The 70,185-nt window shown below is 51.0% G+C and overlaps 2 protein-coding genes and 1 pseudogene across 5 annotated transcripts; 2 read left to right on the top strand and 1 right to left on the bottom strand.

Moving 5' to 3' along the window:
• Positions 1–11,827: 11,827 nt before the first annotated feature.
• Positions 11,828–49,592, top strand: PIGG (phosphatidylinositol glycan anchor biosynthesis class G (EMM blood group)). 4 transcript variants are annotated; one of them, XM_025996746.2, is made up of 13 exons: positions 11,828–12,120; positions 12,804–13,009; positions 19,127–19,336; positions 20,602–20,790; positions 21,685–21,826; positions 28,481–28,693; positions 32,171–32,388; positions 32,735–33,016; positions 34,279–34,736; positions 37,768–37,959; positions 41,037–41,346; positions 43,711–43,874; positions 47,948–49,592. In XM_025996746.2, the coding sequence occupies exons 1-13, from the start codon at positions 11,967–11,969 to the stop codon at positions 48,159–48,161; spliced, it is 2,952 nt and encodes a 983-aa protein (XP_025852531.1). In that variant the 5' UTR covers positions 11,828–11,966; the 3' UTR covers positions 48,162–49,592. The 4 variants fall into 4 exon arrangements, with proteins under 4 accessions (XP_025852531.1, XP_025852547.1, XP_025852539.1 ...); XM_025996762.2 differs by lacking the exon at positions 37,768–37,959 and having other exon boundaries at positions 11,849–12,120; XM_025996754.2 differs by lacking the exon at positions 32,171–32,388 and having other exon boundaries at positions 11,850–12,120; positions 32,658–33,016.
• Positions 49,593–52,871: 3,279 nt separating this feature from the next.
• On the top strand, positions 52,872–54,131 carry LOC112918671 (RNA-binding protein 4-like; annotated as a pseudogene).
• Positions 54,132–62,469: 8,338 nt separating this feature from the next.
• Positions 62,470–68,474, bottom strand: TMEM271 (transmembrane protein 271). Its single transcript, XM_072738079.1, has one exon. It carries the CDS (start codon positions 68,242–68,244, stop codon positions 67,126–67,128), a length of 1,119 nt encoding a protein of 372 aa, XP_072594180.1. The 5' UTR covers positions 68,245–68,474; the 3' UTR covers positions 62,470–67,125.
• Between the last annotated feature and the right edge of the window lie 1,711 nt (positions 68,475–70,185).

The raw sequence follows: 70,185 nt of genomic DNA, 5'->3' as shown, positions 1-70,185 counted from the left end.
TCACGGCGGCTCAGCCCTGGAGCCCCGAGATGCTCTGGGATGGGCGGGCCCGGGGTCCCCCCACCAGAGTCCAGCCCAGGGACACCTGGGAAGACCTGGGGGTGCGCTCAGGGCCACGGACGCCCCGGCTGCGTGGGCTCGGGGCAGGGGCCACGTGGGGCTGGTGGTGTTCCCGGGACACGGGGCCAGGCCAGGCCAGGGCAGGGCAGCGGAGGAGAGGCGTCAGGGGCTGCGGGGACCGGGGCAGGGGGAGCGCTGGCTCCCATGGGGGCGTGCGGGGGGGTCCGCTCCAGGGCTGGAGGGGGCGCTGGCGGTGCTGGGGGAGCCCGGAGTTGCACACCCCACAGCGGGAGCCGCTCAGAGGCGTCGGACACCCCAGGGTGCACTGATCCCCCGGCATGCTGCACGTGTGAGGTCGCCGCCTGTCCCCGTGCGCAGACCTGACCCCAGAGATCGGCCCCCGCGGAGGGGCCCTGCGGGCCGCGGGGCCTGCGGGGCGGGTGTCAGCACCTCGGCGGCCTCGCTGGGCGGGAGCTGACTGAGCAGAGCCCCCCGCTGTCCCCCCTCCTAGGCAGCGAGCCCTGTTCCGTGTGCTGGCAGCCTACTCGGTGTACGACACGGTGAGTGTCCCTGCCCCCGCCTCCTGCCCCGCGGGCGGCCTTGTCCTGAGTGCTGGTGACCAGCGGGACTCACAGTTAGGGCCCCAGCTCCACGGCCCGAGTTGCCAGGGAAGGTCTCTCTCCTCCGGGACGGGCAGGGGGCGGGGTGCAGACCTCCCAGGGGAGGCAGGGCCTGTGTGCCCGAGGGCCGGGGCTGCCCGGGGCCCCCGCGTGCACCGCGGCCGTCCTAGAGCTCGGGTCTGGACCCTGACAGACGGCACTACCGATGAGAGCCCGGGCGGGGAAGGCTCCCACTCCCCCGAAGGGCACGAGGCCGAGGCGCCCAGGAGGCCGCCCCCTTCCACGGCGCATTCCAGAAGGGTCCCCGAGGACCCCAGCTCACACGCTCCCCGGCCCCGCGGGGTGTCCTGGCCCAGCTCCCCTCGTGTGACCTGCCAGGGGCCACAGTCAGGTCCCCCCCAACGACCTGCCCTCCGGGGGGTCTCCAGACCTGGCGGGTCCCTTGCAGCCTGGCACAGCTCACGGAGGCCCCTCCTGCTGGTCTGAGGACGGGGGCCCTGGCACGGTGGCCACAGGGCTCGGTAGCGGGGCCCAGGGTGCTGGCGCCCCAGCTGGTCCGGGTGGCCCTCACCTGCCCCCCCTGCCCTCTGGGAGCCCCCTCCGGAAGCCCGGGCTGGGAGGGAGCCGGGGGAGCCTGACGCCCGCGGGGAGGGCTCAGAGGGGGCCTCGGGGCGCACGCCCTCCGTGGGGCTCTGGCTCTTGCAGGAGGTGGGCTACTGCCAGGGCATGAGCGAGATTGCGGCCGTCCTCCTCATGTTCCTGCCAGAGGAGGACGCCTTCTGGGCGCTGGCCCAGCTGATGGTGGGCGACCGGCACTCCATGCACGGTAGGGGCCCGCCGGGCGGCCGGGCAGGAGGGGAGCTCAGGAGGGCCTCCATGCAGGCTGCTGCACCGGGGGGCAGGCGGGGACCCCCCAGCCCGTCCCCCCACGGGCAAGGGCCCCGCCTCCCCGGTGGCCTCGGGGTCCCGGAGCCATGGCCACCCGCCCCACCGTCTGCAGGCCGGGCTCGCACTCCCGCTGCTCCCCCAGCCTCCCGCCCGGCTGCTGGCTTGTCCCCCAGGCCCCCTTGCCAGCCCACAGCCACACGGGGCCCAGGGGGCAGCGTCTCCCCCTCCCGGGGGCCCCCAGCCTCACTCCCAAGCCCCACAGCAGAGGGCCGTGCACGCCCATCACCCTCCCCTTGGCCTGCACCCGCTGCCCCTCGGGGCTGGGGACCCGCCTGTCCCCGCGGCGGCCCCCGCAGGAGAGAGGGTGCTGGGTCAGCCGGGCCCGGTCCTCAGCCCCCAGCCCACGCCCCGCGGGGTCTCTGTGAGGACGAGGGTCCCCGGGCCCCGCGCCCCCGGCCTGGGAGGCAGGCCCTGCCCTCTGGGAAGAGCGGATCCAGCCAGGGCTCCGAGGGCGGTGGGCACACGGGGGTCAGGGCGTGGCGGGGAGGCCCCTGCCCCGACACCCCCCACCCCGCCTGGTGCAGGAGGAGGCCCTGACCGTGGGGGCCTGGGGCCTTCTCAGGCTTCTTCGTCCCGGGCTTCCCGAAGCTCCTCAGGTTCCAGAGACATCACGAGCGGGTCCTCCAAAGAGCTCTCCCGGACCTGAGGAAGCACATGGCGAGTGGGGGCGAGTGGGAGCTCCTGAGGCTCCGTCCCCGGAGCCCGGGGCAGGGGGTGGGGGGCATGGCCCTCCCTCCGAGCTGCCCAGAGTTGGGGTCACGTTCCTCCCCCTGGGGCCCGGGGGCGCCCTCGGGGCTGGGCTGGGCCGCGGGGAGCGCGTCCACCCGGCTCCAGGGGCCGCGGCGTGGGGCCTGAGCACCCCCTGCCCTCCCGCCAGGACGAGGAGCAGATGTCCACCGGCATCTACAGCCCCAAATGGTTTCTCCAGTGCTTCCTCGGCCGGGTGAGGCCCCCCCCCGGGACCCCCGCTCCCGGACCTGCCCCCTGCCCCCGGGGAGGGCCCAGCTCAGCCCCACCCTCCAGACGAGCCAGGCCCGACCCCGGGGTCCTGAGGCTGAGGCTGAGGCTCGCAGCCCAGCCCGTCCTGGAGAAGCCCAGAGGGTCCCTGGACGAGGTCCCGGGGGGCGGCCCGTCTCTGCCTCAGCTCCCCCGGGGGAGGCCGGGTCAGCCCGGGGTGTGGACGGGCCCTCGGCCCATCGGGCGGCCAGCCTGGGGTCCTCTCGAGGCGTGGTGTCGTCAAGTGCGGGCAGAGTCTGTGCCCCCAGGGGTGCGGGAGGTGCCGGCCGGGGTCGGAACCCGGAGCGGCCGGGAGTCCCTGATCTCCCTGGGAGGAGGGCACGCACGGGGAGGCGGGGGGCGGGGGGCGGGGGGGCGGGGGGGGGGGGCGCTGCGGGGCCTTGTCGCAGGCAGCCGGGGGCCAGATGGCAGGCCTAGCCTAGCCCCAGCCGAGCCCCGCGGCCTCGTCCCGCGCCCCAAACCACAGCCCGAGGCGAGGCGGCGCCTGAGGAGCCGCGGGAACCGGCCCCGGGTGCCGCATAGACAGAGCTGCGCGGCCCCACAAGGCGGCCCCAGGTCACCTCACACTGAGCCACGGGAACCCCGGGTCTGCGCGGCGCTTCCTCGGGCGGCTCAGCAGCCCCCGCTCGGCCAGGCCTCCTCACCTGCTCCTCCGCGGCGGGTCCCGAGGAGGCTCCTGCCGGCGTGGACGCGGCCGGGCCCCTGTCCCCTCAGGCAGAGGACTCAGGCTGAGCCGCCCGACGTGTCAGGGAGCAGGCGCGCCCCCTGCTGGCGGTGGAGGCGGTGCAGGACGCGGTGCGCTCCGTTCTGTGGAGACAGGCCTGCTCCCTGTGTCCAGCTGAATTTATGAAATTTGGGGAAATTTCTGACTAAAATGGAGCCCACTCTCCCCTGATCTCTCCAGAAACACTTAAAGAACAACTACTTGGAAACAATTTGGAATGACATGGAATTCAGACACTATCTTACTCAATTTGTAGATGAATTTTAAATGCAAAACTATAAAAATATCAAATAATAAAAGAAAATCTATATGACCTTGGGCTTGGTGATGAGTTTTTTATTTTATTTAAATTCAGTTAATTAAAATATAATGTATTATTAGTTTCCGAGGTAGAGGTCAATGATTCGTGACCTCTGTAAAACACCCAGCGCTCATTACATCGCCCAGCTACATCCCCCAACCTCTTCCCCTTCAGTAATCCTGTTGGTTTCCTGGAGTTAAGAGTCTCTCATGGTTTATTTCTCTCTCTGATTTCATCTTGTTTTATTTTTTCCTCTCTTCCCCTATGATCCTGTTTTGTTTCTTAAATTCCACATATGAGTAAATTCATATGATAATTGTCTTTCTCTGACTGACTTATTTCTCCTGGCATAATACCCTCTGGTTCCATCCACATCATTGCAAATGGCAAGATTTCATTGTTTTGATGGCTCAGTAGTACACCACTGTATATCTATATACCACATCTTTACCCAGGCATCTGTCAATGGACATTTGGGCTTTTTCCACATTTTCGCTATTGTGCACATTACTGCTATAAACATTGGAGTGTAGGTGCCCCCTCAGATCACTACATTGATATCTTTAGGGTAAATCCCTAGTAATGCAATTGCTGGGTCGTAGTGTAGCTCTATTTTTAACTCTTTGAGGATACTGTTTTCCAGAGTGGCTGCACCACCTTGCATTCCCGCTAACAGTGTGAGCGGGTCCTCCTTTCTCCAAATCCTCGCCAATATCTGTCATTTCCTGAGTGGTTAATTTTAGCCATTCTGACCAGTGTGAGGCTGTATCCCATGTGGTTTTTTTTTTAATTTATGTAGTCATACAGAGAGAGAGAGAGGCAGAGACACAGGCAGAGGGAGAAGCAGGCTCCATGCACCGGGAGCCCGACGTGGGATTTGATCCCGGGTCTCCAGGATCGCGCCCTGGGCCAAAGGCAGGCGCCAAACCGCTGCGCCACCCAGGGATCCCTCCCATGTGGTTTTGATTTGTATTTATCTGCTGCCAAGTGATATTGAGCATTTTTTCATGTGTCTGTTAATGCACAACAGCAAAAACCAATCTACAAAGAAATGATACCATGAGGTTTATAAAATTAAAACTTGTACTCTGTGAAAGACCTTGCTCAGATAACCGAAAGACAAGCCACAAACTGGGAGAAAATGTTTGCCAAACATATACCTGGTATGAGATTCATATTCAAAATATACAAAAAATTATCAGAACCCAACGATAAGAAAATAACCTACTTAGTAATGGGCAATGATCTGAGTAGACACCTAGACAAAGAAGATGCACAGATAATAACTAAGCATACAAAAACTATGCTCGACATCATTATTAAGAAATTACAAATTAAAAAAAAGAAATTATAGGGATCCCTGGGTGGCGCAGTGGTTTGGCGCCTGCCTTTGGCCCAGGGCGCGATCCTGGAGACCTGGGATCAAATCCCACATCGGGCTCCCGGTGCATGGAGCCTGCTTCTCCCTCTGCCTGTGTCTCTGCCTCTCTCTCTCTCTCTCTCTCTCTCTCTCTCTCTCTCCCCCTATGTGACTATCATAAATAAATAAAAATTAAAAAAAGAAATTACAAATTAAAACAGCGATAAGGTAGCACTGCACACATATTATAAATGCTAAACTCCAAAAAAATAAACCAATTGCTGGAGGATGAAGAATGACAGCAACTGTCCTTCATGGCCGGGAGAATTCACATACAGCCACTTTGGAAGTCGGTTTGGCTGTTTTTTCCAAAGCCAAATAAATCTTACCTTAGGATCCAACAAATGCACTTACAGCATTTAGGCAACTGCTTTGAATACAAATATTTCCAAAAAACTAGCATGCAGTTATGCACAGCTGCTCTATATGTAATGATTAAACACTTATGGAAATCAGGATGTCCTTTAACAGATGAATCCGTAAACAAATGGGAGCATGCATATGAGGGAATCAGAACACGTCACGCCAAAACGCATCTCTTTGGCACGAGGATGAATTGGGCTGCTTAATTTCAGGAAACGGTAGACACAGAAGAATCTCTGAAAACCAGATAGAAGTTGTCATTTGGTGAGCAAAATTTACACTTTTGTGTAAAGAAAGATCCATTTGTAAGGGTACCTCCCTCCCTGTACAAAGAACAGAAAAATGACTAAATCTCAAAACGCTCATCAAAAATGAAGGCACACGCTTAAATCTGCATAACAGGCATAGTCTCTTTTACTGTGCTTGGTCTGATGATGTCCCTTAACTAGCTTTTCCACCACCCCAAATCTTTTGGTCTTCAGCTAAAAGTGGTATACGGAATGATGGATTGGGCCACTTTGGAGAGTCACTCTGTTTTCCTGGTTATCTCTCATGTATACATGATGTATGGCTGTTCTGTTTGTTTTTCTTCAATTGATCTATTAGGCAATAAAAAGGAATGAGCAATTACACCATACAAAGACATATATTTTGCCAAGTGATAGAATCTAGTCTGAAAAGGCTACACACTGTATGACCCCATTTATTGGACATTCTGGAAAAGGCAAAACTAGAGATGATAAAAAGATCTTGGGGTGGAGGGTTGAAGTATTCCACACAATACTTTACTGATGCATACCTACCACTGTGTCAAAACCCATTTTCACATCCCAAAGAGTAAATCATAATCTACTAAAATTATTTTTGATGTGGGAGTGTCGCAGGATGATAGGGGGCCAAGGGCAGACTGTGCCCAAATGTGATGCATTAACATATTATCTTAAATTAAAGTTACTTAGGAGACAACCTATGTAACAGGGACACTTAGACCCTCCTCTGTCCCCCTGCAAGCGGGAAACCAACTTCCCATTTGAAGATCTCTTTGTACCAGGAGGTAAAGAGACTTCCTTATCACCAGAGATGGGAAATTTAGAGCTGAAGAGGCTATATAAACAACCAGTGTTACTTTTTACTAATTTACTACCCCAGCCCAAATTCTGTTTAGAACTCCTTAATTGAAGCTCCCAAGGTTTTCTTTGTCCTGTGAATTCCTCACAGGTTTATTTTCTCTTTATCCAAAAAGTATAAGAACTGCCTTGGTCGTTTCTTTAGGTCTCAATTTTATTATTGGGTCTCCATATGCACATGATTACATTTTGTAATTGTTGTTGCTGTTGCTTTCTTCCCATTAATCTGTTTCAGGTCAGTTCATTTCCTAGTCCAGCTAGAAGAAACTTGAACAGAGAGAAATGTCTTCCTCCCCTTCAGTGGAATACAGAATGTCACAAACAATCTAACTGTATTAGAAATGTATGGAAAAAACTCACTGTAGGTTGTACGGGAAAAGATGCTGACCTAAGTAACTTTGGAAATGAATGGCATCTGGAGACTAAAGGAAAAATGTACTGTACATCAACAGTCGTCTCTGTTCCATAAAGCTCTTCTCCTCAGGGTGGTAGCTAACAGCTCTGAAAGCAGCATATCTGTAATCTAGAACAGAGTAATGAATTAAATAAATGGCAGGTGGTGAGAATCGGGCTTCTCGCTGTTGGAGTAGAAAGTTACAAATCAGCAAAGGGAAAAGACCACAATATCCATGTGGTGGCGGACCGGGTTGAGGAAATCAGCATAAACTCATCTTTAGCTTAATATGGATACAGACAGTTCGACATAATTAGGTTAGAATATACACATAGATTCCGTGCATTGTCCACTGAGCACATTTAGCTCCCACGTCTAAGTTTTTAATTCCATTCTCTAAAAAAGGGAGCCAGGGCTCCTGGAAGAAATTACTGGAACTAGGATTGAGACAGTAAATATAGGAGTCAAGATAATCTTAAAGTATCAGAAAGCAAGGAAGTACCAAGAAAAACCCCACAAAGATGAAATGGTGTCAGAGGAAAACAGGAGCCAATGGGAAACATTCTGAACAAGCAACACGGGAATGAACCAGCGATCAAATACTGGAGTGCTGGAGTGTAACCGACAGCCTAAAATGACTATGCTGGTGTCCACAGGGGTAAAAAATAAATTATTTCATTTTTTTAAGATTTCTTAATTTGAGAGAGAGAGAGAAATTGAGATAGAGCAGGGGAAGGGGCAGAGGGAGATGGAGAGAGAAACCAAGAGTCAGATGCTTAGCCAACTGTGCCCCCCAGGCACCCCCAAAATAAATTATTTCTTAAAAAGTAAACCACAGGCCCCAGATGGAGTCACTTATGTTAAGAGACCCCTGTTAGCAAATTAGGGCATAATACCTAACCTAATTGCAATTTCACACACACCCATCTCCGTGTAAACTTTTAACAAGTCAATTTGGAAAATGTACTGGATGTCCCCTTCTGTTCCCCTTAGGAGGAGGACCTTGACTAAAATAATGCATCCTTTTCTAACAATTTCCTTTTTTCAATCCTCTCCCTTCCTTTAAAAACTTTCCCTTCCCTGCAGCTCAAAGGAGCTCCTTTCTATTTGCTAGATGGGGTGTTGCCCAACTAATGAACTGCTCAATGAAGCCATTGAAATCTTTTAAATTATTCAGCTGCACTTTTTACATAGTTTTTTTTTATTTTATTTTTTACAAAATAGGACTGAATAGACCTTTCCTATGAGAATTCCAAATAATAGATGTAGACAGTCATCATGGAGGTAGGGCTATCTCCCCTCTCCCAAAGTGTGGGCTCCGTGCAGTGTCTCCCTGCTCCAGAAGACACACTGTACGCGTACGAGGGAAGAGTAACTCCTCTCTGGGGAAGCCTGACCAACACTGCCCGGCCAGGGGACCACTGTTAACACGGACAGCGACAAGCGCTCCCTTGTTATAAAGTGATGACGGAGCGCTTTACCTCCCTGATGTGCTTCCTCAAAACCCATAATCCCAGTCTAATCATGAGGAAAATAAATTCCAATGCAAGACTTTCTACAAAATGCCTCCCCAGGCCTCCTCAGCACTGCCAAGGTCATCGAAACAAAGCACATCTGAGAGACTGTTAGAGCCAAGAAGAGCCCAAAGAGACATGAGCAGGAAAGGGGCACTGGAACAGAAGGTAGAACAGAGGGAATCTGAATAAAATATGGACTTTAGTTAAAAATAACATATCAATGTCCGTTCATTGTGACAATTCTATACAAAATTAGAAAGAAATTAAATGTCAAATGGAAGAAAAACCTATTGCAACAAACAGGAAACCACGGGTGACTTCCTAGTAAAAATACACACTGACAGACTGGACCCTAAAAAAAGGAAAAACCAAGCCGACCAATTAGCCATCCAGTGGCCTCTTCCTCCTGCTGGTTCTCCTCTTGCTGCTTGATGCTTGGGGGTTTTCCTCCTCGGGGGTATTCCTCTCCCAAGACAGGGAAGGAACAGGGGCAGGGCTGTTCTGTAGCCCCCCCCTGAGACCTGACTCCACTCACCGTCTCCCTTTCCCGGACCATGGCCTCACCCCGTGAGGACACTGGGCACAGGGAGTCTCAGGGATTGCTGCTCCTGATATGTCAGCTGGGAATTTTGGGGCTGAAAGGAACTGGACACACTTACCGAAGTAAAATAAATATTTTTAAGTGGTGGAAAAGAATGCTTTCAAGAGGCAAGTTAAGAGTGGGTTTGGACCTGGCAGGCCCAGGGGCTCACACTCTCACAATATCAGATGGTTGAGCCATCTCCAACCTTCCAACCTGCTGAGTGCTCTGGGGTGGCCCCATTCACAGACACAGTCTCTCTCACTGCATCTGGGGCCTCCAACAACTCCAGGCTGACACCCACTCAGTGTCCACTCTACGGGGAAGGGTTTCTCTTTCTCTTGGGTTCCATGAAAAGTCACGGTTTTAAGTGTCTTTGACCTGGCTTCAGTCACATTCTCATCCTTGAAGTCACCACAGCACCCAAAGGATAGAGCAAGGGGTTGGCTAGACTTAGATCATATGCCCATCTTCAAGGTGGATGGAATGTGGGGTCTGCCCCCTGGAACTGTTTGGATGGGAGGCAGGTGAGATGTGGTTTCCAAAGGAGAGCTGAGATCCTGGATGTGGATGTGAGAACAGATTCTGGGCTGGGAAAGCAGCGGATTACACATTACTGATGGCCAACGGCAGAGCGGAGAAAAATAAAACCCAAGGAAGGAAGGGGTTCACTTAGGATCATGGGTTGCAGCCACCCATCCAACGCTCTTCCTGTCCTGTCATGATGGCAAGATGCTCTTCCACTTGCTGAAGAAGCAACTATGCCATTGTTGGGAATGGAAATTTCGCAGGGGGCTGTCTACACTAACCATAGACCTGTTACAGTGCCTGGAGCAGTCCACTTAGTAACTGGCCATGGGGATTGTCAAGACCCAGGCTGGTCTGAGATGGAGGATCACAGATCCTGCCTGGAGGGTTAGAGACCAAGACTGTCCTTCTGAGACCTGACTATCTACTACTGATCACTCAGATGGGATGAAATCCAACCAGTGCCAGGAGGGCCCACCAGTCCCCAAGGAGGCTACACAGGGGAGCGGGTAGGCCCCTGAAACCAGACCTGTATCAATCCACGTGTCTAGTGACCTTTGTGGGTCAGGGCTGTGCTAGAACCTGGGGCTTCACAGGCAGAGTGGGACCAGTGGCACCCTTCCCAGGTAGGAGTGGAAGGACTCTGCATGATCTCTGTGACCTTCCAAAATCCTTGACTGTGGTTGAGTTGGAATTGAAATAATCAGTGACCAGGTAGATATTTCACTCATCTTTTATTTTTTTATTTTATTTATTTGATTTTTTTTAAAAGATTTTACTTATTCATGAGAGACAGAGAGAGAGAGAAGCAGAGACACAGGCGGAGGGAGAAGCAGGCCCCCTGCAGGGAGCCCAACGTGGGACCCCATTGGGGACCCCGGGGTCACGCCCTGGGCCAAGGCAGACGCTCAACGCTGGGCCACCCGGGGGTCCCTAACTGTCTTTTAGAGCCCAACCTGAGAAGCAAGAAAGCAACACTCTAGCTCAACGTCTAATGCAAGTGTGGCCACAGGCGAGTCCTGCGTGTCCTAGCGGCTCGTAGGCGTAGAGGAGAAAGAGTATCTGTGAGTTCAAGCCCTGGCGGGTTTCGCGCTGGTGGAGCCTACTTTAAAAGTGAAATAAGGGATCCCTGGGTGGTGCAGTGGTTTGGCGCTTGCCTTTGGCCCAGGGCGCGATCCTGGAGACCCGGGATCGAATCCCACATCAGGCTCCCGGTGCATGGAGCCTGCTTCTCCCTCTGCCTGTGTCTCTGCCTCTCTCTCTCTCTCTCTGTGACTATCATAAATAAATAAAAATTAAAAAAAAATTTAAAAAAAAAAGTGAAATAAGAAATGTAAGAGCCTCTTTCATGGTTTTGCTGTAGCTTGCTTGTCCTGCATTGCAATTCTCCGCTATTTCAGAATAAACCTACTTGGCTGCTAAAATAACTAGCGGTTTCATTTTTTAGGTTAATACCTTATTTTGACTCCCATCTTTTAAAGCCCTTCTTCAAATACACTGCTAGGTACTGAGAGTCAACACGAGGTGCTGGAGGGACACGCTGCCGCGGATGACAAGGACTCTCCTGCGGGAGGGGTTTGTTCAAGGGCAGGCTGAGCCCGGCTGAGAGCTCTCCTCTCGGCTGGTGCCCTGAGCTGAGCCCCGGGTGCCCCTACGTGCCCTGGGGCATTGAAGAGGCGCCCTGAGCTGAGCCCCGAGGCGCCCCGAGCTGAGCCCCGGGAGCCCCCAGCTGAGCCCCGAGCTGAGCCCCGGGAGCCCCCACGCCCTGGGGCGCCGAAGAGCCACGCGGGTTGCCGGGGTCTGCCCCGGGGCCGACGGCGGCCCTGCTCGGGGCTCCTCAGCCCGCGGCGGGCGCGCACCCGAGACGGCGGCCGGAGGCCCGGGGCGCCCACGTGGGACGGAGCCGCGCGGAGCCCCAGCCGGGCCCAGCTCCTCCGCCGGGCCAGCCCGAAGCCGCGGGGCCGCACCCGGCCGGGCGCCCACACGCCACCTGGGCCGCGGTCGGGGAGGGCGGCCTGCGCACGGCCGCGCGAGGGCTGCGGGCACCGACTCCGCGGGCCGCGCCGACGCACGACGGCCCCTCGCGGGCGGCCCCGCGCGGCGCCGGCCTTCCCGGGCCCACCCGCCCGCCCGCCGCGGCCGGAACGGAGCGGGGGCGCCGCGCGGGCCCGACGGACTCCGCGAGCGCCGGGCCGGAAGTGCTCGCCGGGGCTGCGCGTCCCGTGGCGTGTTTCCGGCGCGACGGCGGACGTGCCGACGCCCCCGCGGGCGTGTGCTCTGCGGGCGGGCTCGAGCGGCCGCAGGGGCGGTTCCGGGGCGGCTGGTGGCGGCGAGGCTGTCCCGGGGTCCTTCCCCGGCGGGGGCGCGATGCGGCTGGGCTCCGGGGCCTTCGCCGCCTGCTGCGTGGTGATCGAGGTGCTGGGGGTCGCGCTCTTCCTCCGGGGCTTCTTCCCGGCCCCGGTTCGCTCCTCTTCCAGGGCGGAGCAGCGGGCAGAGCCCGCGGCGCCTGAACCCTCGGCCGGTACGGACCCCGCCTCCGCCGGAGGACGCTCCCTGGGGGCCGCGGCCCCGGGCTTCTCGGGCTCCCCGGGCTCCCGAGGGCCCTCTGCTGGGCCCCTGCCGCCGCGCAGCCCCGGCCAGGGCCGGCCGCTCCGGCGCCCTCCTCCCGCCCGCCGCCCCAGAGCCCCCGCCGGGCCTGCCGCGGTGCGCCTGCTGCCCCCCTCCCGGGACGGGCCCTCGGGCCACTGCCTCTCCGAGGCTCCTCCTTGCCCAGCAAGTCGCAGCGCGGGCAGGATCCCGCTTCCCCTCCGCGCTTCCTCCTAGGACACCCCTCCAGGGCCGCCCCGTGCCTGACCAGGACGCAGTAGCAGCCGCGGACCGTGTGGACGCGATCCGTGGCCGCGGGCCCTCCGCCGGCTGCCGCGCTGTCTAGAATCGAGCTCCCTGAACGTGCAGCCTCCGCACCTAAGGACGGGCCTTCCCTTCCCCGGGACTCCCCGAGCGAAAGGCTTAATACTTAATACAGCTGCCCCCTCCCCCCCCCCCCCCCCCCCCGCTGTCTGCCAGGAACAGGTCCTGGTCCCTGGGTCGGGTTGGGTGGATGGCACATGTGCTGAAGAAGTAGCCCAGAAACAGATGGTAAGGTGCTCGTGTGCTAAATACAACTTAAAACTAAATTTTCTTTATCCTTTCAAACATTTTTAGGAGCCAGTTCCAACTGGACCAAGCTCCCACCACCTCTCTTCAAAAAAGTTGTTATTATGCTAATAGATGGCTTGAGAGATGATTTTGTGTTTGGCTCCAAGGGTGTGAAATTTATGCCCTACACAACTTACCTTGTGGAAAAAGGAGCATCTCACAGTTTTGTGGCCGAAGCAAAGCTGCCTACAGTTACGATGCCTCGGATTAAGGTAAACAGCTTGACTAAATGTGTTGTAAGTGGTGGCTTGGCTCTCTGTACTCCTTTACTTGCAGTCCCAGTCGTAACTAGGAAGAAATTAGTTGAGTGCTATACACCTGGCTGGGGCAGTAAAATGCTGACAAAGCTCACAAGATAGGAGAGAACTGAGACCCATGATTTGTGTTGTGTGTCAAGTAGTCCAACGTTCACACTTCAGGGAAAGCATAAAGCTTAATCAGAGCCAGATCATTCAGGGCAGCCTAAACCAAAAGATGGTGTCCTCCTTGCTAGCCTGGTCTCTTCTTTAATCATCAGTGCCCCACATACATTCCGGAAAGAAGACTTTAGGATTAATCTAGTTCAGTCTCTTGACTGTATGGATAAGAAAGCAAAGTCAGATAAGTTAAATGACTTGTTCACAACTGTGGTATAAATAATAAGCACACCTGTGTGACCCGGCCTCAACAGGTATGTTTCTACTAATAACTCCCTTTGAGGTGTTCAGCCTAGTGAGTGTGGCTTGAAAGTGCATAGTGCTTTACCCACAAACTATGAGTTTAAAAAAAAGTAAAGCCGTGTTGATTGGCTCAAGAAGGATTTATTAAGCAACTGCTTACTATGTGGCAGTACCGTAACGGGTGTGCAGTTGGGGGAAAATAGTATCTGCCTTTATGGAGCTTTTAGTCACGAGAAACATATCCATTAAAAGATGAGTAAATCAATTTGCAGTTTTAAAGTGTGGTTTAATGTATGATGAGAAAGAACAGGGTGTGATGCTCATTACTGGGTGGGGTGGAAGGGGGCTCAATTTCGATTGAGGGTCAGAAAAGCCTGCCTGAGGAAATTACATTCAAGTTTAAACTGGAAGGATGAGTAAAGGGGAGGAGGCAGAAAGGGACATGTTGGTAGTATGGTTAAAAAAAAAAAAAGTCTGGTTGAGCCTTATGTGACACATTATTTGGTGAGAAGGAACCACTTCTTGATCCAAAGCTTGGGGCAGTATTTAGTAGGTACTCAGTAAATGTTTACTAGATGAATAAAACAGTGTGGGAATGAAAGGGTTAATGCTGCATCTTTCATTGACTTCTTTCTTGAGTTTTCCACCCTGTAACTTTTGGTTGTAGTGTGTCCTTCACTCAGCAGGGATTTATTGAGCATCTTCTATGTATCACATGATACTTCTGAGTATCACATGTTTTAGATAAGAGGGATTCATTCAGTGAAGAGCAAGTCAGCAGATGTCCTAACCTCGTGGAGCTTAATTTCTGATTGAGGGGACAGAAAATATGTACATATACAAATAAGGTAGTTTCAGAAAGTGGTAAGTGCTGTGGGAGGAATCAGGGAGGAGAACATGACAGAGTGATGAGGAGTGGGGCACCTTTAATCAAGAAGCTCAGGGATGGCCTCTCAAGAGTGCTCATGCTACTGAGACCAGTCTTGTGAAAGCTAGAAGAAAGGCATCCAGGCTCCTCACCGTCAGGAGTGCTGATTTCTTCCTCTGTCATCAGAAGTGTGGAAGGAACTGGTTCCTCCTTCATTCAGGTAAGAATGTGTTACCAGGAATCCGCGCAGGTTAGTAAGAAAGTGTGTAAGTGGGCGTGCAGGCTCCAGGCTGTGTTCAGACCTGCGTGTTGGCTACTGTGGTTCTTAGGGCCTCCCGTCTCCAGCCCATTTGTGTCATTGCATGACACAAAACCAGTGTTTTGCTTCATTTTGTTTATTTTGTTTTCAGTCCTTTGCAGGTTCTGGCTCCTCATTCCCCATCGAGGGGGAGCTGGAACAGGAAATACATACTGGAGTTAGGATTACACAGCTCTAGAATTTGGTAGGATTTAGTAGTGTTGACTAAGGAGTGTGTCCCCTACCTTGTCTCCCGTTAGGGAAAGGACTTCATTAATCTTGAGGTGTTGATGCGGTTGTCACGACACACTGATCTTAACAACTCAAGGCTAATGCCTCTCATTGCACTTTCTCACAAACTAATTTGTGAATGCTTTTCCTTTCTTCAGGGAATTTATAGTCCCCACAATAAGGAGCCAGGTACTGACCAACTGAGTGTGGTGAGCACAGAGCACAGGCATCATCTCACGTGCTGTCACAACAGCCCCGTGACCTAGGCTGTGTGAGGCAGGCACTGCCATCTTCTCCATTTTCCAGATGAGGAAATAGGCTTGAAGTGGTGAAACCACACAGTGGCCTTAGAAACTGAGCCTAGGCCTCTGTATGTCTGGTTCCAGAGCCTCCATTGGTCATAACACGTTACGTGGCATTCCTGCCGAATATGGTGACCAGGCCACGTCCTCTTCCAGTAGTCTCTGCAGAGCCCTCCGTCATTCTCAGAAGGCAAGAAACTACTGTTCCCAAGGCCACAACAACCACAGGAAGACCCCCAAGGTGATGGCAGACTTGGGCTCTCACTTAGACTTCCTAGGGCTCCCAGCTGCCTGCATGCTTCCTGGGGTAAAGGGTACCAAGCAGTCCCTGCCCTCCTCGAAAATGTCAATGGGAACACAGCCTAGTGTGAGAAGGAGGCAAGTACCTCATAAAAGCCCCTGGGAAAAGGATGGACAGATTAGACCACATGGAAACAGAAAACTGTTATGTGATGGAAAACACTTTTTTTTTTTTTTTGGTTTTATTTATTATTCATGAGAGAGAGAGAGAGAGAGAGAGAGGCAGAGACGTAAGCAGAGGGAGAGGCAGGCTCCCTGTGATCTGGGGATCAGAGACTCAATCCCAGGACCGAGGATCACGCCCTGAGCCAAAAGCAGATGCTCAACCACTGAGCCACCCAGGTGCCCCAGAAAACACTATAAACTAAGTCAACTGACAAATGATAGACTGGGGAAATTATTTACAGTTGACATCACAAACAAGAGGTTAAGCCCATGATGTGTAGAGAGAATCTGGCCAAGGACAACAATCCAATGGCAAAGGATATAAAGAAATCCACAAAGGAAGACATTGAAATGGCAAGTCAACATATGAGGAGATTCTGTACTAGTAATCAGGGCAAGGCGAACTCAAGCAATCTGCAACCCCGGCTTTTGTCTATCACGTAAAAATGTAAAGATTGATGATGACCTCTTCTTCATACAAAATGAGGTGGACAGGTACTCTCAACACTGAGCCAGACCCTGCACTGCTGGCTCCCCCAGTCCAATCTGCTGTGGTCTCCAGCCAGGACTGTAAAATCTCCCAGCACCTCCTTGTGCCCAGGTTCTGTCCAAACACACCAAGTCGTCTCCTTTTCAAACCCTGCACTAGTTTATATCGACCTACTAACCCAGGCCTCGAGGCTGCACGGTCCTGTCCCTGCTTACCTCTCCGCCCTCATCTGAGTTGCTCTCCCTCTTCCTGGGCCATTCATCCACATAGATCACACCTACCCCAAGCGTATTGCCTCTTTTGGATGTGGGGCTTTCACAGTTTGCTGTGTTCCCCCTGGAAAGCCCCAGCGCACCTCCCCCTAGCCTAGTCAACACATGAGCCTTCAGGTCTCAGCTCAAATGGCACTTTTGTTGCAAGCTTTTTAAAATACATGTCCATGCCCATTAAAAATGGTCTTGGTCCAAATACTGGCATACTCTGTAGCTGCCTGAAAAGAAAATGAAGTAGCTCTGTGTTTTCTGGGGTGAAAGGTTCAGGATATGCTATTAATTGGAAAACAAAAGCAAGCTGCAGAATTGTTTTCTATAGTTTCTTAACATTTTTATTTAAAAAAATGTGTATCTTTGTATATTTGTGATCATACGCATACAGGAAAAGGTATGAAAGGGTACTCACCCAACATAACTGGTTACCTGTAAGTGGTAGAATTTTGGGGTGAAAGGAAGGCTGTCCTTTTAAAAAAATAATTTCACTGAGATAGAATTTTCTTTTTCTTTTCTTTTTTTTTTTTTGAGATAGAATTTTCATACAGAGTAGTGCAGACATTTTTATATGTACGGTTTGTTGTACGGTTTGTTGAGATTTCACAAATGTGGTATATCCGTGCAACCCCCCACCTCAGCTCTGGATTTTGTTTTTTTTTTTTTTTTTTTAAAGATTTATTTATTTATGATAGACATAGAGAGAGAGAGAGGCAGAGACACAGGAGGAGGGAGAAGCAGGCTCCATGCACCGGGAGCCCGACGTGGGATTCGATCCCGGGTCTCCAGGATCGCGCCCTGGGCCAAAGGCAGGCGCTAAACCGCTGAGCCACCCAGGGATCCCCCAGCTCTGGATTTTGATCCTTCACCCCACCCCAGGAGTAGTGGTTGTTGCTACCGTTTTGTTGGTTTGCCGCTGTAGTTACTTGCCAAAACTCATTCTGTAGAGTCGTCTCCGCTGGAGTGCACAGTAATTGGTATCTGCTTATTTTTGTTTCAAGTTCTTGTTTTTATTTTTAAACTGATCTTTCAGAAGGTCACCCCTGGGACAGCATAGTTAGTGGTTAGCCAATGACTGGTCAGAGGCTGTGCTTAAATGCATTATGCAGTGGGCCTTCCACCCTTTCTAGGGGCCTGTGTGTGGTTAGTACTCACTGTCCAGGCACCAGTAAGCCTCCCCTGTCACTTTCTGCATGAGTAGGGCCTCCTGCTCAGCTGGAAGGAATGGGTAACTAGGCACTGTCTGATCTCTCCTGAGCACACAGTCAGCCTCATGTGTACGTGCAGCTTTCCAGATGCCAGGAATATGTGGGAGTTTATAGAAATTTGCTATACCTGTGTCATTCCCCAGACTCCATTTTTACTTATTTTCTAATTTTAATTTTTTTTTTTTTTTTTTTTAAGTAGGCTTCACCATGGGGCTTGAACTCACGGCCCTGAGATCAAGACCTGAGCTGAGATCAAGGTTCGGACGCTTAACTGACTGAGCCCACTAGGCACTCCTAACTGAGATCCCGTTTTTAAATGTTGGGCTTGTCTCTTCCACAAACAGCATTGATGCCTTAGGCAGCTGTGATGTTGGCCTTCCTTGTTTTCAACACATCCCTGGCATGGGACTTCTCCATGCAGCTCCACTCGGGTGGACCCTTCCAGGTCCCCATTTCCCGCTACATCACAGGGATAGGGGAAGGGGAGCAGCCTATGTTAAAACATCACAGGTACTCACAGCTCTTACTGAGCTTCAGTAGTTTGTCTTAGATAAAAACTTCGCAATTTGTTGTATATCCTTGGTGAGTTTTCAAAGTCTTGAAATGGTCGTTTTGGGCAGTTCTGTCCTATTTTATCATTGCTCTTAGGGGAAAGGATTTGCCAAGCTCCTCTGGCATTCCAGAAGTCAAGTTAATTCATATTTGCTTTTTTTTTTCATTTCTGTTAAAAAAAGTCTTGGCAAAATTATTATGCCTATTAATTAGTATTATCTAGATTTCTATTTATTACAGATAAGTCCCTGGGTGCCAGTGTCATGGGTTGTTGGATAACTCCAGATTAACAGGAGACACGTAGCCCATTACTGTGGTCTCTTAGACTCTGTGCTAAAGCAAGGGAGGTTGTTGACATAATTCTGCGTCAGAAAGGTATGAGGATCTGTCACACCCACCTTACGTCCCGGAAATTACAGTGCTTTGTGTGTGTGTTCAGAACAGGGGTGTCCCACCAGCAGCTCTGGGCCTGTTTACTATGAGAATTTCTGAGAGTTCTTGCTTAGAGACTGCTTTCCTCTCAGGGTGCATGAGAGGATGCTTGTTCACACAGAGTGGACATTAGATTTGCTAGGTTGTAGGATCAATACATGGAGTTGCTCATCGCACGGAGCAGATGTGAAGCTTAGGTGAGGACCTCATGGGAAGTTGAATATACAGGTTCATGTTTTCAATGCATACCCCACTGCCATTTTCTTCAGTTGCTATAACCCACAGCTTTCCAGTCCACCACTATCGTCCAGCTGCCCATAGCCACCGCCTCCATCCTCTCATTGGCTGAAATAAAGTCAAATCTTTTGTGATCAAGTTTGCTAGTTTTGCCAGAATTTATGTGCAGCTTTCCTCTCTGTCCTAGCACTGACCCAGCCTTCAGTTTTGGGAATATCCTAGTTTTATGCTCTCCTCTTTCATCCATGAAATGATCTTTGACATCCCTTCCCATGCTATGGTTTGGATTCTGTAGTCTAATTCCTTGAATGTTTCCTCCTGCAGGCGTTGATGACAGGGAGCCTCCCCGGCTTCATCGATGTTGTCAGGAACCTCAATTCCCCTGAACTGCTAGAAGACAACGTGATCACACAGGCAAAAGCAGCTGGAAAAAGAATTATCTTTTATGGAGATGAAACATGGGTAAAATTATTCCCAAAGCATTTTGTGGAGTATGATGGAACAACCTCATTTTTTGTGTCCGATTATACAGAGGTCAGTTTTTAAAATAAGAAAACTTTGTCATACTAGATAGAGTCTTGTTAGTGAGAGGCAATGTTGTTTTGTATGTGGCCTTTATTAGTATACTGGGAGGAGTATGGAGAGATCGTAGAAATTGTGCATTCACATAATCACTTATAACCCGGGGACATTAATGTGATGCAGGTGTGAGCACAGCTCTCCTAGAGCAGCTGAGCACCTGTCGATGGGGTATGGGGAGTCACGAAGGGCTTCGCAGCAAGGAGCCGTTTTAGCTGTTTGCAGAAGTGAGTGGGCACTTCCCAAGTGGACAGAATGGGGGTGGCAGCATTTGTGCGAGGCAGAGCCTGAGGACTTCATGGCCTCCCTGGGATCCTTGAGGCTATAGGTTCTTCTGTTATTGTGGCAATCAGTGTCCCCAGTGGGGAAGTGGGAGGACAGATGGTGAGCTGGGGGTTGCCTGGTCCTGAGGGGCACTGCCCTGTGCTGGGAGTTTGGTCTCCAACAAGGCAAAGGGCATGATTAGACCTGTAGTTAGAAAGTTGGCCTGGGAGCAGAGGGAGGCCCCATGGAGCAGAGACAAACCCGCACCAGCTCAGTTTGCCGGGCCTGGTAGAGCGTTCACAGTCTTGCTCATGTTAATACCCTTTGGTAAAGTTAACCTCTGTGCAGGCAGCAGTTACCATGCAGCAGTGAGTTTCCCCGTCCTCTGTCTCATCACTCAGAGACCCTTCCCTTCGTAGACACTTTTCAGTGAGAGGGAGGTGGGCCGGCTGAGTGGTCAGGCCTGACCAGGCTCACGGCTCTGTCGGGGGCTGCTCGACCACTAGTTGCTGAGAGCTATATCTCTCTCCTCCCAGAACATCCTTTGCACAGGACGCACTTAGATGCCCTCGGCTTCACCCCACAGGTCACCTGAACTCTGGCACCTGTGTGATCTGGTCACCTGCTTAGTGTTAGTTAATTCCCAGTAGGGATCCCTCAGAGTGGTTTCGTCAGAACAACACTTATTTAAATTGCCTGTGTAGTATGTTCTATGTGTACTTTAGAAACGTGAGAGCAGTACTAGTGAAATCTCAATCTAATGCTAATATTTGTTTTAACTTTTTTTATGATGGGCTTCTCCATTTGTGTTGAAGGGTTTTTTGGTCTTTTCAGATTCTAAGTCCTGTTTCCTAATGAACGCCTAGATTTTAAAAGGACTGGATCACTTTTCCTTGGAGAGTGCAGATCAAGGGAAATAAGGGAAGCTCTTCGTACATACTTATTCTCCTTTACAGGTGGATGATAATGTTACAAGGCATTTGGATAAAGTATTAAAAAGAGGGGATTGGGACGTGTTAATCCTCCACTACCTCGGGCTGGACCACATCGGCCATGTTTCTGGGCCTAGCAGTCCTCTGATTGGGCATAAACTCCGGGAGATGGACAGCATCCTGATGAAGATCCACACCTCACTGCTGTCCGAGGTGAGGCTCACATGGCACTAGGGTGCCAGCGTCTCCTAGGAGACACCAAGTTCCTGAAATGGACTTGAGACCTATGTTAACGCCACACCCACCATCACTCAGGTCACCTGTAAGCACAGAGCACAGGCTCAGCCTCCTACAGCTCTGACCATGTCCACCATTCGCCTTTTCATCCAACTACTAGCTTGTGAGGGCTTCTGTATCGCTGATCTGTCCAGGCATCCGCGGAGCTCGTACGGTAGCTAGGAAGGACAAACGAGGATAATCGACAAGTCCGTAAGAAGTACACTGAAAAGTGACTGGTGCCTCAGGAAACAGGGCAGGAGGAGGGAACAGCTTCTGAGAGAGAAATCGTGATTCTCAGTAGAATGGTGAGGCCAGCTGTCCTTCGGGTCGCGTGAGATGAGAGCAGAGCCTTGAGGGGAGGGGAGGAGGATACGCCGCCTGTGAAGGCGTGTCCGGGTGAGGAACAGCAGGGGCGAGGCAGACCATGCGGCACGTCCAGGAGCAGCAGAGGCCCTTGGCTGGTGTCCCAGGCTGAGGGGCGGGCCCATGTGACCCCCGTGACGCCGAGATGGGCGTGACAAGGAGTGCACCTGGGCTGTCCCAGCTCAGCAGTGGCAGAGACAGAAACCAAGCCCCAATCCTTGGCCCTCAGAGGCCCTAAATGTACCTGCCTGTGCTCCGTGACCTCCGTATGATTCTGTTAGTTTTATGATATTATTTGTCTTTAGCCCTTTGATCTACCTGTAAAAGAACAAAACAAAAACATATAACTCATTTACAAAGAGTTACTATTTATGAAGTAAAGGCAAAATCTAAAGTCGTTTCCTTACCAAGGTCATGTGTTCTCCTCAGGCCAAATGCAATTGGAATTTTTCCTTTGCCTTGTAGGAGAGAGAAACTCTCGTACCCAATTTGCTGGTTCTCTGTGGTGATCACGGCATGTCTGAAACTGGCGGTCATGGGGCCTCTTCCATGGAGGAGCTTAACACCGCCCTGATCTTAATCAGTTCTGCATTTGAAAGAAAACCTGGTGAGGATTTAGGAACGTTTACTATTTTAAAACTGTATTTTATGTATCTGTTTTCTATAGACTGATTCTAATCTTTAAAATTGTTTTCTTAGAAGTTGTGTAAGTTTGAGATGTCCTGAGCAGTGTACAGATGAAAATTAATGGGCAAGGGGCAGCCAGGATGTGGAGTTTACATTTCTTGCCCCAATTCTTAAAATACAAATATTCTTTGTAGGAATTTTATTGTATGAACGTCACTGCCTGGATATCTGAACCGTTAATAAAAATTACCAGTAGCTTCAAGACATCTGAACACATGTGAACTAAAAAAAAGAAACATGAATTGAAATTTTTACAGACGATCCACCTTTTGAAACTCTGAACGAAGAGTCATGGGATCAGTCAGAGCAGAACTAGCTGAGCCCTGTCAGCCTTGAGACCCTGCAGCTCTCCACCCCAAACACACACGAGCAGCTCTGGCCCCCGCCTCCTCACTTTACAACATGCTCGCCTTTGCTCACCAGTTATTTCTGAGTTGGACACTCTCTGCCTTCCTCTCACATGATCCTTCAGTACCACTGGGCACTTCTGACCCCAGGTTCTGGTAGCTCCCATTTGTCTGGTTTTCCTCCCACCTCTCACTTTGCTATCTAGTCGTCTTTGCTGGCTTAGCTCCCTGCCCTGGCATACTTCCTGGACTGCCTCCTGGTTTCATTCCACATTCACTCCTGAGATGATCTTGTCCACTCCTGTAGTTGTAAATGCCATGATTGGCTCACGCTTGTCAGATTTATCCCTCCAGCTGTCTCCTCTCTTCCAGTCTCCAGACTGTCTACTCAGCTGCCTGTCTGACACCTCCACTTGGGTCTCCCACAGGTAGAGAGCAACTGTGACAGCTTCACGTCTGATCTGCCCTCTTGTATTCCCCTGCCAACAAATGGCACTTCGGTGTGACTCTTCCAGGTGGAAACGTGGGCATCCCCCTTCACCCTCTTTCTCCCTTGCTCCCCACATTTCAGACCATCCTGAGCTCCCGTACATAAAACCTTTCAGTAGCTGAACTTTGGATCAAGTAACAATCCTGCATGAGGCTTCTTTGCTGCCTCACAGCTTCATCCTGAACCATATTCACCATTACTCTCTGTGTCCCGGCCTCTGCCCTTTCCATGGGCTGTCCAAGTGACAAGCTCTTCCCCATGTGCCCAGCGCCAGCATCATCAGCCTCTTGGCCTACTTGTCCACTCATCCTTGGTTTCAGCTCATCTCACTCATCCATGAAACTACATTGCCTTCCCTCTGTTCATCATTCACAGTAGTCTATGCCTGCTGCCCTCGTTCTTTGCTTAGATAGTAATTATAGACTTATTTGTGTGATGCGTGTAACAGCCGCCTCCCCTGTGCACCTCATGCCACGGTCGGGCAGGACCAAGTCTGTTTTGTTCATTGGTACAGGCCTGCCTTGGGCCTGAACATTAGCTGGTATGTTATGGGCCCCAAAAAGGTTTGTTGAATGAATGAATCTTCCACTTGAGTGAGAATTGAATGGGGAAGAAACTCCACTGATTTCCTTCTATCTTTTTACAACACTTCCTCCTCTTGGACCTCTGATCTCCTAAGATATGTCATTGGCTCTTGGGAACTGAGCCTTCCTGTTCTAGCTGTCTTACCGAAGCCTGCCTTCCAGTGAGTGCACACACTACCCACCAGAGCACCAGCCTTGTACACCTGGCTCTCCTTCACTGTGTACCCAAAGCAGGGTCCCTCGTGGCTCCCCTGCCTGAGCGAGAGCCCTATGCCAGAACCACCCTTCCTACTCGATCCAGCAGAGGTGTACTGAGTACCTGTGGTGGGCCAGGCACTGAGCCGGGCACTGTGGGCAAACTGCCCTCGGGGAGCTTATAGTCTGGGGAGCAAAAGAGACGACTATGTGACAGTTGTCGTTGAACTAAAGTGCTGATGTTTCATCTCCAAGATGGGTATTTAAAATCTCCTCCTTGGGAGGCTTGACAGGGTTCATTGCCAGAAACAGCCAGAGCAGCTGCATGTGCAGGACACCTGAGAGGGTTGTTTAGGTGACTGACCTCAGTGCCAACAGTAGCTCCCCAGTGTTTTGTCATGTGTTTCCTTGTATCAAGCATGGTTGTGTTCAGTAGTCTCATTATGCTTATCTTAGGAGCCAGGACTGCACTGCAAGTAGTTCACTCAGAGTCAGTATTCATTCTAGGAAAGTGCACCCCCACTGACCTCCCCCACCCCCACCCCCTCACCCGCTGCCAGCAACTGCAGATCTTTCTTCCATCTCTATAGATTTGCCTCTTCAGGACATTTCCTGTAAATGGACCCTGTAGTGCATGGCCTTGTGTGACTGGCTGGTTTCACTTGGCCTAATGTTTTCAGGGTTCATCCAGGCTGTAGTGGATGTCAGGACTTCGTCCTTTCTTAGGCTGAATTATTGTGCCACATAACGGATAGCCCACGTTATGTATCCATTCATCAGTTGATAGACATGTGTTGTTTCTACTTTTCAGCTGTTATGAATAATGTTGTTGTGACCATCTGGGAAGTTTTTGTGTGGACAGATGTTTGTTTTGTTTTGTTTTTTTTAAGATTTATCTATTTATTTTAGAGAACGTGTGCGAGTGCATGCAAGCAGAGGGAGGGGCAGAGGGAGAGGGACAAGCAGACTCCCCAGCGAGCAGAGAGCCCAACCTGGGGCTCCATCCCAGGACCCTTGAGATCATGACCTGAGCCAAATCAAGAGTCAGACACTTAACAGACTGAGCCACCCAGGTGCCCCTGGAATGTGGTGGTGTTTTCTTTGCTTCACCTACCTTGTCTGTACTGTTACTGTCAAATATACTACCTTCTTTCATTTTTAAGATTTTATTTGAGAGAGAGAGCATGAGCAGCAGGGTGGGGCAGAGGGAGAGGGAGAAGCAGGCTCCCTGCTGGGCTCAATCCCAGGACTCCATGATCATGACCTGAGCCAAAGGCAGACGCTTCACTGGCTGAGCCACCCAGGCGCCCCAAATACAGTACATTTATTTCCATGGGTAACAAACCAGGGACAGAACTATATATGTGTTTTCTATAATGGCTTTTTAAATGTGTTCTCATGCTGTTTTACAATTTTATAGTTAACTTTACTGATGCTCTTTGCTTGTTTTATGGATCAAGGTTCACATCTAGAGTCAATTGTTTTCAAGTATTCAAGTATTTCTTATAAGTCAAGTTTGCTGGCAATGAGTACTTTCTTTTTTGTTCTTTTAATCTGATATGTCTTTATTTTGGCTTCATTTTTTTAAATATTTTATTTATTTATGAGAGACATAGAGAGAGGCAGAGGCATAGGCAGAGGAGGAGCAGGCTCCATGCAGGGAGCCCGACGTGGGACTCTATCCCGGGACTCCAGGATCACGCCCTGGGCCGAAGGCAGGCGCCAAACCGCTGAGCCACCCAGGGATCCTCTGGCTTCATTTTTAAAAGAGTTTTGCTGAGCATTCTTCCCTCTTTCAGTCCTTTGGGTCCTGCTGCCTTCTGGCTGCAGGTTTCTGATGAGACCTCCCCAGCGTGACTGGGCTTCCCTTCTCGTCTTCAGCACTTTCATTATAATATGGTTGTGTGCTTTGTGTTTATCCGACTTGGCATTCATTGAGCCTCTTGAATGTGTAGATTAATGGTTTTCATCAAGTTTGGGAAAGTTTCTATCTGTTTCTCAGATTTTACCATTTTTATCAATCTGCCTTCAAATTTGGTGATTCTTCTACCAGTTCAGAATCTCCTATTTTGCAACTAAGTGAATTTTTCATTTCAATTATTAGTTTTCAATTTTATGGTTTCCATTTGTTCTTTTCTTTATAATTTCTCTCTTTTCGATGACACTGTCATCAGACCTATGTGGTCTATGCATAGTTTGCTGTAGGTCTTTGAATGTGTCTGCGGCGGCTGCTTGAAAGATGGTCTTTTACAAAACTCTGGCATCTGGGCCCTTTACTGGAAGTTTTGTTGCCTTTTCTTCTGTCTGAATTGTACTGTCCTATTAATTTGCATAATTGCTCATAGTTTTCAGTGAAAACTGACCATCTCCAATAATATACTGTAACAACTCTGGATGCTGACCCCCACCCCCACCACCCTGCCCCCAGGGCTGTCATCATTGTCATTCCCTTGTTTATTCGCTGAGTGGCAGGCTAGACCATTATGGTGGCGTCTTTCCCGCAGCATGAAGTCGGCCGTCTCTTCCATGCTGGCACAGCCCTCCTAGGGTGACAGCCATCTCAGTGATGCTCTGTGCCTGTCTCTCTCTCTGATGGCTTGCTAGGCTATTGCCCCTGTTGCTGTCATACCCCACTGTCAGGCTCTACTCATTGCCAGCTGATTTTGACAACTTATAATAAATGTGCTCCACAATCTAATCTTGTATTTGAGCTCCTTTGCAGGGTCATTTTCGAGGCCATTCTCTGAGGTGATTCTGACTCTTCCTGTCGTCTTCTTCCCTGGCCCTCTCTGTGAGTACCCAGCTGGCCTCTGGTTTAGCTTGTGGCTGTCGTGAAGGTACCAGCTTCCTCCAGCTGCCCACCTCCAAAATCTCCACTGCTTTCAGGAGCATTCCTAGGCTTGAATTCACCACCTTCTGTTTCAGACAAAATCAGTTCTTTTGTGGTGAGCTTTGCTCTGTTCTATGGCCTGCCTGGAGCAAAGTCTCTTAGCCACGGTTTCTAGTTATGGGTGGTGACAGTGGTCCCTTTCTCTCAGAGGGGTCTGTGTAGTAGCTTCTGGTCTTTTCCACTAGCCTCTTCTGGGGGCAGCCTCCACCCTACAAGCAGACTGGGGTAAGGATGAGTGGGCCCCAATATTTTTGGCCTTTTGTGCCTGGGGTAGAAATTCTCTATGGGGCTGGGCAGAAAAAGGGAGCCCTCAGCCACTCACCTGGGATTGAGCCTGTATGCCACATAGCTGAGGAGGATGGGCAACGCTGTCAGTCTGTCCCTCCCCAGGAGAGCTCAGAGCCCTCACAGGGACCCAGGGGTGAGTCAGGGAGCCCCGTGTTCTTTGCTGCATCCTCTCAGAGTGGAGGCTGTCCCACTGAGCTGCCCAGTGGGCAGGAGGGAATCATGGTTCCTCAAGAGTCTCACACTGTCCTGTTCTTACCGAGTTTAGGAAAGATTAGGTAAGATTTAGGGAAAATGTCTTCATTTGCTGTATGCCCCTAGATGGTTTCCAGAAGCCATAAATCATTGTGGTGATGTTGGTTTTTATCATTTTTGCCAGTTATGCTTGTTTTCCTGGCAAGCAGACCCATAGAGCTCTTCATGCCACCCTTCCTGGTAGGTCTTTAAAGGCTTATTTTTATCTACAGATTCATGTAAATTTTTGTTATTTTAATAAAAGTACATCTTAAGGTGTTTATTATTCTGAAAAATAAAGAGTTTTGAATTGTGTATCATGTGATTTCACATACCCCCCAGCCTGCTACTTTCCACCCCCAGAGTTCTGACCTCCTGGTAAGAGAAACTGGCCAGTCCAGCATCAGAGGGTCCTGAAAGGAGATCCTTCCCCTGCTTGACCTCCACATAGGGCAGAGCAGGTATATGTTATTGACTTCCTCCTGCCAACAGGATGTAAGCTCCATGAAGGGAGAGACTTGACGTGTTCTGTTATATTCTATCCCTTAAGCCCAGAATAGTGGCACATAGTGGCCGTCTTGTCAGTGTTTGTTGATCGAATGTGTGGAAGGTGGCTTAGCTGTACAGAGCACATTGCTGGGGCCCATGGAAAAAGGCCTGGGTGCTACATGGGGAGAATGGTCTTCTGATGAAATGCTCTTCTTCTACAGCATAAAACCCGCTATGTAACGTGGCCTGCCTTGTATTAGTATTACAGAAGTACAGGTCTCGAAATATTGCTGGCAAGAGCTAATCACACTAATCAGAAGAGCAAAATCAAGAGGCCAAAAATAGACCCCAGTAGATCTGGGCATTGGGTAACAAAAAATGGCATTTCACATGAGTGGAGAAAAGACAAGGCATTCCAGAAGTGATGTCAAGACCTTCTGGAAAAAAATCATGCTGTATAGAACCCATCTTTCAACCAACACCTTCTTTCATGAAGATAGGAGCGTTTTCAGATGTATTTTTGGAAGCATCAGTGTCCTGATGTAAGGGTTGTAAGGGTTCTCCTTGTAAGGGTTGGTGAGGAGGCCAGCCCTTCAATCAGGCCATCAGTAGGCAGATGTCTTGTCTGTTGGAGTTGGTTAGAGAACTCGGTCCAGCTGAATCTAGCCTCATTCTACTCTCTCCAGGTAGAGGTGCCTTCCGATGCTCATGTCTGTGTTTCTCAGCGCTCTGTGGACCTCTCTGAATGGTTGACTGTTGTCCTCACCAAGCAACCATCCCTCAGCATCTGCAGAGCTGTCTGCTCTCTCTGTGCCCACCCCAGGCTCTGACACTCAGTATCGAGTTTCTTGTGCTGCTATCTCTCCCACATACCATATGCTACTTTGAGGAAGGCCCTGTGACCACATGGAATGAGTGTTAGTAAATTTGTTGACGTAAACACCAGTGAGATTATTTCTCTATATATGTACATGGAATCCTCTGAAGAGATGGTCATCGCAGGTCGAGGGAATGACCAACGTTCGAGAGCCTGTCACTTAAACCGTTGTCTTTTCTCTAGGTGACATCAGACGTCCAAAGCACGTTCAGCAGACTGACTTGGCTGCAACCCTAGCAATAGGGCTTGGCCTGCCGATTCCAGGGAACAGTGTCGGCAGCCTCCTGTTCCCCACCGTGGAGGGGAGACCGGTGAGAGAACAGCTGAGGTTTTTACATTTAAATGCAGTGCAGCTCAGCAAATTGTTGCAAGAGAATGTGCCGTCATACGAAAAAGGTAACTCAGTTAACGGTCTATGTTTCTACCGTACCTGGTGTTTTCCTGTGTTCGCAGTGTGCAGGTCATCAGTCTTTGTACTTGTTTTCCTAGAACCCTGATGGTCACCATTAGCAGCACCCACAGATACAATTATCTGTATCAAGCTCTTTCATAAATGTATTTGTTCAACAAATATGGAATTTATTCACTAAGTTCCTCTTTGGCTGGAGACTGTTAAAAGCATCTGAAACACAAGGCCTCTGCCCTCATGGAGCTTACCTTCTAGAGGTGGAGAAGTAGCAGTAGTTGTCAGATGGTGATGAGTGTCTCCAAAAAAGGATGTACTGAGGAAGGTGGGAAAGGGCTGTCAGGGCAGGCCTGGCCTTTGAGAGACGGAAGGAGCATGTGGCAGATATCGGATCCTGCTCTGGGGATGGCCAAGGGACAGAGTGATTGGAGCCAGGTGAACTGGAGCAAGGCAGAAGGAGACAAGGTTGGAGGTAGGCCATTTAGACCTTGGAGGGGCTCTTACTTCCGTCATGAGCCAGGTGGGAGCTCATGCAGTCTTCCACACAGAGTCTGAAAGCTTCGCGCTGCATTTTCAAAGGCTCTCTCAGGTGCCCTTGTGGAGGGTTCCACCCTGTGTTGTGTGATGAAGGCTGTTGCGGGGCTCCAGGGAGAGGTGGGGTGCGGGCCCAGGCTGTGGCAGTGCAAGGAGGCCTCCCCTGATGCACTAGATATAGTGCGTGGGGGAGCCAGACAGGCAGGGTAAAACAGGATTTTCAGCAGAGCAGTGGAAGAACAGGGTGACTGTTCCTGAAGTGGGGGAGGGTGCAGGAGGAGCAAGCTTGTGAAATGGGGTACTTGCAGAGTGAGGCGATTGATGCCAAGGAAGCCTAGTAAAGAAAGAATTTTAGGAAGGGAGGAGTGGGCAGCTAAGTTGAATGCCGCTCAAGGTAAGATAAAACGAGCAGCTGAGGCTTGACAGTTCATCTGGCAAGTGAGGTTCTCGGCGACTTGGTCAGGAGCCGTGCACGTGGAGTGCTGGGAGAAAGCTGGGCTGGAGTCAGGCAGGGAAGGGACTGGGCTGTGGCAATGGCTGTTGTGTAAGGTGGACGGAGGCCAACACAGAGTATGTTGTTTTTATTTTTAAGCTGGGAGAAACTAAGGGGTATTTGTATGCTATGCTGGTAGGAATGATCCAGAACAAGAGAGCACATCTGCCCGGGACCATCTTCTTATACAATTTATCTGACCATCAGGGGACATCAAGGACAGCGTGTTTGGTGCTGGGGCTGATTTGGGAATCTTAGAGGAGGTGCACTCCTAGTGTGAGGCAGCAATTAATGTGACGTTGGCAACTTTTCCTTCTTGAGATGGCGGAGTACTAGGAAGTAGAGTGAATGCCTGTGGGTTCGCACTGAGGTGTAGACTGGCCTTGACTTGCTCTTGGAAGACCAGCAAGGACTAGTGGGGCACCAGGTGTCCTGACCGGTGGGAGAGCTTGGGGGCCAGCCCCTTGTCCATCCCTAGTGGGCAACCGTATGAAAAGTGAGGCCCGCCCTGGTGCACATTTCAGTTCAGACTAGAGACAAGCTTTACTTTGTTTTCAAAAGTAACTTGTGAGTTTAGTAGCTTTTGCAAATCTGTTCTTGGTAATGTGTGTACTTTTTCCTGTACTAACAACCAGTAAAACACTAAACAAAACCATAGTGAGGGTTGTTGGCTTATATCAGGAGGAGCAAGTAGGGAGAATTAAGGACTGCAGTGAGCATGGCTGGAAAGAAGTCCGTGAGATGAGCATAAGCCAGTCCCTGGCAGGAGAAGCGTTCACGGGGACTTACATTCCTAGGACGCCCTTGGTCTGTACCCTCAGTGATCCTGTTTCCTGAGACAGAACTGGGTACATGTCTGATGCTGAAATCGATTTCCAGGCCTCCCCTGATATCCAGCCCGATCTGAGACAACTCTCCCATCGCCCCCCCGACTTTCATCCCAGTGGAACAGACTTTTCTCACCTCCGGACCTTTACATGTGCTATTCCCACAGACTGGATGCTCTTCCCCATAAATCACCTGGTGGATTTCTGGGCCACTTTCTGCTTCAGCTTCAATATCAGACCTTAGGTTCCCCATGCTCAACCCCAGATTTCAGTTTCCCATATTCCCCCATTTCCTTCATAGCACTTTTCACAATTTGTACTCACATGCACGTGTGAGAACCAAGCTAGATCACAGGCCCAAGCAGGCAGGAATTATACGTATTTGCACATAGCATGTAGTTGGTGCTCGGTAAATACTTACTTGGATACATACACAGGTACCCACGTCTCCATGATTCTAGGAGGTGCGGTATAGACACTGCTGCCCCCCTGTCTCTGTGACTCTGGGTGGTGGGGTATAACAATGCTTCCATCCTAGATACAGGCTAATTAGATCCCAGCTGTCTCCTGCCAGCCCATGAGCTGGTGTCTGGGTGCTGCCCCTCTGGAGTGGGAATGGTCGTCATCCCCATCTCAGGTCATGGGGAGAGAACGAGCATGAGGGGCTTAGAGTCATGCCGGCCACCAGCACTTGGTCACCTGGCATCCGCAGCAGTGGCAGGGCTTCAGGCATTTGGGCTGTGCTCAGGGTTACCCAGCAACCCTAACCCTAGCAGGCATGTCCCAGACCCCCTCGGAATGGCTCTGCTGGAAGAATACGTTACGTACCAGGCTGTCTCAGGAAGGAAGTTCTTGCTGTGCAGGCTAGTTGAGTCACCGGTAAGTCGGGCCCAACTCCAGAAGGAAGCGAGGCAGCTTCCTGATGCTGAGCTGCCCGCCGCTGCCATCCCACAGAGGGAGCCGGCAGCAGCTGGGCTGGGCCTCATCCAGGAGCTGTTCTGGCAGCCCTGGCTTTGCCTCCCGATGGATCATCTATCTTGGCATCACAACAGAAGGGGTCGGACTGCCGGCCCTTCCCAGAGAGGACTTGTGAAGTAGGAGAGCAGGTCAGAGATGGGTGCTGTCAGTAAAAGGTGGCAAGTAGATATGGTGAAAGCGGCATCAGGCCACTGCCTGCCCAGTCCTCACGGTGGGTGCGGGTTGCAAAGATTTGTAACACCAGGGGCCCTTCACGTGATGCCCTCCCGGGTGGTTGTTATATCGCACGTTAGAGAAGGAAAGCTTGGAGAGAGCCTGAGAGAGACGGGGGAGGAGGAGGCCAGGCCAGGCGTGGGAGCTAGAGGAAGGGCAGAGCAGTGGGCAGACACTTCTGTCCGTGTCGTGTGCTGTTCTGTGACTCGGGCCGTGGCGGGCTGGCAGGAGGATGTCCGAGGATTCGTGAGCATCATCAGCTGTTGTTTTTACTCAGGGCGCTGCTGGCCACCCCCAAGGAATCGTTCGTCTTCATTAGGCACAGACCTCATGCACACACCATGTGCTGTGAATAACTGAATACTTTGAAACGATACACGTGTTGGCGATTTGTGTGTGTAACCTTGTCCTCTTCTTGCTAGAGCCTGGATTTGAGCAGTTTAAAATGTCAGAGAGGTTGCATGGGAACTGGATCAGACTGTACTTGGAGGAAAATAACTCAGAAGTCCTTTTCAACCTGGGAGCCAAGGTTCGCAGGCAGTACTTGGATGCCCTGAGGACCCTGAGCCTGTCCCTGAGCAGACAAGTGGCCCAGTACGACATCTACTCCATGCTGGTGGGGACTGTCGTGGTTTTGGAGGTACGGGTGCTTGTGTCATGGCTCAGCTCTTGATTCGATAACTTAGCCAGAATACTGTAGTGTAAAGCATATAAAATACTGTTTTTTTTCTAAAAATGGAAAAATATCCGTTTCCTTCTTTGTTGAACTCTGTGTGTCCTCGTGCCCCAAGTATCGTCAGGAATCAGGTGGCTGGCTGTGTTCCGTGCTGCTGCATGCGTGCATTCTTGGCGGGTCATCAGAAATCGTGTTTATCGGGCTTTCTTCTTTTGTTTCCAACCCTTGAACAGCTGGCACAAGGTCAGGAGACGGGCTTTTTCTGAATGGTTCTCTCCCCGCGCACACTGCCGCTGTTTTCCCCTCCCAGGTTCTCTCCCTGCTCCTACTCAGCATCCCGGAAGCACTGAGCAACAAGGCCGAACTGGAGGTTCCTCTGTGGTCGCCTGTGTTTTCTCTGCTGTTTTACTTGACGTTGCTGGTTCTCTCTGCTCTTCACGTCATTGTGTGCACCTCGGCTGAGAGTTCCTGCTACTTCTGTGGCCTCTCGTGGCTGACAGCAGGCGGAGTGATGGTGTTGGTCTCTGCACTGCTCTGTGCGGTGGTGTCTGCTCTTGCCAAGACCTTTGGTGATGGAAAGTTCCTGAGCAAGGTAAGGCTGGTTCCTGTACGTGGGGCACTGGCTCTCTGGCTAGGCCATTTTCTCTTACTCCAGCTGATCTTCCAGCATCAGACACTGCTAACCCCCAGGTGTGTGTCAGGCGGAGCCAAGGAGGGGAGCCCACATTTCAGAGGGGCTGACGTCTGAGCATCCAAGCTTCACTCAGATCTGTGTTGCCAGGTCACGTGTGCCTCGTTTCTTTGTTGGAAAGACAGAGTCCTTGTGACTGGGGCAGCGTGGGACCGTACAGTGCTGGTGGGGCAGCATGTGAATCAGACACCTCTCCAAAAGTATTTGAGCTGCAGCTAAGGGAGGAACATTCCAGAGAGAAAAGAATCAACTCAGTAGACCTTCTAGGAAGTTCAGGAGGCCAGGACCCTGTCCTCATCCCGCCTTTTCTTTTCAAACCTTTAGGTTTCTTAGACTCTTTGGCCTCTGACACCTTTATTTGTGGTGTGGTGGCAGAGCAGTGGGGCAGAGGGGGACAGCCACAGCTGGTCCGTGGTGCCCGGGGCCCAAGGGACCCGGGGAGGTGATGCCTGGCCCTTCGGTGCAGCTGCCTCACCTCAGTCTGAGGACCTCACGGGCTGTCGTTTGTAGCACATCTCTGTTCCCCATTAGCGCACAGGTTTCCCTAGAGCCATTTGATTCCTCGGGGCCTAAATAGGTCCACAGTATCTCTGTACCTTACACAAACTGCGCATGATAAATGGAGTAAATATTAAGTAGTCATCAAATGACAGTCATTAAAATCTCATCTTTAATTTTAAATGTTTTCAGTTAGTATATTTAAGGGTTAGTACCGTGGTGCCAACTTTGTTGTTTCAATAGAATTGGCCATTTTAATGAAAACTCTCTGGTGGAATATATCCTGGGGGTTCTTTGGTTTCAAGAAGCAGGAACTGACTGTGGACCCCCTTGAAGACCTCAGGCTCCCAGAGAAAGGGTGAGGGTTCGAGGAGGGCTGGGCTCAGGAGCTGGGAGGTGAGCTCTCTGCAGATGGCGTGGGGCTAAGTATCTTTATTCTCTTTGTCACTCGGCTTAGGACTTGCAGTCCAGGATGACAACAGCCCATGCTGCTTCTATGCTCCCTGGCCATGCCCCAGGAGGATAGGCAGGGGGCGGTGGGGATGTGGGGCAGGAGGAGCAGCAAGTGCCTGTCACAGCAGGTCAGCAAGAACTTTAGGAGCATGTGGTGGGATTTGTGTAATTTTTATATTTTTCCCCTCACAAAATGCATTTTCCTTTTATAGAATTCAGCTCATCCAAAGCCACGATGGTCGGAGTTAGATGTTCTTATCTTGTTGGGGACCATGGGCCACGTGCTGAGTCTGGGTGCAAGCAGTTTCATCGAGGAGGAGCACCAGACCTGGTATTTCCTCATTAACACCCTGTGTCTGGCTCTGTGTCACGAAATCTACAGAAACTGCCTTCTGAGGGACGACAGTGAACCCCAGCAGTGCCCGCACGTGGAGGAGGAATTCATCCGCACCGCAGCAGCATTACAGGACAGGAGCACTGGCTGTGACACGTTAGAGCCCCACGGAGTGTCTAGGAGCCTCACTTCCCTTGACACTCTCAGAGGCTACGAGAAGTGGATGGTGTTGGCAAGTCCGTGGGTGATACTTACCTGTTGTCGGCTGCTGCGGTCACTAAACCAGACGGGTGTGCAGTGGGCCCACCGGCCTGACCTGGGGCACTGGCTCACCAGGTGAGACCATGAGCCGTGGCCTTGGGCCCGACCTTGCACGGTTGACTGGCCACACACAGTCTTTTTCAAAACAGGTCTATTTTGCATATTCAGAACAGAAGTGATATTTGAGACCTGAAAAAATGGAAAAATAGACCGTAAGCCATGAATTAATGTTTTTTGGTGTTTTTATGGCTGAATCACTGTCATTGTTTATATTTGAAAACCTTTGAGTTTTAAAATGACAACTGCAGCCAGGATATAGTTTTGTCACTCTCTGCCTCCTCCCTGATAAGGCAGGAGTGGGGTGAGACCACATTCCCTCTTTCCCCACCCTGAAGCCAGTGGCTAAACAACCTAGTTGAAAGTATTATCAAGATGCCTGGGTGGCACAACTGATGAAGTTTTTGACTCGATTTCACCTCAGGTCATGGTCTGAGGATCGGGAGATCAACACCAATGTCTGGCTCCATGCTCAGTGTGGAGTCTGCTGGAGATTCTCTCTCTCTACCTCTGCCCCTGCCCTCTGTGTGTTCTCCCTCTCTCTCTAAAAAAAAAATAATAATAATAATCATTTGGCTGTAGTACACATTTTAATTTTTGTCAATGAAGACTTAGAAAACTAAAGTAGAGGGAAAAGAGCAGAATGGGCATTTGTTTCCTTTGGCTGTGAAGGACTTGTATGAAAATCACCAACAGACCAACAGGAAAGGGGCTCAGGGATCCCTGGGTGGCACAGCGGTTTGGCGCCTGCCTTTGGCCCAGGGCGCGATCCTGGAGACCCGGGATCGAATCCCACATCACGCTCCCAGTGCATGGAGCCTGCTTCTCCCTCTGCCTGTGTCTCTGCCTCTCTCTCTCTCTCTCTCTCTCTCTCTGTGACTATCATAAGTAAATAAAAATTAAAAAAAATTTAAAAAAAAAAAAGGAAAGGGGCTCAGGACAGACCCGAGAGACCCGTCCCTCACCGCGGGGGTGGGGGGTGGGGGGGAGTGCCAACAGAAAGAGAAGGGACATACTCGCCCTCCTGGTGATCAGGGAGCTTAGAGTCCAACAGCAAGGTGTGAGTTCCCTCATGCTCACGTAGACACGCAAAAGGAAGTGATAGAACCCAGTCCTGGTGAGCAGCAGAGGACCCCTGACCACACACTGCCATGACCCTTTGGGAAAATACCTGGAAATATCCATCAAACGCTATAAAAATCATTTCTCTGGTCAAATCTTTCTTTCTTTCTTTTCTTTCCTTTCTTTCTTTTCTTGTTATTTATTTATTCATGAGAGACCTAGAGAGAGGCAGAGACCCAGGCAGAAGGAAAACCCCCCCCCTGAGGGGGCCCCATGTGGGACTCGATCCTAGGACCCCGGAGTCACGCCCTGAGCCGAGGGCAGACGCTCAACCACTGAGCCACCCGGGCGACCCTGGTCAAATACTTCTGATGGAAATTTCTCCTAGGTGTTAACTCTGTTAACAAAGCCTTGGCAACCACAGGCAGCCTTGTTGGGTGCCTGCCATGTGCCTGCTCTTTCATTTTCACAGCAAGCCTGCAGAGAGGTTGCTGGCCTGTTCTGGCTTAGGAGAGGGAGCACAAGGGACTTGAGGCACCTGCCCAAGCATGTGAGGTTGGGAGAGCCCTGGGATAGCCCAGTGGCCTCACTTCTATTTTTCTAGCGAGGTGAAGCGCCATAGGAGACTGCGGGATTCCCACCCCAGATGCCTTTCCACCCCCCACCCTCCAGGGGCAGCCGTGCCCACTCCTCAGCCGGGACCCTCCATGAGCGCACTGGGTGCTGCCTCTTCCCATCAGACGGTGCCCCCCTCCCACATCACTGGGCTTCCCTATGCTCCTGAGTTATTCCTATCAGTTGGTGAAGAGGCTGCGATGTGGCCCCATTTCTCCTTTGTAGCAGAGCTTCTTGAGAGGCATGTAAACTCCCCTTCCTTATTACTGTTTTTTAGTTATTACAATTATCAATCCAGGAAGAGTGCATAAAACACAGTTTAAAGGGCAACAGTGAATGGACCGCCTCCCAGAGCGAGGACCAGGGCAGGGCCAGGCCCCAGCATGACCCTTGCCACCACCTGCCATTCTTGGGTCCACGTCTTGACACTAGCCGCATCCTTCCTCTGAGTCTCTTCCAAGTAGTTTCTCCATTGATGTGTGTTCCCCTTGGCAGGATAGTCACTCATCCACTTAACAACTAAGGGTGTCTGGGCTTTGTGATTGGAGCTGTGGTGAATGACACGGAAAAGAACCCTGCCTTCCAGCACAACACTCACCGAGGTAGCAGGATGGTGGGCAAGGGCCAGGCAGAGAGGGGGGCCCGGCTCTGCTGTGACAGCTTCGTGCTCCAGGTGATGCTCAGCCCCTCTGCAGAGTCTCCCTACCTGGGAACGGGCAGACATGCTCAAGTGAGTCAATCTGTGCTAATGACTGGGAGGACCGCTCCAGGCCGTGCTTGTCTCCCTTGAGCAGAGTGTACACTGGTAAATACAGTGTGCCCAGAATCTCTTCACTTCTGGTTGGGGAAGTGGGGCTGCCAGGGGAGCCAATGGGTAGCGTTTTATTTTTATTTTTTTTTTATTTTTATTTTTTTTTAAATTTTTATTTATTTATGATAGTCACAGAGAGAGAGAGAGAGAGACGCAGAGACACAGGCAGAGGGAGAAGCAGGCTCCGTGCACCGGGAGCCTGATGTGGGATTCGATCCCGGGTCTCCAGGATCGCGCCCTGGGCCAAAGGCAGGCGCCAAACCGCTGCGCCACCCAGGGATCCCCTGGGTAGCGTTTTATACAGGTCACTGCACGGGCCAGTGAAGACCTGGTGGCAGGGACCGTTTGGGAGTGAGAAACCAGAGTTCAGGTTAACAGTCCTTCGTTGTTAAGCATTTTAAGAACCTTTAAATTTAAATCACCAATGATTTTCTTTTCTTTTTTGCTTTTCAGAAAAGTCAGCTATTTTTAATACAGTTCTTAGAAAGCCACTTGATGTAGATCCTTGAGATCGCCAGTTATACTTGTTAGTAATTTGGGGGATTTTCCAATTCGTTTCAGCTCGGATCACAAAGCTGAACTCTCTGTTCTGACCGCCCTTTCGCTCATCGTGATTTTTGCACTGGTTCAGAGGAAGTGCTCCCTGACGTCAAAAGTAGCCCTGGCGCTTGGCCTGCTGGGCGTCTATTGCTACCGGGCGGCCATTGGGAATGTCCTGTTCCCATGGCAACAAGACAGCAAAGACATTTCAAAGTAAGTGTACTGGCAAATCGATTTCATGTTTTATGTACGAAAGCAGGCCATGCTGTCTTGAGAATTCTGGAGTCGGTTCCTGCAAATTGTGATCTCAGCAGTTACTAGGGCCCAACAAGGAATGCCTCAGTGAACTGATTCTTTTAGGAGAGAGACAAATAACTCAGTAAGGTCACTGAGGTTTCTTTTTTTAAATAAAGGATTCTCTAAAAATAAGGCATTTAAAGGATTCAGTTTTGCTCAGTCAAGAAATAGTAACAGGAGTCACAAAGAGTGGATGCTTCCTAGCAGTTGGGAAAGAAAGCACAGCAGAAAAATCAGCTTTCCCACACTTTACAGTGAACTCTGCGGGTGAGGAGGGACCCCTTGTGCTGATGGAGTCATGAAGGCCACTTTTTGTCACAAACTGGCAGGCTTCCTTTCTCTAATGGTGATGTAGGATGGTTGAGCAGAGGCCATCCTGGAGACTGTTTGTAAAACATGTTAAGAACCTTGAGTGCGTCCAGCCCTCTGACCTGGGCGCTCTCTTAAGAAATCTATCTCAGGAATGCAGCCAGACAAGAGGTCTGAAACCAGGAGACAGGCAAGCTCTCTGAGAACCTATTCACAGGTATGCATAGTACAAAGTAAGGTGATTGGCTAACAGTAGTGGGATGAGCCTCTGGGGGATGTTACAGCTTTGTGCTGACTATTGTGTTTTCATAGAAGATGTGAAGATGTGGATTGCTAGGCTATAAAACTATCATATGAGCCCAGTTTATAAAGTATGTACACACTTTTTTATGTTTGTGTGAAAGACTAAAATATGTAATTAGTCGTGGTTATATTTAGGGCACAGAATCACAGGTGGCTTGTGATCTTCCTTTTCATGCATTTTTTTTTTTTTTATTGCTTTTCTAATCAGAGAAAGGAAAGCATATGTCATCTTCTCAGAAAAGCTCAAGGTGTAAGCTGAGGGCTGTGGCCGGGCTGCGTAGGTGGCCAGGAGGCATGGGGGCACACCTGGAAGCAGGACCTGCCAGTGATATGGACAGTTGAGGTGATGCCAAGAGCCTAGCTGAGGTGACAGCAGGGTAGCAGGCCTTCTCCTGAGGCAGGGAGGTCAGGTAGGGGGAGAATGGTGGGAAGACCTCTCAAAGGCTGTTCACTTTGGAGTCTAAGACTCTGGGCAAAGGGTATTCGCAGGGGTGTTTGTTTATGTCTCAAAGTGTTGAACAGAAATAAATGCCTCATTTCCTATCAGATCCATGCACCTCTTCTCATCATCCCTCATCTCAGGACTTGGACCACATACCGTTCATGGATGCCACAGCATATACCTTGTTGGTGTAGAACATAGGCCAATGCACCCTTTCATTAACCCACACTGCTTGTTTCACATCCTTCCCGTAAAATGCTTCCATTCCCCAGCCCCATCCACCCTGGTTCTAGTTCCCTCTCACTTGTAAATCTGCCCCAATCCTAGAGCCATCCAGGTTCTAGATTTCCCTAACAGCTGCTCCTCACTGTTTAGGCTGTGGCTCTTCAGCTTCCTTTTCACTTAACTTCTGGTTTTTCTTCTCTACTCTGATGCCCAGGCTTGACTAGAGTAGAGGCCAGATTGCCAGGGTCCTGGACATGCAGGAATGGCACTGAATGGTTTAGGGGCAAGGACACAGACCCCTCGAAGGCATCCGCTGGTGTGTCTCCCCCTCTCATGACTCAGGCCTTGGATGATTTCTCCTCCTTTAACTTTTATGGGTTGGTCATCAGGTCTTGCTTAGCACACACATTGGCAATGGGGTTGTACCTGACCCCAGCTCCTTGTCCAGTGCATGGCCCCGGGGCAAATGTCTACTTACTGGAGACACATCAGATAGTGGTCTCTGACTGATCGAATTAAACTATGCTTTTAAAAAAATGAATTTTTTAAAGTGTATAAACCTTTCTAAGAAAATCTGAGATAGGAAAATTCAGTTTTTCAAAACAGATACATTATTATGGTAATGATATCATTTAAAATTTTAATTTACTTAGCATTACTTTAAATGATCAGCTTTTCTTGTGTATGTAAGATATTTGACTTATGAAATTTATTTAAAATATGTTGTAGGGCTATATGTGTTTCATAAAATGAAATTTTTTGGTAGAGCGCCACAAATTATATCCCTTACAGATAATAGTAAATGAGGTTCTAAAATAATCCCTTCTTTTTAAGATTTTATTTATTTATTAGAGAGAGAGAGCGAGCGAGCACACACATGTGCACAAGCAGGCGGAGGGGCAGAGGCAGAGGGAGAAGCAGGCTCTCCACTGAGCAGGGAGCCTGACCTGGGGCCTGATCCCAGGATTCCGAGATCATGACCCAAGCCAAGGACAGACACTTCACCCGTTGAACCACATATGTGCCACTAAAATACTTCTTAATAATTCTTAATATTTATTGTGTGCCACACGCTTTACCTATGTTCTCTTGTTTAATTCTCAGGACAGCTTATGAAGTGTAGGTACCCTTTCTCTTCATTTCAGGAATGACGCAGTCAGCGGCAGAGCCCAGACTCACCTGGCCCTGCCGTCCCCAGGTCCCAGAGTGTGCACTGCACTGTTGTATATGTGTGAGTGTGGGTACATACACAAGGACTTACTTAAATCTGCTTGGTTGTGAACATGTCCAAGTGTATCTTAACATCATGAACCTATGGACATTTCTGACAGAACTTGCCCTTATCCTGTTGCAGTGATCTTTCAAATTAACTGTGAAGCAGGTGGACAGTTTTTCTGGCACCCTACAAGTGTGGCTCCAGTCTTGCGCCAGGCCATCCTTGGGCCAAATGAGCGAGATTTCCCTTAAGCCAATTCCTTCAGAGAAGTGCACACAGAGAGGACAGGCCTGCCAGCCTCTAGGCAAGGGAGGGAGGGATTTCCAAGGTGGCTGATACACAGAAGCAGACACCCCCACTTCCACGGAGTTACCCAGGTGGGCAAGTGCTGTGGCTTGTTTAGTCAGCTAAGTAGACCTGTGGTTTTCATGGGAAGAGTATGTTTGAGTTTTGCAAGCTGGTGCTAATGAATCAAACTTGTTTTGCTTTTTTTTTTAGGGGTGTTATTGAAGCTCGTTTTGTTCATGTCTTTGTCCTTGGCATTCTGTTCACGGGCACCAAAGACTTGCTTAAATCTCAAGTCATTGCTACAGACGTCACAATCAAGACTGTGGGTTTATGGGAGATATATAGTGGATTAGTTCTTCTGGCCGCTTTGCTTTTTAGACCACATAATCTGCCAGTCTTAGTGTTTAGCCTCTTGATTCAAACTATAATGACTAAATTCATCTGGAAGCCCCTGAGGCATGATGCAGCTGAGATCACTATAATGCATTATTGGTTCGGTCAAGCATTCTTCTATTTCCAGGTAGGTTTTCATTATTAATGTGGATAGAAGTCTATTAACTTTTTATATGTCATTTATCTTTTTTCTTTGAAAAAAGTTTACCATAAATTGAGAAGTTAAAAAGGTTGTTCAGTGAAGGAACTTTCAGTGTGGTGTGGGGAATGATGCTTAAATTTCATGTATATTTGATAGGATAATGCAGTTAGTTATTTAAGACGGACACCTCGGAACAGACGCATACAGCGTATGGTTGTGTTCTGGACCTGTTTACCATGACCTGTTAGGGACGCACTTCACAGTTCCATTGCTTTACCCGATGAGGTGATGACTGAACTCTCTCTGCCCTTTCCCCTGGCCATCAATGCCTGGTGCTGTTGGGTGTCCTCACTCGGCCAATAGTCCCTTGGGGCCCCGTGGTCATCACATCTTCTCTCTACTGTTAAAGGGCCCACCAGAGGCAAGTCCAGGCCACCTCTGGCATGGATCTCAATATTTGCCTGTGTGCTTGGACTGGTCTCAGAGGGACTCACTTCCATCCCAGCCTTCCTGCATCTCTGCTCTGGTTCAGGGGGCCCCATCGTCAATCTAGTGGCTGCCTGTAGTACCCCCAAGGGTAGGCACAGCTCCCCACACTGCCAGCTCCCTACCCTCTGGCAGAGGAACTGTGCACGAGCCCCTGAGCGTCTCAGTTGTGTCTTCCCATCTTTACAGTGAAGATCTGCACTGTCTCTGTATGCACCAGTCCTCCCTCCTCATTCAGACCTGGGGGACTTGGGTGGTCTGTGTGTGCCAACAGGTGGGCCTGGGGCTTCTTCCCTGCCCTTCCTACTTCTCTCCTGGTTTCTTGGCACTCCTGACCTCACCCAAAGAGCAACCGCCCTAACTGTTCTCTGTCTGTTCCCAGAAGCCCAGAAAGAGGGTGGGGGGGGGGGAGTTCTAGAATTCCATAAGTCCTGGATGATATGACCTGACCATCAGCTCCTTGGCCATCACCGTGGAGCATTGCCACACCCCTCTCCCTTCTCCAGGCTCCTGGGCACTGTGCAAGACAGCGAGCATATGTGATGAGTGCAGACACTCCTGCCCCAGGGGTACATGGTCAGCCAGGGCTCCACGTGGGAGTGACCCTGGCATATGTGCAGATATGTCCTGGTGCATGTGGACTGGTCGCATGATAGACCCTGCTGGCGTGAGAGGAGACTCCTGCGGGCTCCCTTTTAGCCAAAACGGAGAAAGTGGCTGCTAGTTAGGCACCCTGGCCTGCGCTGAGGCCTTGGTGTCAGGAAGACTGACGGGGCCATGGTCATGCCCCGAGCGAGAAGACAGCCTCACGTTCAGTGTGCCCCTCTGTGGCACATTCCACAGGGAAGTGACGGGGCATCCGTGATAGCACGTGGTGCTGGCAGTTGTCGGGCGCTGTCCTCGGGCAGGTGGAACACACGTGTCCCATAGCCACTGGTGCTCCTGCAGCAGCACCGTGGTATGTGCTGGCGATCCGTCAGCACCCAAAATCAGCACAGACCCTCGTGCATCAGGCTCTGCAGCAGGTCAGACAGTGACCAGTAGCAGTGCGGCCCCCCTTGTCTCAACCTTCCCGCAGCCCTTCATGGTCAGGTTTCCTGGGAGTTGACCCGCAGGCTTGCTGCTCCTCCTCCTGCCCGCTGCTCAGAGACTCCTGATAGTACAGGGGTCAGGAGTGTGGGGCCCAGCTGGCCTCCTCTGGATCTCTCTCCCTCGGTTTTCCACCAGATCACTGAGAGTCATAGTGGCACCACATCAGGACTGTTGAGGATTAAGTGAGTTGATGCAAGTAAAGCCCCAGAGCAGGCGGCCTGTGCCTTGGCTGCCCTAACAGTATTGCGCAGTCCTCTCTGGACGTGATCCAGGCAGCTTCCGCTGGGGCATCTCCGGCGACTTCCCGTGTCAGAACCGTTAGTGCTCATTGTGCCTTCCCGTGCTGCAGCACTTGGCACTCTTGTTCTGACCCTCCTCTCAGCAGCTCTGGGGTCACGTCTCTATCGAGGGGCTTCTACCTAGAAATAGGTATCAGGAGAGAGCCCAGGTCGCAACAGGCCAGGTGGATAAAGGGGAAGCTGCACCATGGAGGCTGCTGTCAGAGGAGGCCCGCTGTGAGGGGGGTGTGTCATCGAGATAGTCGAGAGGTCTGCCAGCAGGACCCCGTGGCCACCTGCCTTCGTCCACAAGCTTACATTTGCTGAGTTTCTTGAGGGTAGAAGACATTTCACTTGATCCTCCACACCCGAGAGCGAGGTGGGAGAGGAGTGGGCGGGTATTGGGGTCCCATGTGTCCATGTCACCATGACCACACGCAGCCCTTTGCGGTTCCCGGTGGCCGTGCCAGTGCTGCTTCCCCCTGTGTTCCAGGGAAACTCCAACAATATAGCCACGGTGGACATCTCGGCGGGCTTCGTGGGCCTGGACACCTACATAGAAGTCCCGGCTGTGTTCCTGACAGCGTTTGCCACGTTTGCAGGGCCCGTGCTGTGGGCCAGCCACTTAGTGAGCTTCCTGAGCTCGGAAACCAGCAGGTGAAGCTCCTCCTTTGTCTTTCAGCATAAAATCTGACGGCAGGTTGGCGATTTGAAGAGAGCATCTCATTGCAGATGCAGGGTTCCAAACCCCCAGGGCCTGAGGTTTTGAACAATTTTCTTTTCCTTAAATAAGAGTGAACCATCCACAGCATGTGGGTCAAAGGCGAGTTCAAGTGTGGGTCTGTGGCCGACCTGTGTGGGGACGGCTGGGGAGGCTGCGGAGGGTAGCCAGCTTCTGGTGCGATCTTCCAGCTCGTGCCAGGTGTGGTTTCCAGGGGCACAGGGAGGAACAGCCCTTCTCGGTTTCTCTGCTTGCTGGTGGCCCAGTTGGGGGGCAGGGAGGGGTCTTCCACGTGGGACATGAAGACAAGACATGCCCTCACCTCCAGCATTCCTGCTGCTGAGAGGCCCCCTCAGGCCCCACGTGGTGCCCCACCCCTCTGGCCAGCCCATAGCCTCCTCTCCCACCTCCGGAAGATGCCCCTGACCACTGGGGCAGCCCACCCCACCCTCCTGCCCATCGTGCTCCTCGGTGCTTTCTTATGTATGCCCAGGTCCTCCCGGAGAGGGAGCTTCACAAGCAGAAGCCTCACAGTGTTGGTAACCCCAGTGCCCGGGTCCAGCCTGGCTGAGCGTGGCCTGAGTGCTGTGTGGGGCTGTCTGATGCTGCACTTTCCAAATAGGCCTCGGCTTTCCCTTCTGTGAAATGGAGTGAGGGTGGTGCCTCCTAGGTTGTGCGGCCCACATCAGGAGCCCGACAGGTGCTGGAGGTGGGGTGAGCAACCGTGCAGTCTGTCAGGGTGCCCACAGGCGTAGCCTCCCTTCTGGACGCCAGCACCTTGCTCAGCCCTAGGAGGACGCTGTTCCTGCTGAATGTCCCATTGTGTCCCAAGTCCTCCAGGGGGTGCTGCCTAAGGGAGGTCGAGGCTCCCTGTCCCTGTTACCCCTCTGATTCCCTATTAAAAACGCAGCCCTTGCTGTGGTTGCTGTTGGCCCCATGTTAGAACCTCCCCGGACATGTTCAGCCCCCACCTCTCAGGAGAGCACTTGGGGGTCCTCATGTTCTTTGTGGATTCTTCTCGTCCTCCCCCCAGTCCAGCTCCTGAGACCCAAGCTTCAGTGACCCTGGACTCCTGCCCCAAGCTCATGGCCACAGGCCACCATCTCCTCCCATTTCACAGTTACATAAGGGGCAAAAGGGAGTGTAGGTGTGAGTGGGATGACACTCTCAAGTCAAAGTTTAGAGCAAGAAAGTGAGTAAAGGCTTCAGCTGTGCAGACGCAGGCTTCCTGCTCTGGAGACCTTCTGGGCTCCCCTCCACATTGCCATGGTTGCCAGCTTCTCAAATGTGGGGGTCCCTTCTCTTGTGCTGCTTTTCCTGAGGATACGGGAGATGCCTATAAGTCACTGTGCCTTCCTCGGCTGCACGCTTTGGGACCATCTGTAGGTAGATTCCTCTTAGAGTCACTGTTGGTCTGGGGGTCAGCAGAGGGATGTTCAGGCTCTCATTCCACCTGTGAAGACCAGCACTGAGCCGTTGGTTCTGTCACTAGCAGGCCCCTTGATGTCTCTGTGACTGAGGTGGGGTCGGGTTGGGAGGCCTCGGCCCTCATCAGTGCCACGAACTGGCAAGGCGCACTCCCTTCTTCCTCGGGGAGCTTATCTGCCGCAGTGCACTTGACTCTGCTGAGCACACCCTGTCTGCGGCCTGAGGTGAGCTGCGTGAATGGGCCAGGGAGCATGAGGGCCAGACCGTGAGAGAGAGCCTGGGCTTCTGTGAAGAGCAGCTTCCCTGACTTTCCTGGCAGTTTTCATCTGTTTATGTTGGGGAGAAAAAAAGACAAAGCATTTTTTTTAAGTAAGCTAAAAGCAGTTTAACTGGCTGTGGAGTATTACATGATGTTTTCCCTAATTAAGGAATGCTGCTTTTTTTTACTTTAGAAAGGGGTTTTCTTTTTCTTTTTTTAAAGTTTAAGACATCAAGTTTTACTTGCTTTTGGGGCGCTTTTTGAAATCAAGAGAGAAAACTAGAGCCAGACTAAAATGGTAGAAAAAAAATATTTTAATGGCTCAAATATTGGGCCCTGAGTGGTCCATGACCCTTGGCTTCAGGAACTGGCTTTGGATCTGGAGCTGGTGGTATGGACAGCCATGCTGAGCCAGACTGCATGGCCTTCATCCATTCCCCTACAGTGCACGCTGTTCTTTGCTGAGGTTGTGGGAGTGGTGACCCTACTGGGTGCTGTTATAGAAGGAAGAAGCCAGAGTCTTCTAAATAGGTGATGTTCACTATGTGTGAAATTGGAGTGCAAGGAGGGGCAGGGCTATGGGAGCTCTACCTCCCTCGCTGGTCAAGAAGGGAGCAAGGTCAGAAGGCTCTTGGCTGAGCACAGACTCCATGACACTCCCAGGAAAGGGGTAGCACAGCCATAAGCCACAAGTATTCATCCATGAAGCTTTTCCCAGGAGTTTCCCTCACCAAGTATTGGAGCAGTGACCCTTGAGGAAATTAATAAAGTCATACCTCAGGACCCCAGCTCCCTGGAGGTCCTCTGCCTGATGGATTGGATCTTGAGAGGGACCCAAGGAACTCATGGGCTGGTGGCCATAGCAGAGGCATGAGTCAGTTATGTGCTGAGCAGGTCACAAAGATGAGGTCAGAATGGCTGAGCCCCTGAGTCTGCTGGAGGTACTCAGGATGGCCTCCCAGAGAAGAGCCTGTGGGTAGGAGTAATCACAGCCATTCAGGGGAGCCAGGGAGGAGCACAGGCAAAACGACGAGGGTACAGGATGATGTGCTAGTAGGAGCAAGCAACATATGTTGCCTGCCAGGGAGCGGTGGGCAGCCAGAGAACCCAGCACAAAGGAAGGATGGGCACCAGGGCCCAAGATGAGGAGCCAGTTAGGGCAGGGTGAGGGTGTAGAGAGGGCAAGAGCTGTGAGCATGAGGGGCCAGGCCTCCTTTGGGCCTTGAGTGGCTGCTCAAGGTCCACCTTTTGCTGGACAGTGAGTACGCCAAGGGGAATCTTAGAGTGGCACCAGGCAGTGGCACCGGGTCGCTGGACCTGAGTTGCTCCTTTGTGGAGCACGTGTGCACACCCACACGCACACTCACTGCTCCACCTCAGGGTCTTTCCTTCCCTACACAGAACTCATTGCTCACCCTTCATGTCCAGACCCTGCCCGGTGTGAGCGTGGCGCCACCAAGACTCCCCTGAGCACACAAACCATCCACTGTGGTGGATATGCTTGCTCCCCAACCCCGGGGCCCCATACACGGCTGTGCTCATGTGTCTCCTGCACAGGGAGCGTGGCTGCCCGTGTGATGGGGGTCGTGCTTCCGGAAGTGTGGGCAGCGGTGCCCAGTGGCGTGGACTGGCCCCAGAAAGGGGCTCATCGTCACAGTGTTTGAGGGAAGGCCTCAGAACTGGAACTTGGCTTTTACCAGAACCTGGAAGCCTATCCTCTGAGGATTTGTGAGGTGAATGAGCAGCAAAAGATGGCAGATAATAGAACTTGTCATTTTGGAATAAGCACGGTCTCAGGAAACTTCCTTAAAGAATAGGTTAGGTTTATATAATGATCGTGTTGATGGTTTGAAAAGAAAGGGAGGACAAGCATGTGCTTTGAGGGCCTGCTCAAGTTTGAGAATGCGCTTCTTCGCCGCAAACACTCTTGGGCCAGTATCCCCAGGCTAGACCCAGCAGATGATCCATGGACAGCACAAACCCTGTATCTCATCCTGTGTGATTTTCTTTTCATAATATTTGTGATGTGTTATATAGTAGTACATGCACATAATTTTTAAACGTAACTATGTAAAATTTGGGGGTGCAGTTTTCAAAAATATTTTGCAGGTTGTAGCACTGGAGAGTGTGACAAGGCAGGTGCCTGCAGCTCTCGTCCCCTCGGCTAGGCCAGACTCATCAGATCCAGGTTGGGGAGGGGGGTGTCTCAGGAAAAGTTACCATGGTCATTTTCAAAATAAAAATAGTGGTTACGTGTGTGTTTGTGCCTTATATGATGCAAAAATGGCATATACTAATACATATTTCCCTTTTTATTAACAGCGGCTCTGCACTGAGTCATGCTTGCTTCTGCTATGCACTGATCTGTTCTTTTCCAGTCTCTGCATATATCATTTTGGTGACGTCCCTGCGTTACCATTTATTTATATGGAGCGTGTTTTCTCCAAAACTTCTTTATGAGGGAATGCACATCCTCATCACAGCTGCCATCTGTGTATTCTTCACAGCCATGGATCAAACCAACACAAAGTCTTAGACACTGGAAAAACAATATATTTTTAAGTCTACTATTCACTTCATGCATTTGAGTAATGGAAAAAAAATCTGTTTAAATGCAAGAACATTCTAAAGAAAAATTGTGGATTCTACAAAGTTGAAGAATAGCTTTCACTGCTGTACTTGAATTTAGATTAAATAGTGATTTAAAAGGTCACTTTAAAATATTTAGTTTGAGGGACACCTCAGTGGCTCAGTGATTGAGCTTCTGTCTTTGGCTCAGAGCGTGACCCCGGGGTCCCAGGATCGAGTCCCGCATTGGGCTCCCCACAAGGAGCCTGCTTCTCCCTCTGCCTGTGTCTCTCTCTCTCTCTCTCTCTCTCTCTCTGTGTGTCTCTCATGAATAAGTAAATAAAATCTTTTTAAAAATAAAGTAACACATTTAGTTTGAATATGAATCATTACCCTGTTGACCATCACTCCATAAGGTTTTAAACTTTTAATTTTTTATGGATAAGTTAACAATTTGACTCAAATATGTGTGTTTAAATTGATGGATAAAAAGGTCTCCGGTTTATTGTGGTGTTTGTGGACTTAAGAGAACCTGGGAACTCCATGGAAGGAGGCTTACCTGTGGCCAGGGTTTTACCTTGCAGAGCTTAGAGCTCATGATGACCCTAGAAACCACTGGAGGTCCCAGGGAGCTTTGGTTAGGGTGTATTACATCTGTCAACATTAAGGCATTTCAAAAACTATTCATTGAAAGTAGATACAAACCCATTTCATCCTAACAAAGCATATTTTTAAGAAAAATAACTTTTCTAAAACAAAAATAAGTATGGAGGAGAGTGGCTTTGTTTTACATTTTTGTACATCTCTTTAGTGTTGCGATTGAGGAAGGTTAGGTTCTGCATTCAGTCTGTTGTCATGTGTGTGTTTGAGGTTGTCACACAGATACGTAATTGGGAAGGGGAAGAATATTTTATTTTTTTATTTAAATTCAGTTAATTAACACCCAGTGCTCGTGACATCATGTGCCCTCCCTCCTCAATGCCCAATCACCCAGTTACCCCAGCCCCCAACACCCGTCTCCCTTCCAGTGACCCTCAGTTTGTCTATGATTAAGAGTCTCGTATGGTTTGTTTCCCTCTCTGATGGAAGGAAGGAATATTTTTAAATCCTCTTTCTAATCATTGTTGATGTTCTTTCTGAGTCTGTACTAAAACACGACAAATGATGGTTCTTTAATAGTTAATTGGAGAAAAAGCAAATGCATGTAAAATAGGTGAAGCCCTGTTAAGGTCTGCACCTGAGGTAACAGAATTACCTGGCTGATGAGTTCTGTGTCTGTATAAGATCTTGTTGGAGGGAGCTGGGTGAACTGTACGTGGATCTTCCTGTACAATTTTTGCAACTTCTTGTGAAATTTAAACCATTTGAAAATAAAAGCTATTTTAAAAAGGAAAAAAAATAGTTGCGGTGTGGAATCTGAAACTGTGTCAGTGAACTTTTGTGTGTTCTTCTTTATTAAAATCCTAACCTGTTACCCAGGTAGGATTCTATAGTATCATGTGAAAATAACACTTCTTTGGGTTAATGTAAGTCTTCCAGATGTTGACAACATGCAGCATTCAGCACCAAAAATCAGTTGTCACATTGCCAGCAGTCTCCTGAGAAAAATCTTTCAACGTTGGAAGCTCTCGGTGGCAGATGCAAGTTTTCCAAAACTCTCTAACTTACATCTTTTCACTTACATAATGATTTGATAATTGTATGTATTGCAAAATGGTCACCACTATCAATCTAGTTAACATCCATCACCACACAGTTAACAATTTTTTCCTGTGATGATAACTTTTAGGGTATGCTCTCTTAGCAACTTCGTAACATATAATGTAGCATCTTAAACTATAGTCCCCGAGCTGCACATTATATCCCCAGGACTTAGTTTATAACTGGAAGTCTATCCCTTTTGACCCCCATCACCCATTTCACCCACCCTCCACCCCTGCCTCTGGCAACCACCAATCTATTTCCTGGATCAATGAGCTTGGTTTTTTGTTTACATTCCACACAGAAGTGAGATCATACAGTACTTGTGTTTCTCTCTCTTATTTCACTTAGTATAATGCCCTCAGGATCCATCTCTATTGTCACAAATGGCAAGATTATCTTCTTTTTTGTGCCTGAGTAATATTCTGTGTGTGTGTGTGTGTGTGTGTGTGTGTGTGTGTGTGTGTGTGACGATTTCCATATCCATCCATCACTGGACACTTAGTTTGTCTTCATATCTTGGTATTGTAAATAATGCTGCTATAAACATGGGGGTGCAGATATCTTTTTGAGTTAGTGCTTTTGTTTCCCTCAGATCAATACCCAGAAGTGCAACTGGTGTGTTATACAGTAGTTCTATTTTTAACTTTTTGAGGAACCTCCCTATCATTTTCATAGTGGCCCCACCAATTTACATTTCCCCCAACTGCACAAGGGTTCCCTTTCTCCACATCCTCATCAGCACCTTTGTTATTTCTTGTCATCTTGATAGGAGAATATTGCCTAATGTACGATATTTAATTTAAAAATATTTAAGATTTCTTTTATCTTGCTAAAATTGCTTTTTCTAGTTATAGGACATGTCGCACTTAATAACCCATTCTGAAAATCCATTGTTTCATGCTAAAACACTAACTGGGGATCTATTTTCCATTGTTTTAAATAGAAAACTATGGGAATGCAGTTCATGTCCTACCCAAGCCCTCAACCAGTTCCCTACAGTGTAACCACACATAACAAAATGTCTACATGTAAGTGCCAAACTATCATGTTAGGGAGCAAAATGCTTAAAACTGGTTCCTCACCACCAAATAGTTAATATGGTCATGAACAACAGTTTCTCTTCTTTTTTCCTAGCTTTTTTTCTTTTTAAGATTTTATTTATTTATTCATGAGAGACACATGGAGACAGAGAGAGAGAGGCAGAGACACAGGCAGAGGGAGAAGCAAGCTCCATGCAGGGAAGCTGATGTGGGACTCGATCCCGGGACTCCAGGATCACGCCCTGGGCGGAAGTCAGGCACCAAACCACTGAGCCACCCAGGGATCCCCCCATCCTAGCTTTTTCAAACAGAAACTTAGAATCATTTTAAGTCAGCTTTCCTCTCCAATGTAAGCATTTAAAGCTATAAATTTCCCTGTATTATTTTCACTATTTTTACAAATTTTCATATGTTGCATCTTTATTATCATTCAGTGTGAAATATTTCCTGCTTCATTTTTATGGCTGAGCAGTTGACTCATCTTGAACTGTCCGTGTGCAATAGGGGAGAAAAAATGTAGATTCAGCAATTGTTTGATGTGATGTCCTAAAACTATTAGGTCAAAGTACTTGTTGTCAACCAGACCTACATCCCACTAATTTTTTTTCTACTTATTCTTTCAATTACCAAAAGGATATCTAAAATTTCCAACTCTAATTGTGGATTTATGTGTTTCTCAATTCTGTTAATTTTTGCTTCCTGTAAGCAAATACACCATACACTAATAATGAAATAGCAAAAAGGTAAATTAAGAAAGCAATTCCAAAGAAGAAAGAAAGAAGAAAGAGAAAGAAAGAAAGAAAGAAAAAAGAAAGAAAGAAAGAAGAAAGAAAGAAAAAGAAAGAAAGAAAGAAAAAAGAAAGAAAGAAAGAAAGAAGAAAGAGAAAAAGAAGAAAACAATTCCATTTCCAAATGTACCAAAAAATAATAAAATACCCTTAAGTAAATTTAACCAGGGAGGTGAAAGACCTGTACTCGAAGAACTATAAGACATTGATAAAGTAAAAACAACACAAACAAATGGAAATATATACCATGCTCATGGATCAAAACAATACTGTTAAAATGTCCATATTACCCCACACACAAACACCCTCAATTCTACAGATTTAATGCAATTCCTAAGAAAATACCAATTGTATTTTTCACAGAACTAGACCAAATAATCCTCAGATTTGTATAGGAGCACAAAAGACCTCAAATAGCCAAAGCAATTTTAAGAAAGAACAAAGCTGGAGTCACCACAATCCCAGATTCTCAAATATATTACAAAGCTATAGTAATCAAAAAGAGTATGGTCCTGCCTCAGACATAGACACATAGATCAATGGAACAGGATAGAGAGGTTAGAAATAAACTGAAGTTTATATGGTCAATTGATGTATCACAAAGGAGGCAAGATTATACAATTGGGAAAAGATATCTATTGTCTCTTCAATAGATGGTATTGGGAAAACCACACAGCTGCATACAAAAAAAAAAACAAAAAACAAAAAACAAAACAAACAAACAAAAAAAAAAACAGGACCACTTCCTTAAACCAAGCACAAAAATAAACCCCAAATGGATTAAGAACCTAAATATGAGACCTAAAACCATAAAACTCCCAGAGGAGAACATAGGCAATAATCTTTATCAGCTGTAGCAGCATTTCTCAGATATGCTCTCAGCATATCAGGATGCGTCTTCTCAGGCAAAAGAAAAAAGCAAAAATAAACTATGGGGACTGCAGCAAATGAGCTTTTGCCCAGTGCAGGAAACCAACAAAAAGGCAAGCTACTGAATGGGAGAAGATATTTGCAAATGATGTATCTGTTAAGGGATTAACATCCAAAATATATAAAGAACTCATACAACTCAATACCAAAAAATATTTTATTTTTTTCTAAAATATTTGTTTATTTAAGAGAGTGCATGGGGTGGGAGTGGGGGGATGGCCAGAGCATAGGGCCTGACACAGGGCTCAATCTCACGACCCTGAGATCACAACCAGAACTGAAACCAAGAAGCGTCTGCGCCGCGAGGAAGGGCCCCTGCTGATTTCGGCTGCGTCGAGATGGTTAAGCTGTTCGTTGGAAACCTGCCCCGGGAGGCCACAGAGCAGGCGATCCGCTCACTCTTCGAGCAGTATGGGAAGGTGCTGGCGTGTGACATCATTAAGAACTACGGCTTTGTGCACATAGAGGACAAGACGGCAGCCGAGGATGCCATTCGCAACCTGCACCACTACCAGCTGCACGGGGTGAACATCAATGTGGAAGCCAGCAAGAATAAGAGCAAAACCTCCACAAAGTTACATGTGGGCAACATCAGTCCCAGTTGTACCAGCAAAGAGCTTCGGGCCAAGTTTGAGGAGTTTGGTCCAGTCATCGAATGTGACATCGTGAAAGATTATGCCTTCGTGCACATGGAGCGGGCAGAGGATGCAGTGGAGGCCATCGGGGCCTTGACAACACAGAGTTTCAAGGCAAACGAATGCACGCGCAGTTGTCCACCAGCCGGCTTAGGACTGCACCCGGGATGGGAGACCAGAGCGGCTGCTCTCGGTGCGGGAAAGAGGGGCACTGGTCCAAAGAGGGTCCGGTGGATCGTTCGGGCGAGTGGCGGACTTTACCGAGCAATACGATGAGCAGCGCGTACACCTTACACCAGGAGCTATGGGGATTCGTTGGGTCACAGCCGGAGCGCTCATGCCTCCGACGAGCGCTGCCGGGCTGCCCGGTCCTATGAGGCAGTGGCGGCTGCAGCTGCCTCTGCGTATAATCACGCAGAGCAGACCCTGTCCCAGCGGCCACAAGTCCAGAACACAGCCATGGCCAGTGACCTCCCCTCCACCTCTCTCGATCCCTACGGTAGACACCTGTTGCCGACCTCAGGAGCTGCTGCTGCTGCAGCTTCCACTTCATGTTACGGGCGGGATGGAGCCCCCTGCGTCGCGCTGCAGCCCCAGTCCCCTCTGTTGGAGACGGCTACGGTTACGGGCATGAGAGTGACTTGTCCCAGGCCTCGCGGCCACGCGGAATTCCCTGTCGACATGGAGCAGTATGCGGATCGGCGCGGTATTCGGCCTTTTAAGGCTTGAGGTGGGATGTGCGTGGCTGAAATTCCGAGCTGCGGTTGTGCATGAGAATACACCCCTCGTGGTACCCCGTCCCCGGGACGTTCTCGGCTCTGTACGTTCAGTCCCTCAGGAACCGTGGACCTTGATTTACCTTGCTAAGTTCAGACCACCTCTTCCTTTCCTCCCTCCTGCCCATTTTCCTGTTCTTCCTGTTCTTCAGTACTTCTGTAGTTTCCCATTTATGTTCTCTTCTCCCAGCAGGCCTCATTGTGTGCAGAAACTGGTGGGGGTTGTGCTGTCTCCCCGCCTCCTGCTTCCAGTGGGTATTGGACTTGGGAATGACCTTGATGAGAGTGTCACTGCTCCTGAGTCTTTTTGGCCCCAAGGCTTGTGGCGGGTAGACACATAGAGTTGGATAACTTTTTTTTTCCAGTGAAATAAATGGTTTTTCAACTTAAAAAAAAAAAAAAAAAAAAGAACTGAAACCAAGAGTCAGGCACCTAACTGATTGTACCACCAGGTGCTTCCCACCTCCCCACCAAAAAATATTTTAAAATGAGCAGTGGACTTGAACAGACATTTTTGCAAAGCAAAATGCATTTTGAAATACAGATGGCCATCAGACACATGACAACATTGCTAATCAGAGGGAAATGCGAATCAAAACCACAATGAGATGTCACCTTACACCAGTCAAAATGGTTAAAATAAGAAAGACAAGAAATAACAAGTGTTGGTCAGGATGTGGAGAAAAGAGAACTCTCATGCACTATTGCTGGAATTGATAATTGATGCAAGTACTATGAAAAATATGGAGTTTCCTCAAAAAATCAAAAACAGAAATACCATACAGTCCAATAATTCCATTCCTGGGCATTTACCCAAAGGAAAAAAGAAATCCAAAAAGTTATATGCACCCTTATGTTTATTGCAGCATTGTCTGCGATAGCCAAGATACAGAAGAAACCTAAATGTCCATTGATGAAAAGATTAAAAAAATATATGGTATATATATATGCAATAGAATATTACTCAGCCATTAAAAAATTGAAATTCTGTTATTTATGACCTGGAGGGTACTAAGTGTACTAATTACACTAAACAGAGGAAGACAAATACCATATGACTTCACTTACATGTGGAATTCAAAAAGCAGTGGTACCTGGGTGGCGGCTCAGTCAGTTAAGCAGCTGCCTTCAGCTCAGGTCATAAACTCAGGGTCCTGGGATCGAGTCCTACATTGGGCTCCCTAGTCAGCAGGGAGTCTGCTTCTCCCTCTCCCTCTGCCCTAGTTCCCCTTGTTTGTGTACTCTCTCTCTCTCTCTCCAAAATAAATAAAACCTTTTTTTAAAAAACAACAAAAAACATTTTTTGAAGCAACAAAAATGGAAACACTCATAAATACAGAGAACAAACTGGTGGTTGCCAGGGAAGGGTGTGTAGGGACAGGCCAAATAGGTGAAGGAGATTAAGAGCACAAACTCCCAGTTATAAAATAAATAAGTCAAGGGGATGAAAAGTACAGCATAAGGAATATAGTCAATAATATTGTGATAATGCTGTCTGGTGACAGATGGTGACTACATGTATTGTGGTAAGCTTCGCACAATGTATAGAAGTGTCAAATCACTATGCTCTACATCAGAAACTAATGTAACACTGTCAATTATAATTCAATAGTAAAATTTTAAAAGTATTTTAAAGCCTGTTATTAGGCGCATGTACATGGATATTTGTTATATCTTCCTGATATATTTACTTTATGTCATTATGAAATATACTTCTTTATCTCTGGTAATAATCTTTGTCTTGAAGTCTGTTTTATCTGATATTAATACTGACACTTCAACTTTCCTTTGATTAGTGTTTGCATGCAACTTCTCCACCCTTTTGATTTCAACCTACTGTGTCTGTATTTAAAGCGTATCAAAGGCTCTTATAAACTCAAAACTTAGATCCCGTTCTCTTATCCAGTCTAACAGTCTCTGCCTTTTAATTGGAATATTTAGTCCATTTACATTTAATATGACTTGTCTATTTGTTTAGCTTCTTGTCACTGTTGTCATTTACTTCTTTCTTGCCTTCCTTGATTTAACACTTTTAGTATTGTATTTTATCTTCACCATTGTCTTTTCTAAAACATGGCTGACATTATCTTTCAGAATAGTTTTAGATATATATAAAAATTCATTGGAAAGTTCAGGAAGTTCTCATACTACTGCCCCCCTGCACATAGTTTCTTCTGTTGCCATCTTGCATCACTGAAGTACCCTCATTACAATTGAGTGAGCCAATGTTGTTACATCATTATTAGCTAAAGTCTATAGTTTACATTAAGGTTCATTCTTTGTCTTGAGTATTTTATTAGTTCTGAGCAATACGTAATGACATGTATCCACCATTATATTATTATGCAGAATAATTTTACTGCCCTAAAAATCCCCTGTGCGCCACAGATTCATCTCTCCCTCCCCTGAATCCTTGGAAACCACTGATCTTTTTACCGTCTCCATAGTTTTTCCTTTTCCAGAATGTCATGCAGTTGGAAACATACAGTATGTATGTGGCCTTTTCAGACAGACTGGCTTCTTCCACCTAGCAATATGCATTTAAAGCTTCTCCATATCTTCTCATGGTTTAGCTCATTTCATTTATTTTTGTCTTTTTAACAAAAATGATCCATGTGCCAGGAGGATAGGATGATTGCCCGTCTGCTTGCCTGACACCATCTTGGTTTGTCTTATTCATTTATTCATTCATTCATTCATTTTTGAGAGAGGGGGAGATGGGAGGAAGCAGAGGAAGAGGGAGAAAGGGAATCTTAAGCACTCTCCACACCCAGCACAGAGCCCAGTGCAGAGCTCCATCTCACAACCCTGAGTTCATGACCTGAGCTAAAATCAAGCGTCAGATGCTTAACCGACTGAGCCACCCAGATGTCCCTAGGTCATTTCTTTTTGGTATTGGTTAATATTCTCGTATCTGGAAGTACTACAGTTTATTTATCCATTAACCTATTGAAAGAGCTCTTGGTTGTTTCCAAGTTTTGGCAATTATGAATAAAGCTGCTATAAACATCTGTGACTGACCAGTGTCACTTAACAAGAATTCAGCCCCACTTTCTGCCCATGAAGATCTTGGGATACAGTATGCAGCTATGTGCGGGGACATGAGAGGAACAAGGGGAGATCCCCAATGTTGACTGTGCAGAAACCCACAAGAGCATGTCAGGGTAGATGGGAACTTGGGAAGGGAGGCCCATATGAAAAGAAGTCCTTGGATTCTTTCAACATGGATTACTTGGCATGTTTGAATACATGGAAATAATGCTTTTACTTTTATCAAAAGTTGGGGATGAGTTGGCCATAGGTTTGTGGAAAACATCAGTCAGTTAATTTCAAGGAAAACAAGAAAGATAATGTAGCCATGGAACACTGTGTAGTTCACCTGTGGACAATGTCTATGATCTTAATAAAGTAGAATAATAATTTGGCAAATAAAAGGGGAAAAGAAAAAAGCCAAAACTCTGCTGGCAGTGTGGGGAGAAAAGTTTGTGTGTCAATTTGGGTGTGTAAGGAAACTAATCCCAAAGTTCAACAGTAAGAAATCAGTAATCATGCCCAAAGTTGAAATAATTAGAATTTCAGTATAAATCATTGTTTTCTATAAATATGGAGACATGGAATAGGAGGGCAAAACAATAATACAACTGACTGCAATGAGATGCATTATGGTTGGTTGAAAATTGAAATACACGTGAGTGTAATTTACCACAATAATAGATTAATCCAGGGGGGAAAAATGACTATGATGATGAGACAAAGACACTGGTGGAACTCAGCACCCGTTTATGCAAAAACAAAACAAAACAAAAACCTCTTAGCAAACTACAAACAGAAGAAAAGATCCTTAATGTACTAAAAGATCCCAGGCAAGCCCCATACTAAGTGACTTCAGTCCTGTCGTCCCCAACTCTACTCAGATTTGTGTGGGAGATCTTAGAAAGAAACTTGGGCCAGAAAACGTGCACAGGGCTGGGAGAGCAAGAACCAAAACCATCAATAGTCACAGATGATATTGGAAATAGACGAGTTATTAGAACTGAGAAGAAATGTTTGCGGGTACAAGATCCGCACACCAGGTCAGCCATCGTCTTGAAGCCAAACAGGCAGAAAATGTAATTTTCAAACAGACAGCACCGACAATAACCACAAAACTTGAAGTGCATCTCAGGGAAAATCTGACCAAAGTCATGCAAGGTCCTTACAGAGAAAAATATGAAACTATATTGACAGACATAAAGGAAGACCCACGTAAGTGAAGACATAGATAGACCCAGTCAAGATGGACAGGCGGGCTCACGACCGTCAGGATGGCGTTCCGCCCAAACGGACATGCAAATCCAACCCAGTGTTAGTCTGCGTCCTGGCAGGGCTCTGCATGCCGCGTGCAGTCTTACCTAACATGCGTGTGGACAGGCCCAAGGGCAAGCAAGAAGACACTGGACGAGCAAACACAGACACCCCCCAGCAGTAGCGGAAATGTAGGTGAGAACAGCTAGATACCATTTCCGAACAGACAAGGAGACAAAGGGGGTTCTGGGAGCAGGGCGCCAGGCTGTTCCCTGCTGGCGGCCCTGTCGCTCTAGGAAGCCCCGTCTCCACGCTGCACGGCACGGAGTACCCAGCAGCTCCGGGCAGAGCTGAGATGCACATGCCCCATGATCACACCTGGGTAGGGGACCTACAGAACCAAGCAGACAGGTAGAGGATTTCTGTCGCAGTGTGGATTATGAAAATGAAAAAGGAAGTAATCCAGGAGCATCTCAGTAGGAGAATGCTAAAGAAGCTGCGGTTTATCCACACCACAGAATACATCAGTCCGGGTAAATACGCCAGAGGTAGAGGCAGCGGCACAAACCAGTGTCAAAAACATCATCCCGAGTGCAGAACAGCCTATTGCATGAAGATCAAATAGGGTACAACACCACTCTGTGAAGTCCAAAAACATGCAAAAGCAATACTGTATACATGGTGCATCGACATACACTTTTGCGGTAGAAGCACAAAAATATCCCTGGGAATGATCCGTAACCAACTTGAGATGAGGGGCAGCCCGGAGGACAAGGAGGGAGCTCTGGCTGCTCCTGTAATACTTCATATATATATATTTATTTGTTTGTTTTTAAACATTTTTTAAAGATTTTTTAAAATTTATTCATAGAGATCCAGAGAGAGGGAGAGAGAGAAAGAGAGAGAGAGGCAGAGACACAGGCAGAGGGGAGAAGCAGGCTCCCTGCAGGGAGCCTGACGTGGGACTCAATCCCGGGTCTCCAGGATCACACCCCGGGCTGCAGGCGGCGCTAAACCGCTGTGCCACTGGGGCTGCCCCTACTTTATATATTTAAAAGTAAAAGAAAAAGAGTGCCCGGGTGGCTCAGCACCTGAGCTCTGCCTTGGGCTCAGGTTGTGACCCCGGGGTCCTGGGATCGAGTCCCGTATCCGGTCCCCACAGGGAGCCTGCTTCTCCCTCTGTCTGTGTCTCTGCTTCTCTCTGTGTTTCTCATGAATAAATAAAGCCTTTTTAAAAATAATAAAAGAGAAATATGGACCAAATATGGGGAATTTTAAACTTTTAAAATTTGGAATTGCAGACTGAATCTAAATAGTGGATTCCTGTGTGTAATTTCTAGGCAATACTTTACGTTTAATCAAAATAAAAGAAACATGTACGAGAAGAGGCTATTCCAAGACCAGTAGGCAGCCACTCTCCACATGCAGCTATCGAGCATTTGAAATGCAGCTGGTCCAAACTAAGATCCGCTCTATGTGTAAAATATAGCCAGGTTTCCTGACTTAGTGTGAAAAAAAAAAAAAAAAGAAAGAATGTAAAATCTCTTTACCCTCTAGTTCTCCCAAGAGTGAGCGTGCACACTTGAATCCACGCGAGTGGCAGGTTAGGGAGTGTGGGGCGCCCTCTGGAATTCCGGGCGTCTGGCCCAGCTGACAGTTGTTGAATGAAACACCCAAAGAGCTGAGTTAGCAGGCTGCTGAGTTGAAGAGCATAGAGATGGGTGTGTGCAGGGCATGTGGACAGGATTCCGGGGTGGGTGATAGGGGTGGAGGCGGGCCAGCTCAGCCAGGAAGGGAAGATGCCGAATTTGGGGGAAAGGCTGAGGTTAGGGTCCTAAGGGATCCTGAAGGGGGCAGTGAGCAGGTGGTTGGCGGTAAGCACCCAGAGGTCTGGAAGGACATGGAGACCGTCATGCTGCCCACCCCATACCTGGGCTTAAGAACTCCCACAAATGCCGCTTGGAAACAGAACCTTGAGGCTGGAGTAAGGAGGGGCCTCGGGCACCAGGAGAGACTGAGTTCAGATGGCAGCTCTCACACCGGCTCCCTCCTGGGCAGAACTGAGTTCCCGAAGTCTCAGCTTCCGCACCTGTAAAGTCATTGTTTCCAGGACTAAACGGGGCAGTGAACCCAAGGTGCCTGGCCCATACCAGTGCTCCAGACTCGTTGGCCGTGATCAGGCGATGCCCACGCCCCCGACGAGGATGATAGTGTGCACCCCGGGGTCCTCTTGGAGTCCCAGGGACAGGCCTGAGGTCTTCAGAAACCCTTGCTGGTTGGGCAAGTGAGGACGAAGCCTCTGATAGCCGCTAGGGCCTTCCTTCCCCAGCCTCAGGAGCGGATGGCGTTGGGAGAGAAGTGACGGAGCGCAGTGAGCGGCGAGCACAGCTCATGGCTGGGGCAGCTCCACAGTGGAGAACCGAAGAAGTGCATTTAGGGAAAAATAACCCAAGTCACACCAAAACGATGAGAGGGACTCCCATGGACTGTCTGCTAGGACGAGTGTGGGAATGCAGAGCTGCCCTAGGTGAGCCAGAACAGGGGGACACAGGTTCAGGGGACAGAGGACGGGCATGAACAGAAAGAACTGCATGGACCAGGGCTGGGAGGCGAGACAGTAGGCAGCAAGAAAGCTCCTAAGATGAATAAGCAGAGGCTGCCCCAAGGTCCTGCAAGTGGCCTGAGGCACAGAGGCCTAGAGGAATCCCTGTCACAGAAGGTCACTTCCAAAACCTCCTGGAGTCCTGAAACCTTTGTCTCCCAGCTGGACTGGCAGCCCCACCCCCCCAACGTCCCATCCCAGGCACTGCGGCTCCTCCCGCCCCAACCCTGCACGGAGAGGAGAATGACATATGCCCGTCTGGATTTGCAAAATAATGCAGTTGCTGTGGCTGTTATCTCAAAATATTTGCAAATAAACCAAATATGACTTATTTTCAGAAAGTTTTTCCCCTTGGGCAATTAGTTTTAATGTTTCGGCTTTTTTTGGACTATTCATCTGGATGATCTATTTAGGTCCGTAAATACCCGTGGTCTGATGAGGGCTCCAACAGCTTCGTCCTTGCACAGCACGTCCCAGGGAGGGAGTACCCGTCCTCTGAGGTCCTCAGCAGCTACCCCTTACGGAGAGGCGTAAATGTTTCCCGCAGGAAAGAATGAGCAAACCACAAATCTCATCAGAGCTCTGCGCCGGTTCAATATGGTCCCCCCAAAAGTTTGGTCCCCCCAGATCATGGCCTTGTTAGCAGATGACACTGGATTGCAGTGGGACCTAAACCCCATGAGAATGTCCTTGCAAGACACGGAGAAGGGCGCGCGCAGCAGAGGAGAAGCAGTGACTGGAACGTCGAGCGTACAAGCCAAGGGACACCAAGGATCGCGGGCAGCCGCCAGAAGCCGCAGGAAGGGTCTGGATTCGACTCTTCCCCAGAGTTTCCAGGAGGAACCAACCCTGCCAACACTTTGATCTCAGACTTCTGGCCTCAGAGTGGGAGAGATAAATATTTGTCCCTTTGAAACCATCCAGGCTGTGGCGCTCTGTGACAGGAGCCACGGGAACCGAATTGGAGCCGCGGGGACGCCGGGAGCGTGGAGCCCGCGCCCTGCTCCAGCCGCTCCCTGTGCTCTTGGGCCGCGCCCGCACCCGGCGTCTGCCGCACCACCTGGTCACAGGCCCCCCGCTAGCAGCCTCTCCTGGGGGTCGCCAGCCCCTGCGGCGGCTCACGGAGGGCCTGAGGGCTCCTCCCCGGGATCTGGGATCCCGGGGTCTCTGCCCTTCGGGAAAAGAGCAGCCCTGGCAGCGCGCTTCCGAGCAGGACGGCGACATCCGTGTGCTGGGGAAGGGCCGCCCGGGAGCGCGCGCAGGGGACTGGCCGGTGGCTAGGGTCAGGGTAAGGGCCACCAGGCCTTCAAGGCCGAATCCGGGGACCGGGTGCCGGGGACAAAGGCAGGTAAGCTGGGCACGGCTCGGGCGCCCTGAGCAGCGCCGGGACAGCGGCCGAGCGGGCCAGCGGCTCGGTGGCCCCGGACGGTTCTCGAATCCCCCCCAGGTCTGGCCCTGCTCGGCCACAGCCTTCAGGGCCAGGACAAGACCGGGAGCAAAGCACTGCTGTCGGTGTGTCTGGAGGAATGTGTTGTGCTGTAACACAAATTTTATTGATCCTGAAGTGACAAGACATCTTATTGACATTCCGTGGAGGATCAATGGCGGATAAAAACGCAGAACAGACATCAGGCCTTCCCTAGACGAACCTCCCACGTGTAAATGGATCCCCCTAAACAGACAACTGTTATAGACACAGCTCTGGGAACCTCCGGGGTTTCTCCTGCCACCCCAGGAAGTTCTTAAAGAATTCAGACTGGGGACACAGTGATTCACGGATACTCTTTTCCTAAGGTAATTTTCCCCATTTTGTGGGTGTTTTGTTCCTGTCAATCACTGTGTTAAAGAGAGGCAAATCAAGCAGATATTGAATCATCTGGAAAGTCAACCAGTTGACACTAGACTACTGCCTCTATCTCATGTAAGAACGAGGACTGTAGGTATATGAGGGTTATACGTACTCTTATGGAATTCGCTTTTCTTAAGGTCTCTGTCATTTAATTTTCTTTCTTGATAAAGAATCAGTGCTTTGGAGCAGTAATATGCAGGCAGCCCTTGCTCAGAGGTGGAGTTGACGCGAAGGTGAGACCAAAGAGGCCAGCACCCACCAAGCCGTGGCAGTATCTGTACCACACAGACCCACCCAAGCACCTAAAGGCTCAGCCTGCCCCACGCCACAGGCACCGGTGCCAGCACAGTTCTCCCGTGGCTTGCGGTGCTGTGCTCGCATAGGGCAAGGGTCCACCCCAGTCTCCTCCCCCTGCACGTGACAAAGTGTGCATACCTGCCAGGTGCCCTCCAAGACATGCTCCCCACGTGCAAATCCTACCACACTGCAAGGGGACCTGCCGGTCTACAGAATCAGGCCTCTCCAACTCAGACAACCCCGGACACCCCGGGCAGGGCTGCTGGCCTGACCCTCAGACACTTCCCATGAGGCAATGTGTGTCCGTTTGCATGTGTGCCCGTGCATGTGTGTGCACACGTGTACGTGCCTACATGTGCACACATGTATAGTGTGTATACACGTGCGTGCACAAGCATTTGTGTTTGTGTGTGCGTGCGTGTGCCTATATTCATGCGTGTGTGTGTGTGTGTGTGTGTGTGTGCGCACGTTCAAGGCCTCTGCCTGTATTGTGTCATGACACCAGCCAGGAGTAAAATGTTTAACCGCCAGCTGTGTGATCTTCATCACAAACGCTATCTGACTGGTTTTTTAAATGAAATGATTACTTAATTGAATTTCAGTCAAAAATTCAACTGTGTGGTTGAGATTTGCCACTGCCTCTCACAAAGGAAAGATACCTGAGACCCTGGGAGGGCCTGTTGATCCATCTAAGTAAACATGCCTGGTTTGGTGGCTACCTCATTTGTTATCTTAATTAAAATATTCCCTTAAAAATAAACAACCTTTATGTTTAAAATAATAACTTACGAACTCAGCATTAAGCCATGTAACAACGCTAAAACGTGTTTTGTTTAATTCTGGTACTTTGTCATAATCACGAACTCCCATCTGGCCTCCACCAGGCCCAGGCGTTCATTATGATTCTGAGAAGCAGAGTAAGACCATTTTAAGAAAGTCCCAGGGACTGACATTATTTTCTAAGGAGCACAAGGAATCAATTTTAAACAACTAAAACTTATAGGAAGTGGAATGGACGTGCATGAGAAGTGAGTGCCTCGAAGCAGGTGCCCGTCAAGCAGGGCAAGAGAGGTCCCTTATTCTGAAGGAAGCTCAGTAGCTTCCATAATTCCCCACTCATTTCCCTGAGTACTGATCTTTGGAACAATGGAAGTTTAGGGAGACCTGATTTTATTTCCTCTAACAAACTCTAAAAAATAAAACCCCGGTATCCCACGTTATTATATCAGCCTCTTTAAAGTGGAGTTAACAATATTCGTGGATTTAGAAATGCTTGCATCTTTAAAACTCTCACCTAGTCTGTTGGTCACATAGAAGTTCGCCAGGGGAAAAGCAGCTGTCTGCGCACCCCAGATGCTCCCTGCTGCCCTGGCCAGATGACCACACAGGTGGCCCCATGCTCCGGCTGGCTCCTGCGCCAGCCTAACCCTAACCCCCCCACCTCATTCTCACCACCACCACCACCACCACCACCACCACCACCACCACCACCTCCTCCTTTTGCCTTCTGTTCTATCCCAAGAAATTTCTGAAACTTTAGAGAGGTCACTGATTTTGATTGCAAATTTAAAAGATTCATAAGGCATATAAAATTTTAAGCTGTGCAAATCACGTAAGATGGATTTAAGATGTAAGAAAACAAGAAGGATTCTGGACAGTCTGACATCTTATGTCCATGCATTTTGCTCTGTGGAAGTGGTCCCTGCCCAGTGGCCCTCCTGCCGTGTGCCCACCCACCCAGGGTACGCTGGCCTAGCCACCTCTGCTGTGTAGGTTCGGTGGGGGGTGGGGGTGGGAGAGTCCAGCCTCGCAGCTGTCTATGAGATCTCTGCTCCGGGAGTGCGGAGCGTCCCTGCTCAGGAAGCAGAAAACACCTGGCAATTCCTTCTTGATTTGACTTAGGTAGATGATGAAAAGCATCTTAAAAGCCACTTTTGGGCAGCCCAGGTGGCTCAGAGGTTTAGGGCCGCCTTCAGCCCAGGGCCTGATCCTGGAGACCTGGGATCGAGTCCCACATGGGGCTCCCTGTGTGGAGTCTGCTTCTCCCTCTGCCTCTCTCTCTCATGAATAAAAAAAAAAAAAAAAAAAAAAAAAAGCCACTTTCACTGCCGCTTATCACATTTTCTGCATAAGGTTGATGGCCAGTGGGCTGGTGGCGCAGGGGCATGAGAGGGGCCAGGCTGTGAGGACCAGCGGTGGGACTAGACTAGTTGGGCCATGCCCTCAGCCTGGCTGAGTCCAGAGGCTGAATATGGGCCAATATCTGAAGAGCACTGTGGATGAGCGCCTACTAAACCGGCTATGAATCATCCTCTTTGCTCAGGTAGCATCAACATAACAAGGAGGAAACGCTGGCCCGTTGCCTCTGATCAGATCCCCCATGTTCCACAGTAATCGCCCAAGCATCGGCACGATGGATTTGCCACCTCCGTGGGTCAGGTGCTGACGGGTGACAGGTCTCCACTCCTCTGCATGGACGTGGGGCCTCCTCTCTCTAGTAGCCTCCCAGTGCAGCCGGGCCGCCTGGCCAGGTCCCAGCTGGGATGGGGGCCTTGACTGTCAAGAAATTGGGAACTCTGGCTTTGTGCAAGATGCCTGGGAGCTGAGAAGAAGTCTCATCCCAGAGCCTAGACCTGGAAACTCCACCTCCGTCCCTAAATCCGGATACTCTCCCACAGTTAGAAGTGAACCCCTATGCACCATAAAGATACTGCACATAACTTATTTAGCTTTTGTCACCTGAAAGGTTTTCGTGTGGTGTTCACTCCCGGCAGAGCACCGGGTGTGTCCTCATCTCCCTTCCTGGGAGGCGCACACTATTCAGGCCGAGCCAGGGTGGGGCTCTGCTCCAAGCACCTTAAGAATCACCAGCGTTGCTGTCTGGTGCCACGATTGCAGCACATGCAGTTGAACTACCTTCTCCCCCAAGGCTCTGAGGCAGCCTGGCTCCCGGCCAGCCCACCAGACTGGATGGAAGCATATTTTGCTGTCACCTGGCATGCATTTCATATTGTGCGTGTAAGTATGCACACACATGTATATCCCAAGGATGTAAAAGTACGACCTTCACATCAATTAAGGCTGTTTAAGGGGTGTGTTTCAGATGAAATGCCGTAATATGCAAAATCACCGGATTAATGAATTAATCGACAGGAAAATAATCTTTGCCAGAAAAACTATGACTGTGAACTTCCAAAATAGGATTGGCTTGTTCATATATATTAACCAAAAATAAGCTCCGCTTTGCAGTAGAAACCCCACCGCCAGCTTCCAGAAAAAGAAACGTCTGAAAGTTCGCTTTAGGGAGAGGTTGGTTGGAGTCAACCGCCCAGCGCTACACGCAACTGCTCCAATTCAACATTCGTCTGACCAAATCGCGGGAGACCGTGTGTGGACACACCCGCTAAGTCCAGTCGGAGGAGTATCTCCCATAACATAGCAATTGATTTAATAAAGGAACTAACCAATTTTAAATTGCAATAAATTTACCAAACATTTTCACCGTTTATGGAGAGCTTTACAGTAAGAAAGTATCAACAAAAGCAGGCACATCCGTGTACAAAGTGTTGCTGCTGGGCGCAGTTAGCGGCGGCCGACCCCACGGCAGCGGCTGCTCCGTCCGTCCTGGCGCCGCCTGGGCCCTGCTCCGGGGCCGCCCTGGCTCTGAGCTCTCACCTGGACCGGACTTGCCACAGAGAAGTGCGCTGGGGGCGAGGCAACCCCGAGACATTTATTGTAAACTTTAAAATGGAATCCGGGTAGAACAGACACAGAGAAGAAGGGAAACCTCCCAGACACGGGAATGGTGACAGCGGAGGGTCGGCCCCGGCGGCGGGGGCGTCCGCGAGCGGGGCCGGGGCGGCCCTGGGAGTGCAGCGCGCGCGGGTCCTGCTCGCCGCGGGGCCGGGGCCGGGGCCGGTGGTCGGCGGTGGTGGTCGGTGGCCCGTGGTGGCCGGTGGTGGTCGGTGGCCCGTGGTGGCCCGTGGTGGCCGGTGGTCGGTGGCCGGCGGTCCCTGTGGCCCGGCGCTCAGCAGGCCCGGCCCGGCTCCCACGCGCGCCCCGCCTCGCACGGCGGCCGGCAGCAGTAGGGGTAGGAGGCGTTGAGGTCGGGGTCCGAGGGCGCGTAGCCCGGCAGCTCCACCGACGGGTGCCCCCCGCAGCGCACCTCCGCGCCCGCCTCGTCCCGCGCGTGCAGGACGCCCACGCTGATGTAGGACACGGCGTGGCGCGCCGCGAGGCCCGCGCAGTCCCCGGGGGCCGCCAGGTCCGAGTCCTCGGCCGCCAGGATGGACGCCTCGCTCGGCCGCGGCTGCAGCCGCCGCCCCCGCCGGCCCCGCCGGCCCCGCCGCGCCCGGGAGGCCGCAGGCTGCGCGCGGAGCCCGGGGCCGCCGCGGGGCCGCGCCGGGGCCCGGGCCGCCCTCCTCCGGCCGCGCCGGCCGCGCCGAGCCTGCGACGCGCGGTAGTTCTTGACGAGCAGCAGGCTGAGCAGGCCCAGCAGGCACTCGAGCGAGTTGAAGACGGTGGAGAGCACCAGGCCGCGCTGGTAGTCCTTGAGCTGGCGGCACTTGGCGGACGTGGCGCTGTCCAGGGCGCTGCGCGCGCGGGGCGCGGGGGGCGCGGGCGGCGCGGGCGGCGCGGGGGGCGCGGGGGGCGCGGGCGGCGCGCGGGGCGGCAGGCAGTAGTGCGAGTACTTGCGCTCCACGAGCGACACGGTGTCGCCGTCGATCACGGCGCCCGCGAAGGCGCTGAGGACCCCGAGCATGAAGACCAGGACGCCGAGCAGGAGCAGGTTGTGGCTCTTCGCCGGCCCCGCGGGCCCCGCGCCGCTGCCCGGCTCCCCCGGCGCGGCCTCCGCGGCCCCCGCGCGCGCCGCGGCCGCCCCGAGCCCCGGGCCCCGCGCCGGCCCCGCGAGCGGCGCGTCCCGGGGCCCGCAGCAGAGCAGGGCGGCGCCGAGCAGCGAGAGGCCGGCGGCCAGCAGCAGCCCCGAGTAGAAGGCGCCGGCGGCCGCCCCCAGCCGGAACGGCTCCCCGCGCAGCTCCGAGCCCAGCGAGAAGCACTTGAGGCCGACGGCGGCGGCGCTGAGCGCGCAGGCGAGCAGCAGGCAGGAGGAGAGCGCGGCGCAGGCCCCGCGGACGCTCCACTTCATCCTCCGCGCCCGAGCCGGCCCGCGCCCCGCGCGCCCGCCGCCGCCCGCCGCCGCCCCCGCCGCCTGCGCCTCCTCCCGGCGCCGCGCGGCCGGACCGCCGGCCTCCTCCTCATCCTCCCGCGTCCTCCCCGGCCCGCGCCGCCGCCGCCGCCGCCGGAGTCCGCATCCTCCGCCTCCCGCGCCGGGAGCCGCTGCGGCGCAGGACCGCGGGGCGCGCGCCCCCTCCCCAGCCCGCCGCGCCCCTCCCCGCCCCTCCCCGCCCGTCCCCGCCCCTCCCCGCCGCCCCGCGCGCCCGGCCCGGCGCCGCCCTCCCCCGCCGCAGCCCCCGCGGCCCGGGGCGCCCCTCCGCCGCCTCCCCGGGGACAAGCGCCCCCCGCGTCTCCCCGCCTCCCGCCCCTCCCGCCCCTCCCGCGGCCGCCGGCCCCCCCGCAGGGCGCCCCCGGGCCCGCCCCCCGGGCCGCCCCCCCCGCCGGGACCCTGAGCGAGCGGCCCACGCCCGCCGCCCGCCCGCGGCCTGGAAGCCGGAGGGACTCAGCCTGCGGGCGCGGGAGAGGAGGAGGGGAGCCCGGGGCCGGCGGGGCGGGGAGCCGGGGCGCAGCACGGCGGAGGCGGAGGACGCAGGAAGGGAGAGCCCGGTGGGGGGGGGGGCGGGGAGGGGCTGGGCCTGCGGGGGGGGGGCGACCGTGCGGGAGGCCGGGCCGGGGCGGGGAGGGGCGGGGAGGGGCCGCGGAGGCCTCAGGCGCAGCCCCCACGGAGCCCCTGCGGACCGCGGCCGGAACAGCCCCCGGGGCTCGGGCGCGTGACAGGTGATGCCGCGGAGGGCGCCTGGGGGCGGGGGCGGGGGCGGGGGCAGCAGGCGGCGGCCCTCCCCGGCCTCCCGGGCCCTCCGCCTCCGCCCGACACCGGCCCTGGCGGACCCCTCTGCGGCTGCGGCCTGGAGCCCGGGAGCCGGGAGCCGGGAGCCGGGAGCCGCCGGCCGCGGCGCTGAACAACCTGGCGCCGCATCCAGGGGGCGGGCGCGGCTGCGGCGGGGGGGCCCGCGGGGGCCGGGGGCGGGCGCGTGGGGGGCAGGACGCCGCGCGGCCCCCGCCGCCCCCGGGCTCCCCCAGCTCGCGGGCGGCGCCCCTTCCTGCCCGAGCCCCGAGGCGCCCGGGTCGGGGGCAGCGAGCCCGCGCGCAGGAGCCCGCAGCCACGGAACGCCCCGGCCCGTAAACGCAGCTCGAAGGCCCTCGGCGCGGCTCCCCGGACACGTGCGTGGGACCGACTCGAGCCGCGGCCGCGGCCGCCGGGCGGGGAAGGAGCCGCTGTCGCCGTGTTTCTAGCGCCCAGCGCGGGTTTCGGAGCATCAGCCGAACCTCCTCGTCCGCCCCGCGCCTCGGCAGATGACTGGCCGGGAAAGCGGGCAGAGCGGGCCTGGGGCACACGTGTTACAGGCTCCAGGAGGACGGTGTGTAAAGCGGCTTGTGTAATAGCGTGGCACCCACGCGCGAGAGCGGAGTTGCCATGAGCTTACTTCCAATGATTATTCCGGTTTCCAGGGAGACGAGGTTTGCAGCCACCTCCGTGGAGAAGGAGGGAGCAGCCTCTCCATCCCCTGCGTGCGCCAGCCAGATTGATTAGGCCTGGGGGCGGAAGTGAACTGACGGCGGCTCTTCCTCCGCCCGGATCCCCGGATCCCCGGATCCCCGGATCCCACGGAGGAGGCCCGGGGGGGGGGGGGGGGGGGGGGGTGTTGCGGTTAAGGTCTAGGTTTTTGGTTTGAGATCTGGCCTCCTCTCTCCTTCATGCCCCACCCCCACCAACCTCTGGCCAGACACTTCCATCCGCCCCCCCCCCAGCACCACCTTGTTCCTTAAGCTGATCATACCTCTTCCTGCCACGGGGCCTTTGCACGTGCTGTTCCCTCTTCCTGCTGCAGGTTTCCCTTGCCGCATCCTCACC

Source organism: Vulpes vulpes, chromosome 14, assembly GCF_048418805.1.
Source record: "Vulpes vulpes isolate BD-2025 chromosome 14, VulVul3, whole genome shotgun sequence".
Lineage (NCBI taxonomy): Eukaryota > Metazoa > Chordata > Mammalia > Carnivora > Canidae > Vulpes > Vulpes vulpes.
The sequence above is the reverse complement of the archived record's forward strand: the minus strand, read 5'-3'. Positions and strand labels throughout refer to the sequence as shown.

Coding starts and splice junctions, on each gene's coding strand:
- PIGG (XM_025996746.2), top strand. CDS start 11,967: ATGCGGCTGGGCTCCGGGGCCTTCGCCGCCTGCTGCGTGGTGATCGAG. Junction 13,010..19,126: donor TTACGATGCCTCGGATTAAG/GTAAACAGCTTG, acceptor TTCCTCCTGCAG/GCGTTGATGACAGGGAGCCT. Junction 43,875..47,947: donor CTGAGCTCGGAAACCAGCAG/GTGAAGCTCCTC, acceptor TTTTATTAACAG/CGGCTCTGCACTGAGTCATG.
- TMEM271 (XM_072738079.1), bottom strand. CDS start 68,244: ATGAAGTGGAGCGTCCGCGGGGCCTGCGCCGCGCTCTCCTCCTGCCTG.